Genomic DNA, 72,089 nt, shown 5'->3' on the forward strand with positions numbered 1-72,089 from the left:
CCCATGGCTGTTCTGATGTTTGAGAAGCTTTAAAGTATGTGTTTGTTTTTAGCAACTTTGTGCTAATTCCAAATGAACACCAGTATTTCTTTACTCTATTGTCAATGTGGAACGGTCCCTCCAAAGGGTTTAGTATCATGTATTATCTGCAATTTCCCACATGGAGTAGACGGCTGCTGTGTTCCTTAAACAAAAAACTGAAGATAAATATAAGCTGCTTTTTATATGTGCTACGGGTAAACTTGAGCCTTCTGCCAGTAGAAGTGCAGTTGATAAAACACTGTAGTCTGAAGCACAGCTAGATTAAGGATGAGAGCTAATGTTTGGGGTAGGAACTGTAAAGTTTGCACAGGTGGAAGCATTTTTATGTAGTCTGAAATTAGTCAACTACAGACTTTGGGTGGCACAGTGATGCAACTGGTAGAGCTGCTGCTTCACCGTGTCAGAGACCCAGGTTCGATCCTGACCTCGGGTGCTGCCTGTGTGGAGTTTGCACGTCCTCCGTTTCCTCCGGATGCTCCAGTTACTTCCACATCCCAGAGACGTGGCAGCTGGGAGTACAGTGGATGTAGAGGAAGCAGCTCTCATTAGGCGAGTCTGTTTCTTGATTTTGCTTTCTCTCTTTCTTCCCCCATCCGTTTGCATCACTTTGACCTTCCCCAATGACATTAATTTGCAATTCTCCTCCATGTGCTGGGCAAAGTTGCCAGTTTGTTCCAAGGTCAAATTGCCCATTGAGCTGGGGTGTTTGTGAAACAAGACCAAGCTCTGAACAAAAAAATGCTGGAGTAATTTAGCGGGTCAGGCAGCATCTGTGGAAGCAATAAATAGGCAATGTGGTCTGAAGATGGGTCCTGACCAGAAATGTCTTCTGTCCACCTCTTCCACAGATGCAGCCTGATCTGCTTAGTTACTCCAAAACTGTACTTTACTCAAGGTTCCAGCATCTGCAGTTCTTTGTGTCTCCAAAACTCTTAACATTAGTGCTGGGGCTGGACTCTGTGTTAGCAGCATGTTGAATACCCTTATCTTGCTTTATTGTTAGGAGGTGAGTAAACCCAAACTAAGAGAGATCAAAGATGTTTTTAAAGGCAAGAATAAAGGAATTAGAAAACTTTCCCTTCTCACAGCCACGTCATGTCCTGGTCAGTTTGGAGTGACTACCTGTTTGGTATTGATGTATGAAATATTATAATTTATGATTGCGTTTATTGATTCAGGAGGGTATAAAACCTTTTACTTCCATGCAGGGAAAAGCTGAACACTTGCGGTTTGTGTTTTACTATGATTTAGAGGTGACAGTCGGAAGCTGAGCAGTCCTTGCTCTCGGAGGATGTATCCAGTGCAGTATGAAAACTGTGTATACTGTTGTAGGTCTACGTTTTGATGAAGAATAAAAAAAAAATTTGCACATCTGAACTGTGAATTTTGATACAGAAATATTCATATTTAATATTCATTAAAATTACTGAGCTGGAACAGATGCAAGGATGAACAGTGACTGGACTGACTGCCGTGGCATGAAGCTGGAGCCCATCAGAGGGGATGCAGTTTGGAGAGTCTACATTTTAAGTTATTCTTGCACAATCTTATCAACAAATACTTTTTTTCCCATGGTTCCTTTCATGCCTCTCTCAGAGCAGTCTAAAAACTGAAGCTTAACTGAAGTAAACCAGGTTCAGGTGGAAAATTGGAGGGGAAAATGGCAAGAGATCGATCACTTGTGGAATATCGTACCGAGCTTCAAAGAGGAAACGTCATGGTAGGGTGTAATGTCAAGGAACAAATCGTGGGAGATTATCAGTAAGATAGGAGATAATTGTGATGTATTTTAGTCAACTTAGACTGGAACAAATTATCAGAGCAGTAATGGTAACTTTTGAGTTTGCCATATTTTGGGGATAGTTTTCTTAAAGAACACAATATTTTCAAACCAACCAGAAAACAGCTGTGGTGACTAAGTTAGAATGATTGCATTGATTTTAGAGTGTTTGATAGGTCTTAAACGTTAGTTGTTTAAGAAGGAGGGGGGGGGGGGGTGCAGTGGTGTTGCTGCCTTACAGCACCAGAGACCTCTGTTCGATCCCGACTATGGGTGCTGTCTGTACAGAGTTTGTACGTTCTCCCCGTCACTGTGGGTTTGCTCTGAGATCTTCGGTTTCCTCCCATACTAGTCAAGTCAAGTTTATTCGTCACATACACATACGAGATGTGCAGTGAAATGAAAAGTGGCAATGCTCGCGGACTTTGTGCAAAAAGACAAACAAACTATAAACACACTCATAAACACACATATTCTTTTACATATTAAATATTGGAAGGAAAAACGTTCAGTAAAGTTAGTCCCTGGTGAGATTTACAGTCCGAATGGCCTCTGGGAAGAAACTCCTTCTCAACCTCTCCGTTCTCACAGCATGGCAACGGAGGCGTTTGCCTGACCGTAGCAGCTGGAACAGTCCGTTGCATGGGTGGAAGGGGTCTCCCATGATTTTATTGGCTCTGGAGTTGCACCTCCTGATGTATAGTTCCTGCAGGGGGGCGAGTGAAGTTCCCATAGTGCGTTCGGCCGAACGCACTACTCTCTGCAGAGCCTTCTTGTCCTGGGCAGAGCAATTCCCAAACCAGATGGTAATATTACCGCACAAGATGCTTTCCACAGCCGCTGCATAGAAGCACTGGAGGATCCTCGGAGACACTGAATTTCCTCAATTGCCTGAGGTGGTAAAGGCGCTGCCTTGCCTTACTCACGAGTGCTACGGCGTGTGATGTCCATGTCATATCCTCAGAGATGTGGACTCCCAGATATTTAAAACAGCTCACCCTATCCACAGGATCCCCATTTATCCTCAATGGTGTGTACGTCCTCGGATGATGTGCCCTCCTAAAGTCCACGATCAGCTCCTTCGTTTTTTTGATGTTCAAGAGGAGGCTGTTATCCTGGCACCAGAGTGCTAGATACCGAGTGCTACAAAGATGTATGGGGTTGTAGGTTAATTTATTTGGTATAAGTGTAAATTGTCCCTACTGCGTGTTGGATAGTATTAATGTGTGGGGATCGCTTGTCGGTGTGGACTCGGTGGGCTGAAGGGCCTGTTTCCACACTATATCTCTAAAATGAAACTAAACTATAATTTACTAAAAAATATTAGCAATTTGGTTCTGTTATCCATTAGGGTGGAGGTAACTTTGTGTCCACCTTGATAATGCAAGGTAACATTATCTAGAGGGACGAGGGCTGTTAACCCCTTGCCCCGTGGCAGCTTTAAAAAAAAAAAAAGTGTCCAGTAATTACTCCCACTCACTGCTATTCTTCTTCCAGAGCCTGAAAGATATTTCCAGTCACCTTTTTGAAGTTAGAATTAAATGAGTTTTCAATTGTGCCACGGCCACAACCTGCAGCTATGTAAGGCAAGCATTCAGACCTCTCACGTCGGTATTGGTGGTAGGTGGAGTTGGCCAGGGTGAAATATGTTAACTATAATTAAATAAACAGGTTCACTTCTTAATAAACAGACAACTCACAAAGCGGTTTGGTAGACCAGTTCAAAACTTTACTAATTATCGGCCGATGGAAGTGGCAAGGAAAACCCCAGCCAAGGGAGCAACACAGACCCATGGCTGTTCTCTCTCCACTTCCCTGAACACAGAATTTTGTCACCTAAGCATATTCCAAAGACATTATGGTCAGAGGTACAGAGAATACACATTACTACAGGATGCATCTGAGTTTGTCTCGACAATCATCAGTTGAAAAGGCATCTTGTCATGCTGTACAAGGCACTTACATAGGAAAGGCATCGGACATTGGTACAAGGACTTATATATCAAAGGCATCAGACAATGGTACAAGATACTTACATATCAAAGGCATCAGACATTGTCTCAATACCCCTTACTGGGATTAATCTGGGCTTCCTTTCTCGTCAAATGGTAGGCGCATTTCAAAGTCATCGGTCATTATCTCAATACACAGCAACCTTGGAGAAGTCAGGGCTTGTCTGGGCTTGTTTTTCTGTATCAATCTAGCCCAGAAATCCATTTAATATATTTCTTATATTATTAACATCATTTGGCCTTATCAAGGGCATCTGCAGAATTACCAGATATTGTGCTTTTGACATCCTGAACAGATGGATTGGATCTTGGTGGCATCCATTATCCTCTCTGCACTCTGAGACTGTTGACCTGCATCAGCATTTACATCCCTGAAATTATGCTTGCCAAAATCTGAAAAGGTTTGGTCATGTAGCCTATCGGAATGTTCCAACAGAAACTAAATCATTGCATCTCCAATCGGTGTTGCTTTGTCTTCTTTGCTTTCCTCAAGCTCCAAAGTGGGTCGTGTCTGATGTTCTGAAGCCACATCTAGATGCTGTGCCTTCTTTTGCCTGTTCTGTCTCCCTCTGTATTTCCGATTGGGGCCGTGATTCCATCTAGTCTTGGGCCAGAATCCTCTTCTCTGCGCCCTTTCATTCAGCGGTAATAAAGCACTATCTGCATCATCTGAGCTGGAAACAACAGTTGTGTCTGCAACACAAAGAATTTAATGTGTTTATGTCATTGATAAGTTGACATTAATACAGTGCATGAATGACAGTTTACTGTAGTATTCCAAAATAGCATTGTGTGGAAATCGTGGAATGGGTGTGGGACAACAAACAGAATAGTAAGGGACAAGAACCATGCAATACCAAAGGATATTACTCGGCCATGGAAAACACAGAACAAAGAACAATAAAGCACAGGACTAAGCCTATTCCACAATGTCTGTGCCGAACATAGTAAGTAAGTAAATAAGTTTTATTTATATAGCACGTTTTAAGTCAACTCGCATTGACACCAAAGTGCTTTACACAAAATAGATAATAAGTTTCCATACAAACCATAGAAAAAGGTTAAAAAAATAAAGAAAATGGACACAACACATTATAGAGTTCAACACAAACGTCCCACCATAGCAGAATCAAAATTTTCCACTGGGGAAAGGCACCAGAAAGTTAAGTCCTCTTCCTCTGTGAAACACTCGAGGTCGGGGCCCATTTGTGGCCTTGCAGCCAGTCCGATAATTTTCAGGGCTCTCTTGCCGTGAAGATGGAACTCCGGCGTCGGGTGAAACATTCCTCAGCGACTTGGAAAGTCTGGAGCGGCTGCCTCCTCCCCGGAGAACATGATGCTCATCTCATCTTCCTGCACATGAACCATACCCATGTGCCTATGTTGAAAGCCTCTTATCATCTGCCTACTCCATCACCACCACCCTTTTCTGTGCATTCCAGGCACACTACTACACTCCGTATAAAGAAAACAGCTCGCCCTGCACCTCTTCTTTCACCTTCACCATCTGCCTTTGAAGTTATGCTCTCTGGTTTTTGGCATTTCCACCCTGGGAAAAAGGTTCTGACAGTCTACCCTATCTATGCTTCTCATAATTTGTATACTTCTTTTGGGTGTTCCTCAATTTTCCAAAGTTCCAGAGTAAACAATCCAAATCTGTCCAACCTCTTCTTATGGCCAATGCCCTCTAATCCAATCAGTATTGTGTTGTAAAGATTAACAAGGAGTCTTGTTCCACCCGCTGCTCATTTCACCCAAACCTTGCAGAATCTACGTTCAGATATTTGATTAATTATTTTAAAATTAATATTGAATCCCCATCTACTGTCCTATTTTTGCCATTTATCTTAATTCTACTTCCGGGTGGGGTTGCTTTTCTCTCTACTGACCTTTTTCCTCTTCTACTGGATCTTCGTGGATGCGAGCTACACTTGTGCTCCACTTTGTCCAGTTCACTTCATTGATCCTGGAATGAGAAATGATTAGTTTAAACAAAGTCTTGAGATCCATTCGAAATCCAGGGAGGGGAGGGCATGGAAGTTGGCGGATTAACCAAAGCTCAATGTGGGACAATGATCTGTCCCACGTGACCCTCAGTTCCTTGATCGTTCAAAAGGTTTATCTCCCACTAAGGTAGTCAATTCCAAACACTCTCCATCCTCTGAAAATAAATTATTTTTCCCCTCAGGTTTAAGGGATTCACCGTGGTGCAGTTTGGGGCTGCTGCCATACAGTTCCAGGAACGTGCTTGCGATTCCAGCCTTCTGTTATCTGTGTGGAGTTTGCATGTTCTTCCTGTGACCACATGGGATTCCTCTGGGTGCTCCGCTTTCCTTCTACAGCACACAGCCATGCATGTTAGTGGGTTAATTGGCTGCTGTAAATTGCCCCGACAGTGTGAGTCAGTCAAGGCAAGTGGAGAGAATTGTTGGGCACTCCTGCCTTGGACCATTTTTATGTTTAGTTGATGGTGGAAAAACTTCAGAGAGTTGGAACTTAAAGTCTGTAAAAGAAATTTGCTGCACCTGCAGAGAGTGAGGTTAAAGTAGTGTAGCACAGAAACTGGCCCTTTGGCCCAGCCCATCTACACCTGTCCCATTTGCCCACATTAGGTCTCTGCCTTGCCTGTTGTGTCTGTTCTTACTGCCCTTTAAACATCATAATTGTATATGATTCCCTTACCTCCTTGAGCAACACATTCCAGATATCATCCACTGTGTAAAGAGGAAGCTTTCTCTTCAATTCCTCTTTAAAACTCCTTCCTCTCACTTTAAACCTATGGCCTCTTCTTTTTGATATCTCTGGGAATAAATTTCTGACCATCTATGCCTCATAATTTTTTTTACACCTCTCTCAGGTCACCCCTCTGTCTCATAGAAACATAGAAACATAGAAAGTAGGTGCGAGAGTAGACCACCAGATCCGTCGAGCCCGCACCGCCATTCGCTCATGGCTGAACACTAAACAGACACACTTACCCACAAACAGTAGACACAAGACACAGAACACAAGACACTACCCTCCCCTTTATACCGCTATCATCCCTCTCCACCCCAAGAACCTCGTGATCTCCTGGGGGAGGCAAAAAAACGGATAAAAACCCAGGTCCAATTCGGGAAATAAATCCGGGAAATTCCTCCATCCGGTCTAATTCTTCTCCGTAACTAAAGTTCTCCAATCCAGAAAACAACCCAATTAATATTTTCTGTCCTCTCCAGCACAAGCACATCTTTCATAAAGTGGAATGACCAGAACTGTGCACACTACTCCACGTGCAGCCTTAACAGTTTGTAAAGTTACTACGTAATGACCTCGCTTTTATATTCTGTGCCCTGACCGATGAAGGAAAGCATATGATACACCTCCTTTACCACTGTGTTGACATTTCAGGAACTATGGACCTGGGGGTTCCTGTTCATCACCATTTCCTCCTGCATACTATTTACTAGATATACATGTCTTACCTCCTACATGACTTCTATAAACACATCACCTCACACTTGTCAGGATTAACTTCCATCTGCCAATGGTATGCTCAATTTTCCATATCCTGCCTCTAGCCTTAGACTGCCTTCTTCCACTATCCACAACACCACTGCCTTTCATGCCATCCGTAAACTTACTAATCATATCTCCTACATTCACATCCAAGTCCTTAATCTGTGTCACTAACAGTACCGCAGGGACACCACTAATCAGATTTCCAATTAAAGCATCCTTTAGCCACCACTCTTTGTCCCGTTACCAAGTCCAATTAGCCAGTTTATCATAGATTCCCATCTGCCTTGACCTTCTTGATCAGGCTATAATATAGACCTTGTCAAATGCCGAATCTCATTTCCATAAAAGATTGCTCTTTTCCAAAAAAAATTATGTTGCAATGTTAACAAAGACTGGACTCCTAGTTGGAATGAGAGATTTGTTACATTGTTGTAAGGAGAGGGAGGGATTGGGGGAGGGGACGAGGAGAGGATTGTTGTTTAATGTTATTTAAACAGAGAGGAGAGGGGTTATGGAGGGAGGGAGTGACCGAGGGTAGGGGAAAGGAGGATGAGGGAAAGGTGAGGAGGAGGGGGAAAGAAGAGGGAGGGTGAAGAGGAGGGGGAGGGAGTGCTGGGGGATGAGGGGAAATGAGCCGTGCCTGGGCAGTTGGGGGCTATGGGTGACTGGTGGAATATTGCATTGATGGAACGGGTGAATGGTGGAATATTGCATTGGGGAATGGGGCCCAATGAGTCCCACTTAGTCTAATATATATTACTAAAAGTCAACATTTTTGTGATTCTGTCTGCGTGCGTGCGTGATCATGTTCTCCCGGAACTATGCCAAAACGGTACACGATAGAGCTACAATGTCTTGTGGTGTGGTGTATCAAGTTTCTTCCAGATTGTAGTTATATTTTACAAAGTTATTCACATTTTCAATTTTACAAAATCCAGTTTGAGAAAAATCACTTGAACTTGCACTGGCATTTAGCAGCTATGACGTCACAATAGGATCTCATTTACATAAACTGCCAGTCAGCAGTGTTCCACCCCACAATGACATCACAATGGGATCTCATTTACATTAAAAAAGCAGCCATTTCCCACCTCACAATGACATCAATGGGGGTAGGGAGGGGAGAGGTGTTATGGAGGGAGGGAGGGAGTGATTGAGGCTAGGGAAAAGGAGAGGGAGGGAGAGGCGTGGGAGGGAAGGAGTGGGGGAGGGGAGGAGGAGAGGAGAAAGAAGATGGAGGGGGAGGGAGTGTTAGGAATGAGGGGAAATGAGCCGCGCCTGCACAGTTGGGGGCTATCAGTGAGTGGTGGCAGGTAGACAAAAATGCTGGAGAATCTCAGCGGGTGAGGCAGCATCTATGGAGCGAAGGAATAGGTGACATTTCGGGTCGAGACCCTTCTTCGTTGAGTTGGGGGATTGAGGGAGAGGAAGGGGTAGGGAGGGAGGGGTAAGTGGGGGGGAGGAGGGAGGATAGAGGGTAAGGAGGGGAAAGGGGTTATGGAGGGAGTGATTGATGGTAGGGGAAAAGGAGAGGGTGGGGGAAGGGAGGGGAATGAAGAGGGAGGGTGAACAATAGGGGGAGGGAGTGCTGGGGGATGAGGGGGAATGGAGGACGATAGGGGTAGGAAGAGGGATGGCGAGGTAATGGAGGAGGGGAGGAGGAATAGAGAGGAGGGGGTGAGGGGAGGAAGCAGAGGAGGGTTGGGGGAGGGGACTGAAGAGGGAGAGTGAGATGCATTCACATTGATCTTACAAGTTTAAGCCATTTTAAACTTTAAAAACATCAGCCGTGCCTGTGCAGTTGGGGGCTATGGGTGAGTGGTGGAATATTGCATTGGGGGAATGGTACCCAATGGGTGCGCTCTTGGTCTAGTATATATTACTAATACGCTCATCTTGTTTGTTTGTATGCGTACGTCGCACTCCCACTTGCCGGCCACGGCTGCGCAGTCGGGGGAGGGTTGCCGTGACTCGCATCACAACGGGGATCTCTTGCGTCACAACGGGAACCCATCAGCTGCACCTGGTGGAATATCGCGTTGGGGGAACAGGCCCAACGAATCCGCACTTGGTCTAGTATGCTATAAAAATACAGACTGCATTACCTGATGTATCTTTTGCCCTTTAGAACTATTCCCTGTTGAAATTTTTTCCTCAGAATCTTCGGCAAGTATTTCTCCAAATTCAGAATGGTTCTTGCTCTCTTGTCAGAAGAATTGAGGAAAAAGAAATAAAACAAAGTAGTCACACACCAACTTCTATTGAGTTCACAAACTAGAACAGCAATGCTCTGTTCCTTTGTTTTGAACCTGTTTATGTTCCTATGTTTAAGGATGAATTGCCACCCAGTGGAAGCTGAGGTTATGGATTGCCTTTTGGGTAGAAGTGCAGCCATCAATTGTGTTCTGGTTTTTTTGGGTATATTTTTGAAGGAAACAGCCCATTCTCCAAATCATGTCATTGGCTGCTGTCACAGTAGTTAAGAAATCTATGTTCAAAGCAGTAGTCCCCATAAAGTCCAGCAAGTCCTTTGAGGCCGTGCTGTATATTGCTGCCATTCTTATATTGTCTTATGCTGTATATTGGTCTTATTCGCAGCTCCCTATGAGAGCCCTATAATTCCAGGAACTGCTTGTTCAGATGCACATCCTTGCAAACCTGAGGGTGCAATTCCCCAAGTTATAACATTCATCAGAGAACAGGCTCACCAATCATAGTCATGCAACAAGGAAATGGGCCCTTCGGCCCAACTTGTCCATACCAACCAAGATGCCCCATCTTAGCTAGCTCCATTTGCTTGCGTTGGCCCATATCCCTCTAAATCTTTCCTCTCCATGTACCTATTGAAATTTCTTCTAAATGTTATTGAACTTGCCTTAACCATTTTCTCTAGCACCTCGTTCCATGTACCCACCACCTTTTGTGAGAAAAAATGACACTCAGGTTCCTACTAAATTTATCCCCTCTCAGCTTAAAACCTATGCCCTTGAGTTCTCTTCCCCATACATTGGAAAAAATACTGTGCATTCACCGTCTATGCCCTTCATGATTTTCTACAGTTCTACAAGATCACCCTTCGGCCTTAAGGAATAAAGTCCCAGCCTGACCAACCTGTCCCCACTGCACAGTCCCTGGAGTCCTGGTATCATCCTCTGAAATCTTCGCTACACTCTTTCCAACTCAAATCAAAATCTCAGCCCGATTATTAGAAGCCAGCGGGTGGCATTGAAATGGGTTATGGAAAGTACTGTCCCTATTTTTGCTCACTCCTGGTCCACTGGAAGTGTGCAAGAAGGAAGCTTCAGGAGCAAAAGTTTTGGGGTGCGCAGATGTTAAAGTAAGGTATTGTCTGAGATACCTGAGATTTCCAGATGTTCTTGCTGTCTTTGGAGATGTTGCCCACTGTGTCCCCCATCAGTGCGATCAACATGTTGAGCAACAGGATGAAAGTCAGGACCACGTACAGCACCAACAGGAAGAGGAAGAGCTGAGGGTAAAGGGCATGACTCTGTATCTCCAGATCCCCCAGTCCAATGGTCAGCTTGAAGAGTTCCAGCATGGCCATGTTGAAAGTGTAAAAAGCACTACACTCACTGTCGTGGCATCTCTGGATCAGGGAGGCGAGAGCTGTTGGTAGCAGAATCCGCATTAATACATCCAAGAATAGAAGCAAAATTCAAACCAAGCTGCTCTGGGTTAATGAACAAGTGCGATAGTCCCACCCTTGTGACTCTTTGGGCTTGCCTGACACATTCTTATCCATTCTCTTGCTTTTATCATTCTCATGCTGAGATGAACAGCCACCGGGAGGTTGAGGCACGAGGCAGTCCGTGCGTATGTTCATGTGGGGAAGGAGAGGTTTTGTAGGGACAAGAATAAAGCATATTACCTAACATCTATTTTCTGTCTACATGTCTTTATTTCTCTCATTACAGCCACATAGATACTACGAGTGTCTCTGGTTATGCTTTAGTTGCTAAAGCTCTATCATGTCTATTTTACAGTGGTCATTCAGGTAATCTTGCAGTAGTCCGAAGCAAACCAGGATCAAAATGGCATCAACAGCAAAAACTGTGACAGACTCCAGCACAATATGATTTTTGCTGTTTTAATCCCCAAACATTGCTAAAGGAAAAACAAATTAGAATTATACAAAATATTTTTTTACCTGCAGAAAAACCAACTAGGAACAGCAAATAGACAAACAGGAAATGCACCACATCACTTAACAGGATCTGAAAGAGTGAAATGGCAACTGTGAAGCAATCGCAGGAAGAGACACCAACGTTGAGTGATACCTAAATTAAACAATTTAGAGCACTGCGGCTGGTCTCATGGGGTGACAATCTACATTCAGATTAATGCGCAATAATCTTTTGCCTATTGTAACCATCCCAAAGACTTACCATGAACGAGGTGACATATCAAGGGTATCCAGATTAATAAAACAGCTACACGTACACAGCAAGACCCCACAGCTGAAACCAAACTGTGCTGCCAACAGGGGCTTCAGATATATGATCTGCTTCACTTTGAAGCGCATTATAACCATATAACCATATAACAATTACAGCACGGAAACAGGCCATCTCGACCCCTCTAGTCCGTGCCGAACACATAATCTCCCCTAGTCCCATATACCTGCGCTCAGACCATAACCCTCCATTCCTTTCCCATCCATATAACTATCCAATTTATTTTTAAATGATAAAAACGAACCTGCCTCCACCACCTTCACTGGAAGCTCATTCCACACAGCTACCACTCTCTGAGTAAAGAAGTTCCCCCTCATGTTACCCCTAAACTTCAGTCCCTTAATTCTCAAGTCATGTCCCCTTGTTTGAATCTTCCCTACTCTCAGTGGGAAAAGCTTTTCCACGTCAACTCTGTCTATCCCTCTCATCATTTTAAAAACCTCTATCAAGTCCCCCCTTAACCTTCTGCGCTCCAAAGAATAAAGCCCTAACTTGTTCAACCTTTCTCTGTAACTTAGTTGCTGAAACCCAGGCAACATTCTAGTAAATCTCCTCTGTACTCTCTCTATTTTGTTGACATCCTTCCTATAATTAGGCGACCAAAATTGTACACCATACTCCAGAATTGGCCTCACCAATGCCTTGTACAATTTTAACATTACATCCCAACTTCTATACTCAATGCTCTGATTTATAAAGGCCAGCACACCAAAAGCTTTCTTTACCACCCTATCTACATGAGATTCCACTTTCATGGAACTGTGCACAGTTATTCCCAGATCCCTCTGTTCACCTACATTCTTCAATTCCCTACCATTTACCATGTACGTCATATTTTGATTTGTCCTGCCAAGATGTAGCACCTCACACTTATCAGCATTAAACTCCATCTGCCATCTTTCAGCCCACTCTTCCAACTGGCATAAATCTCTCTGTAGACTTTGAAACTCTACTTCATTACCCGCAACCCCACCTATCTTAGTATCATCTGCATACTTACTAATCCAATTTACCACACCATCGTCCAGATCATTGATGTACATGACAAACAACAGTGGACCCAACACAGATCCCTGTGGCACCCCACTCGTCACTGGCCTCCAACCTGACAAACAACCATCCACCATTACTCTCTGGCATCTCCCATTCAGCCACTGTTGAATCCATCTTGCTACTCCACCATTAATACCCAACCATTGAACCTTCTTAACCAACCTTCCATGAGGAACCTTGTCAAAGGCCTTACTGAAGTCCATATACACAACATCCACTGCTTTACCCTCATCAATTTCCCGAGTAACATCTTCAAAAAATTCAAGAAGATTAGTTAAACATGACCTTCCAGGCACAAATCCATGTTGACTGTTCCTAATCAGACCCTGTTTATCCAGATGCTTATATATATTATCTCTAAGTATTCTTTCCATTAATTTGCCCACCACTGACGTCAAACTAACAGGTCTATAATTGCTAGGTTTACTCTTAGACCCCTTTTTAAACAATGGAACAACATGCGCAGTACGCCAATCCTCCGGCACTATTCCCGTTTCTAATGACATTTGAAATATTTCTGCCATAGCCCCTGCTATTTCTACACTAACTTCCCTCAATGTCCTAGGGAATATCCTGTCCGGACCTGGAGACTTATCCACTTTTACATTTCTCAAAAGTGTCAGTACTTCCTCTTCTTTGATCCTCATAGTTTCCATAGCTACTCTACTTGTTTCCCTTACCTCACATAATTCAATATCCTTCTCCTTGGTGAATACCGAAGAAAAGAAACTGTTCAATATCTCCCCCATCTCTTTTGGCTCTGCAGATAGTTGGCCACTCTGACTCTCTAATGGACCAATTTTATCCCTCATTATCCTTTTGCTATTAATATAGCGGTAGAAACCCTTCGGATTTACTTTTACCTTACTTGCCAAAGCAACCTCATATCTTCTTTTAGCTTTTCTAATTTCTTTCTTAAGATTCTTTTTACATTCTTTATACTCCTCAAGCACCTCATTTACTCCATGCTGCCTATAACTCTTGTAGATCTCCCTCTTTTTCCGAACCAAGTGTCCAATTTCCCTTGAAAACCATGGCTCTTTACAATTTTTACGATTTCCTTTCAACCGAACAGGGACATAAAGATTCTGTACTCTTAAAATTTCACCTTTAAATGTACTCCATTTCTCTTCCACATCTTTGCCATAAAACAAACTGTCCCAATTTACTCCTTTTAAATCCTTTCGCATCTCCTCAAAGTTAGCCTTTCTCCAATCAAAAATCTCAACCCTAGGTCCAGTTTTGTCCCTCTCCATAATTATATTGAAACTAATGGTATTGTGATCACATTGAGTTACAGATATCCAAGCAGGGAAATGGCAAAGCTTTGGTCTCAAGGCTTAATCTTCATGGTCTATAGGGGCTAGTGGAGTCAAGGGATATGGGGAGAAGGCAGGCACGGGTTATTGATAGGGGACGATCAGCCATGATCACAATGAATGGCGGTGCTGACTCGAAGGGCCTCCTCCTGCACCTATTTTCTATGTTTCTATGGTCTGCGCTACATTGAACCAGACTCTCTCCACATTAGTGACTCTTCCCCTGCCATTCCACACACCACTCAGTTAAAAGATAATTGAGAATGGGTAATCAGTGCTGTGCTTACCTTGATCCCAAAAACCAAATGAAGGGGAAGATAAAAAGTCCTAGCTTGCCCCCCCCCCAGTTCTTCCTGTACTTTGCTCTTCCAACCTGCTGTTGCAAAAGGAAGCAACCCCGGGTGCTTGTGGGCTTTTTTGGCCCTTCACTGCTAAGGTGCGTGCAGCTCCCTCCTTTAAACCCCTCGGCCTCTCCCTCTACAAAATCCGGCACACCTCCACCTTTTGCTGATTACTTTTGCCAGGTGTATTACAAGTGCAAGTGGCTTTCACTGTGTGTCGACCCTCCCACAAGTCTCCTCTGTTTACACTTCCCATCTTCAGCACAGGTCCCTCTGTTCTCCGGCAAATCACTCAATTATAACAGATGCAAAACATAAGGTGGTGCAGGAACTGCGGGTCAGGCAGCGTCTGTGGAGGGAATGGACAATCAATGTTTTGGGTCTGGACCCTTCAGACATTGTAGTGCAGCGGAGATGGGGGTTGTGATTGCCAGTCAGCTTAGTAAGAGAGAAGCTAGAGATGAAAATGAGACAAAGTGTGACAGATAAGGAGAGAAGTGAAATGTAAAGCTGGCGAGAGGGATGTAGGTGGAAAGGGATGGGGGGAGTGGAGCTGGTGAGATGAAAGAAGGGAGGGATGTAGTTTGGGAAATAGGGGCACACCAGTGTGATGACGCTCAGGAAAGCGAGGGGGAGAAGGGTCCCAACCCAAAACATCGCCTATCCATTCCTTCCACAGATGCTGCCTGACCTGATGAGTTCCTCCAGCATTATGAGTTTTACTCAAGATTCCAGTAACTGCAGCTCCTAGTGCCTCTGTTCTAACAGGTAAATCCCCCTTCTATTTGCCAACTTTTTGCTCCATTATTTTGTTACCTCTGTTCCACTACCCCTTTTGAACAGCATGCCCGATTCTGAGCACTTACCTTCTGCAGCATGACACTGTAGATTCCCAGGCTCTGGAATCCCCGGGTGTAGAAGAGGATATTAATCCAGCCGAGAGCCAGTGCCCCCATCAGAGACACTCGCTGGAGATCGGTACCGACCCAGTACAAGACATCAGAGCATACCACCAGCCCAGCTTGCAGAAAGCTGCAAGGCCAGACAAAAACATCCTGTTTCAGGCTCAGTTAGAAATTGGCAAGTATGATGTTGTGGGAATTACAGAGACATGGCTGCAAGTGGTCCATGGCTGGGAACTGAATATTCAAGGGTATACATCCTATCGAAAAGTCAGGCAGATGGGGTGGGGTAGCTCTGTTGGTGAGGAATGAAATTCAGTCCCTTGCGAGGGGTGACATAGAATCAGGAGATGTAGAGTTAGTATGGATAGAACTGAGGAATTGTAAGGGTAAGAAGACCCTAATGGGAGTTATCTACAGGCCCCCAAACAGTAGCCTGTATATAGGGTGCAAGTTGAATCAAGAGTTAAAATTGGCATGTCGCAAAGGTAATGCTACGGTTGTTATGAGAGATTTCAACACGCAAGTAGACTGGGAAAATCAGCTTGGAACTGGACCCCAAGAAAGGGAGTTTGTATAGTGCCTCCGTGATGGATTCTTAGAGCAGTTTGTCCGGGAGCCTACCAGGAAGAAGGCAATTTTGTAGTGTTGTGTAATGAACCAGATTTGATAAGGGAACTCGAGGTAAAGCAGCCATTAGGAGGTAGTGACCATCATATGATAAGTTTTAATCTACAATTTGCGAGGGAGAAGGGTAAATCGGAGGTGTCGGTATTACAGTTGAGCAAAGGGGACTATGGAGCCATGAGGGAGGAGCTGGCCAAAGTTGACTGGAAAGATACCCTAGCAGGGATGACAGTGGAACAACAATGGCAGGTATTTCTGGGAATAATACAGAAGGTGCAGGATCTGTTCATTCCAAAGAGTAAGAATGATTCCAACGGAAGTAAGGGACGACCATAGCTGACAAAGGAAGTCTAGGACAGTATAAAATTAAAAGAGAAGAAATATATACACAGCAAAGATGAGAGGGAAGCCAGAGGTTGGGTAACTTTTAAAGAGCAACAGAATATAACTAAAAAGGCAATACGGGGAGAAAAGATGAGGTACGAAGGTAAGATAGACAAGAATATAAAGGAGGACTGTAAAAACTTATTTAGGTATGTGAAGAGGAACAAAATAGTTAAGGCCAAAGTTGGACCCTTGAAGACTGAAAAGGGCGAATTTATTGTGGGGTCCAAGGAAATGGCAGGCGTGTTGAACAGGTCCTTTAGATCTGTCTTCACCGGGGAGGAGACAAACAATTTCCCAGGTGTACTACTGGCCAGAGGACATAGGGTTACGGAGGAACTGAAGGTAATTCACATAAGGAAGGAAATGGTGTTGGGTAGACTGATGGGACTGAAGGCTGATAAATCCCCAGCGCCTGATGGTCTGCATCCCAGGGTACTTAAGGAAGTAGCTCTAGAAATTGTGGACGCATTGGTGATCATTTCCCAATGTTCTATAGATTCAGGATCGGTTCCTGTGGATTGGAGGGTAGCTAATGATATCCCATTTTTTAAGAAGGGCGGCAGAGAGAAAACAGGGAATTATAGACCAGTTAGCCTGACATCGGTGGTGGGGAAGATGCCGGTCAATAATAAAAGATGAAATAGCGGCACATTTGGATAGCAGTGGCAGGATCGGTCTGACAGCATGGATTTACGAAGGGGAAATCATGCTTGACTAATCTTCTGGAATTTTTTGAGGATGTAACCAGGATAATGGACAAGGGAGAGCCAGTGGATGTAGCATATCTGGACTTTCAGAAAGCATTTGATAAGGTCCCACAAAGGAGATTAGTGGGCAAAATTAGAGCACCTGGTTTTGGGGTTAGGGTGCTGACATGGATAGAAAATTGGTTGGCAAACAGGAAACAAAGGGTAGGAATTAACGGGTCACCTTCAGAATGGCAGGCAGTGACTAGTGGGGTACTGTAAGGCTCTGCTGGGAACGCAGCTATTTCCAATATATATTAATGATTTGGATGAAGGGATTAAAAGTAACATTAGAAAATTTGCAGATGACACAAAGCTGGGTGGCAGTGTGAACTGTGAGGAGGATGCTATATAAGTCCGCATCGACCAGCAATTCCCGCACACTAACACAATCGTACACACCGTAGGGATAGTTTATAATTTTACTAAAGCCAATTAACCTACAAACCTGTACGACTTTGGAGTGTGGCAGGACCCGGATAAAACCCACACGGGTAACGGTGAACGCACAAACTGTACAGACAGCACCTGTAGTCAGGATCGAACCTGGGTCTAAGGCAAGAATTCTACTGCTGCACCACTGTGCTGCCTAAGAGTTGAAAGTGAAATAGAAAGACCTGAATGTTAACAAGAAACTCACAACAGGATGTGGAACCAGGCATCTGTCACCACTGACTGGAGGTCTGAGAGTCGCAGCTGGCTGATCATCACAACCTGCAAAGGGAGAAAAGGAAACATGTTCTTAACTGTCAACACCACCCTAACTTGATAATCAGCCACTTATACAACTAACAATTACACGACTGTGTGAAGTTTGCACGTTTTCCCAGTAACGTGTGGGTTTCCTCCGGATGCTCCTGTTTCCTCCCACATTCCGAAAGACATGCATTTTTGCAGGTTAATCGACCACTGTAACCTTTCCCTAATATGTAGGGAGTGGATGGGAAAGTGGGATAGAGTTAATGTGAACGGGTGATCAATGGACTTGGTGGGCCAAACGGCCTATTTCCATGCTGTATGACTAAACTAAACTAACCTGACTCAGCCCAAGTCAGCTCATCAAACCAACTCAACCCATCCCAATGTAGACACAAGTCTGAAGAAGGGTTCCGACCTGAATCACCTGTTCCTTCTCTCCAGCGATGCCACCTGACCTGATGAGTTGCTCCAGCACTTGGTTCCTTTCCAGCATCTGTACTTCCTTCCTACACAAGGAACTACCGATGCTGGTTTAAAAAAAGACAAAATGCTGGAGTTCCTCAGCACTATATAGTGAAGAGGGGTCCCAACCCAAAACATCACCTATCCATATTCTCCAGAGATGCTGCCTGACCCGCTGAGTTACTCCAACACTTTGTGTCAATTCATCACAAAGTTGGCTCAAACTAATTCACAGTTGACTCCCAAAGTCCGCTCATGACACCAACCTGCCCATCTCTGCGAAAGCCAAATTGTACCCAAGATGCCAAGTCAATTGAACCAAACCCACGAATCCCACAAAACCTGCCAAGTGAAACACTGCAATGAGAAAAGAACAGCCTGGCTTTAGGATACGAGAGGAAACCGGAGCACCCGTGGCAATCACAAGGAGAACATGCCAACTCCACACAGACAGAATCCAAAGTAAGGATCAAACCCGGATCTCTGGTGCTGTTAGGCAGCAACTCTACTATTAACTTGCCAGACCTACATGTTGCACAGTGCAACCCAAGGGAAATACTCTTTACTTACTTCCATGATAAATAAAATACAAGCCCACAGTAGAATGAATAACCGTCCATTGAATTGCAATGATGTGGTTGTGGCATTCATCTGAAAGGGAGACTGAGAAAACATGTGCACTGGATTAAATACAGTAAAATGCAAGGATTTCATGCTGCTTGGCCGAGATGCACCAATAATGCTTATTTTTTAATCTGGTTTCTTCCGGGAGGGACACCTCAGCCTCTACTCCCACCGTCAGATGCCAATCCCAGGATGCTTACACCACCTGACCTCCATCTCAAACCTGCCTCAGCTCCTTTGAATCCTTTGGAAGATGTTGGCATGTTGTTTTCCTGAACCTCTGCAATCGTGGTGAAGGTAGAAACATAGAAACAGAAAATAGGTGCAGGAGTAGGCCATTTGGCCCTTCGAGCCTGCACCGCCATTCGATATGATCATGGCTGATCATCCAACTCAGTATCCCATCCCTGCCTTCTCTCCATACCCCCTGATCCCTTTATCCACAAGGGCCACATCTAACTCCCTCTTAAATATAGCCAATGAACTGGCCTCAACTACCTTCTGTGGCAAAGAATTCCACAGATTCACCACTCTCTGTGTAAAAAATGATTTTCTCATCTCGGTCCTAAAAGACTTCCCTCTTATCCTTAAACTGTGACCCCTAGTTCTGGACTTCCCCAACATCGGGAATAATCTTCCTGCATCTAGCCTGTCCAACCCCTTAAGAATTTTGTAAGTTTCTATAAGATCCCCCCTCAATCTTCTAAATTGTAGCATGTACAAGCCGAGTCTATCCAGTCTTTCTTCATATGAAAGTCCTGCCATCCCAGGAATCAGTCTGGTGAACCTTCTCTGTACTCCCTCTATGGCAAGAATGTCTTTCCTCAGATTAGGAGACCTCCCATATTGCCGGCGAGGAGGGAGACCTTGGCGATACAAGCGAGAAAAACGATGCGATAAAAGGATTGGCGATACAAGCGAGGATGGTGGGTGACTAGGAGGGGAATCTGCGGGTGGTGGTGTTCCTGTGAACATGTTGTCACTTTGCTGGTGGTAATGATCACAGGTTTGGAAGTCGTTTAGGAGTTTGACACCAGCGCATCTTGTAAATGAGCAAAGCAAGATCTATCTGTTCACTGACATTTACTACAAGAGCATTAACCCAAAGGTTTAGCTCTCTCCCCCCACCGAGACCTACTGATCTGCTGAGTATTTTGAACCACCATTGCAGACCATCGGACAGTCTTTAATCGGGTTTTATCTTGCACTAAACATTATTCCCTTTATCCTGTATCTGTACACTGTGTGCGGCTTGATTGTAATCATGTATAGTCTTTCCGCTAGCTGCATAGCACGCAACAAAAACGCCTTTCACTGTACCTCAGTATACATGGCAATAAACTAAACTATAAAAAATAAACTAAAAATATTTGCTTCTTCCATTCCACCTTACACTTCGGAAGTATTTCTCTGACATAGAAGCACTATGGAAGGTGCTGTAAAATGTAAGACATTCTCCTGTTTGGAGGAAATTCTCACCTCATAGTTGTGTGTTTTGTCATAATAAATAGCGGTGAAAGTGGTTATGTACAACACGTAGAACAGGCAGCTAGCCGTGAACATGTAAATGGCAAACTTCTCCCACTTCTGTTGGAGCAGAGTGTTCAGTGGTTCCACAGACAGCAGTAGGTGGCGGTTCTAATGAAGGAGACGGGTGAGCGGGGGGAAAGAAGAGATAGTTAGATTCACCCGGTTACAGAATGGGGACGTGTAAAATGTCAAAACCAGGGCATCTTCGAGGTAATCCACAACAAAAACAGCAACTCACAATGTGCTGGAGGATCTCAGCTGATCAGGCCGCATCTGGGGAGGGAATGGACAGGCGACAGTTCAGACTGATTGGGACACAAAAGGCCCTGATCTGAAATGTCACCTGCACATTCCTTCCACAAATGCCGCATGACTCATAGAATCATAGAATTATAGAAAGTAGGTGCGAGAGTAGACCACCAGGTCCGTCGAGCCCGCACCGCCATTCGCTCATGGCTGAACACTAAACAGACACCCTTACCCACAAACAGTAGACACAAGACACAGAACACAAGACACTACCCTCCCCTTTATACCTCTATCTCCCCTCTCCACCCCAAGAACCGCGTGATCTCCTGGGGGAGGCAAAAAACCGGATAAAAACCCAGGTCCAATTCGGGAAAAAAATCCGGGAAATTCCTCTCCGACCCCAATCCAGGCGATCGACACTTGTCCAGGAGATCACTCAGGTCTTACTATACTAACCATACCTAGGTCCATATCCCTGCCCTCTCCCCGTAGCCCCTTATCCCCTTGGCAGCTAAAAAACCATCTATTTTAGATTTAAATATATTTAATGTTTCTGCTTCCACTGCTCCCTGGGGCAGTGAATTCCATAAATTAACCACCCTCTGGGTGAAGAAGTTCTTCCTCATCTCAGTTTTAAAAGGACTCACTAAGTTACTCCAGCAGTTTGTCATTTGCTCAAGAATCCAGCTTCTGCAGATTATTGCGTCTCCAAATCAACAAATGCTGGAAATATTCAGCAGCTCCAGGATGCACCTTGGGAGAGAGAAACAGTCAATCTTCAAGGTCAAGGAGAGAAAAACAGCTCATTAAGCTGCTGGGCGGCAGGACTGGATGTCTCCAATAGGGTAAAACCAGGGTGACCATGGGGATAAACTGTAAACAGGTTAACTGGTCAAGGAGTGAATCAGAGCATAGAAGACAAGAGTATAGCACAGGAACAGGCCCCTTGGTCCAAATTGTCTGAATCAAACATGATGCCAAGATAAACTAATCAATCCCATCTGTCTGCAGGTGATCACTGTCTATCATGATCCATATCTATCTAAAAACCTCTTGAACTTCACCATCTTATTTGCCTCCATCACCCCTGGCAGCACATCCTGGGCACACACCACCCTTTGTGTAAAACATCTTGTCCCATACACTTCCTCTAAACTTTGCCCCTTTCACCTTAAACCTATGCCCTCTAGTCTTTTGACATTTCCACACTGGGAAATAGGTTCTATGTCCAACCTTTCTAAGCTTCTCATCTATCTATATTACTAAAACTCTGGTCTTGACCACTTTTGGCCCACTGTGCTGCGATTTCCGACAGAATGCCGCCACCTACGGCCGTCATTTTTGGCCACCTCGTTCAGAGCCCCCCTCCGCCTTACGGATGCGGAGGATTTTTCCCATCGATGACAAATCAGAGAGATATTAATGGGTTTTTTTAATTCACCATTCTCTCTGCTGCCCCTGCTGGAGGGAGAGGGAGGGACTATAAAACCAGGAAGTGGTGTGCCTCACTCAGTCTCTGCAAGATGGATGAAGCCAAGAGTCATGTCTCTCTGAGCTCTGAATAACACTGAACAAATGTCAACACAACTGTGAGTCCCCTTAATGTGGTTTGAAAATGTAATTATGATTTGTTTGAAGTAAAAAGCCACTGCCTGCAAATGGTTGTTTGGGTGCTTTGGCTTGAAGTTGAAAGGCACTACTTACTGCAAATGGTGGCTTGGGTGCTTTGGCTTGAAGTTGAAAGGCACTACTTACTGCAAATGGTGGCTTGGGTGCTATGGCTTGAAGTTGAAAGGCATTACTTACTGCAAATGGTGGCATGGGTGCATTGGCTTGAAGTTGAAAGGCACTACTTACTGCAAATGGCAGCATGAAGTTGAAAGGCACTACTTACTGCAAATGGTGGCTTGGGTGTTTTGACTTGAAGTTGAAAGGCATTACTTACTGCAAATGGTGGCTTGGGAGCTTTGCTTTGAAGTTGAAAGGCATTACATACTGCAAATGGTGGCTTGGGAGCTTTGGCTTTAAGTTGAAAGGCACTACTTACTGCAAATGGTGGCTTGGGTGCTTTCACTTGAAGTTGAAAGGCACTACTTACTGCAAATGGTGGCTTGGGTGCTTTGGCTTGAAGTTGAAAGGCACTACTTACTGCAAATGGTGGCTTGGGTGCTATGGCTTGAAGTTGAAAGGCATTACTTACTGCAAATGGTGGCGTGGGTGCATTGGCTTGAAGTTGAAAGGCACTACTTACTGCAAATGGTGACATGAAGTTGAAAGGCACTACTTACTGCAAATGGTGGCTTGGGTGCTTTGACTTGAAGTTGAAAGGCATTACTTACTGCAAATGGTGGCTTGGGAGCTTTGGTTTGAAGTTGAAAGGCACTACATACTGCAAATGGTGGCTTGGGAGCTTTGGCTTTAAGTTGAAAGGCACTACTTACTGCAAATGGTGGCTTGGGTGCTTTGGCTTGAAGTTGAAAGGCACTACTTACTGCAAATGGTGGCTTGGGTGCTTTGGCTTGAGGTTGAAAGGCACTACTTACTGCAAATGGCGGCTTGGGTGCTTTGGCTTGAAGTTGAAAGGCACTGCTGCAAATGCACTTACTTCCTGTTTGCACTGTATATTGATTTTAGATAAAATGCTACCACTTACGGCTGTGATTTTTGGCCATCTTACTCAGTCCCCCTCCGCTGAGCAGGTGCAGAGAATTCTTTCCGTCAATGAAAAATTAAAGTGTTATTAGTGTAAAAAATGTTGAGAATCTCTCTCCTGTCAATCACGCCATGAAAGCCACACCTTTTCCGGTGGGAGGGGGAGGGGTTATAAACCCAGAAGTGTGGGTGTGGCTCAGTCTCTGCATGATGGAGGAGGGAGAGGTCACGTCTCTGTCTGAGCTGTGAATCAACTGAACACACTGAATGTCTACTGAACTGTGAGTTTGGTGTTTTGTATGGTTTTATGGTGGTTTCACCCTGCATGAAATGGTATGAAGCTGCATTTGAATTTGGTGGCCTTGCACCCTGCTTGAAATGGAATGAAACTGCACTTGAATTTGGTGGCCTTGCATTCTGCTTGAAGTGGAATGAAACTGCACTTGAATTTGGCGGCCTTGCATCCTGCTTGAAGTGGTATGAAACTGCACTTGAATTCGGTGGCCTTGCACCCTGCTTGAAGTGGTAGGAAACTGCACTTGAATTTGGTGGCCTTGCACTCTGCTCAAAGTGGTAAGAAACTGCACTTGAATTTGGTGGCCTTGCACCCTGCTTGAAATGGTAGGAACATGGATTTGAATTTGGTGGCCTTGCACCCTGCTTGAAAAGGAATTTCAAGGAATAGTCATGAGTCAACTGCCAGCCCACCAGCCGTGAGTGAGCTGCCAGCAGATCAGGCTTTAGGGACTGAGCAGCCACCCCAAGAACCCATACCAGCACTCCAGAAAGCCCCCCCACTAGCCATCAATATTGGAATTGGTGGAGAGATGGAATATTGCATCGGGGGACCAGCCCTCCCGTGTGAACATGGTTATTCCACATGGTGAACATGGTGTGAACATCCCAGTTATTCTAGTAATTTTATATATTTCTATGAAGTCCTCAAACTCTGGCAGTCCAGAGAAATAATCTATCCGTCCAAACCTCTCATTATAACTCGTACCATAAAATCCAGTCACCTTTCTGTTAAACCTCTGTTGCACCTTTTCGAAAGCCTCCACATTCTTCATGTATCTGGCAACCAAAACTGCAAGCAGTACTCCAGATGAGACCTGACCAAAGTCCTATAAAGCGGCAACATGACTTCCTGACTCTTCTGCTCAATGCCTCGACCATTGAGCAAGCACACTATATGGCTTTTTTCCCCACTATCTAGTTTTGTTGCCACCTTCAGGGAGCTGTATACTTGAACCCCGAGATCCCTCTGTAAATCAATGCTTTTAAGGGTCTTGCATTTAGCTGCATACCTTTCCCTTACATTCGACCACCCAAAGTGCCTCACACTTGCTCCAGTTAAACTCCGTCTGCCATTTCTCTGCTAATTTCTGTAGCTGCTTTATAAAGATTCAACTTGTTTGAGAGTGAGAACATCAACAAAAGAGTGGTGACTGTAATGTATGCAACGTTTGTATACGTCATCAACATGTAAATGCGCGCGCCATCTAGAGGCCATGCTATCATTAAACGGAAGGCACTACTCGCAGATCTCATCGGTGTCGGACGTCTCTTTATTGTGCTAGTCACAACAGGGTTTTACTCAGATATTACATGGTGTCAGAAGTAAAAATGGCGGGACTCAAGCCACCGGGACCACTCTCCATGCAGAAGAAGAATGAGCGACAGCAGGCCGCCTTCGGCATCAGCGTCTCCTACGTGGAAGGCAGCTCCTTCGACGCCAAGCGCTGCACCCAGGAGACGGGCAAGGCTGACACCACCAAGCAGTACGGCTTCGTCCGGGAGCCCAGCTGATCGCGGTCGCCTTCCCCAAAAAAGAAGAAGTAGAAAGCTCGGATCCGGGGACGGTCCACCAGTCCCAATGCTCGGTCAACGGACAGGAAGAAAAAAAGTTCCAAAAATAAAAAGCAGGTCAAAGTCAAAGTCAAAGAGCAAGGAAAAACACAAGTCTGGCAGCCCAAAGAGTAAGCGCGCAGCCAAGAGGAGGAAGAGGCCTAAAACCCACCCTTTCGGAGGGCCGGCCGATCGCGGCTTCCGCGAGCCCACCCACCCTTGTGGCCCCCGGAGAGGAGGCAGACGATTGGGCGGTGGGGGGGATGGAGAGGAGGTCGCCCCCTGTGACGGCAAGAGATCGCAAGGAGGGGCTGGGGGGAGCAGGAGCCCCTCTCCCAGATGGAGCGAGACGCCGGGAGGCGGGAGTCCGCCTCCCAGATGGAGCAAGTCTCCCAGACGAGGCGGAGAGTCAGCCAGACGTCTGAGCCCCTCGCCCAGATGCGCTGAGTCTCCCGGACGAAACCTTCTGCCAGACGGGGCGAGTCTCCCTGATGGAGTAAGTCACCCAGATGCCAGAAAGCGACTCCCAGACGGGGCCAGTCACCCAGACGACACGATTCTCCCCGACGGAGCACGTCACCCAGACTCCAGAGCCCGCTCCCAGACAGAGCAAGTCTCCCAGAAAAGACAGCCAGTCACCTAGACACGCCTGGAGAGACAACAACAGCTGTGGTTTCGCGCTAAACCAACCGAGTGGCAACATGGCCAGAGTAAAAGAAGGCAATGAAAAAAAACGCGGAGTTAAAGAGTTTCTAGTTTTGTAGTATGATTTTTTAAGAGCACTGTGTTTATTCTGGTAGAATACAGCAAAGATAACGTGATTATTTCAGTGGTACACAAAATTGCTGGGGAAACTCAGCGGGTGCAGCAGCATCTATGGAGCGAAGGAAATAGGCGACGTTTCGGGCCGAAACCCTTCTTCGGTCTGAAGAAGGGTTTCGGCCTGAAACGTCGCCTATTTCCTTCGCTCCATAGATGCTGCTGCACCCGCTGAGTTTCCCCAGCAATTTTGTGTACCTTCGATATTCCAGCATCTGCAGTTCCCTTTTGAACACGTGATTATTTCAGTATTCATTTGCTATGTCAGCAGTAATGAATCACTTATGTTCTACTCGTAGGTAAATTAATAATTTTTGTGGGGAAAAAGAATGGGTCTACTACAAACCCACTGACTCCCATTGCTATCTGGACTCTATCCCCTACTCCCAATTCCTCTGTCTATGCCGCATCTGCACCCAGGATGAGGTGTTCCAAACCAGGGCATCAGAGATGTCCTCATTCTTTAGGGAACGGGGGTTCCTCTCTTCGATTATAGATGAGGCTCTCACCAGGGTCTCCTCTATATCCCGTAGCTCCGCTCCCACTCCCCATCTCCCCCACTCATACAAGGACAGTCCCCCTTGTCCTCACCTTCCACCCCACCAGCCGTCACATACAACAGATAATCCTCCGACATTTTCGCCGCACCCAACGGGATCCCACCACTGACCACAGCTTCCCAACTCCTCCCCTTTCGTCTTTCCGCAGAGTCCGTCCCCTCCATAACTCCATGGTCAATTCGTCTCTTCCCACCCAAACCACCCCCTCCCCCGGTACTTTCTCTTGCAACCGCAGGAAATGTCACACTTGTCGCTTTACCTCCCCCCACGACTCCATCCAAGGACCCAAGCAGTCTTTCCAGGCGAGGCAGAGGTTCACCTGCACCTCCTCCAACCCCATCTATTGCATCCGCTGCTCTAGGTGTCAACTGCTCTACATCGGTGAGACCAAGCGCAGGCTTGGCGATCGCTTCGCCCAACACCTCCGCTCGGTTCGCATTAACCAACCTGATCTCCCGGTGGCCCAGCACTTCAACTTCCCCTCCCATTCCAAATCTGACCTTTCTGTCCCTCCTCCATGGCCAGAGTGAGTCCCAGGATTTTACTCAGGGTTTTACTCAGACATTACAGTGACCAAGAGACTGCAGATGCCAGAATCTTAAGGGGGAAAAAAACAGACTGCTGGAAAAACTCTGTAATGGAGGCGGCTTATTGTTACCTGTACTGAGTGAGATACAGTGGCCCGAAACAGAGTCTGTCCATTTCCTGCATTGATGCTGCCTGACCTGCTGAGTTCCTCCCGCAGTTTACATAGAAACATAGAAATTAGGTGCAGGAGTAGGCCATTCGGCCCTTCGAGCCTGCACCGCCATTCAATATGATCATGGCTGATCATCCAACTCAGTATCCCGTACCTGCCTTCTCACCATACCCCATGATCCCCTTAGCCACAAGGGCCACATCTAACTCCCTCTTAAATATAGCCAATGAACTGGCCTCGACTACCCTCTGTGGCAGAGAGTTCCAGAGATTCACCACTCTCTGTGTGAAAAAAGTTCTTCTCATCTCGGTTTTAAAGGATTTCCCCCTTATCCTTAAGCTGTGACCCCTTGTCCTGGACTTCCCCAACATCGGGAGCAATCTTCCTGCATCTAGCCTGTCCAACCCCTTAAGAATTTTGTAAGTTTCTATAAGATCCCCTCTCAATCTCTTAAATTCTAGAGAGTATAAACCAAGTCTATCCAGTCTTTCTTCATAAGACAGTCCTGACATCCCAGGAATCAGTCTGGTGAACCTTCTCTGCACTCCCTCTATGGTGTTTGTTTTTTCCCACCCTCCCCATGTAGAAGAGAGAAAATAGGGTTTGTGAAATGCAGAGGAGGGAGACATGTTGGCTTGGTCAGACAGAGCACCTCCTCCATTCCCAGAGGAAGGGGAGAAAGGTCCAAACAAGAAGAGTTGTTATAGCAATGTTATAGCAATTTATCCCATCACATAAAGCATAAAAAGAAGTTTAATTTGACACCTAATTCACTTTCATATCTTCAGTATTTGAAAAGTTATGGCCATTTTCATACTCGGAAATTAGCATCTTGTTCCCTATTGATTTTCCATTGACTTAGCACAAAAGCTGTGATCAAGGACAGTGAAATGGCCATAACTTTATTAAAAATTAAGAGAGCTGAAATAAATGTTCAGTTATTATAGATTGAAGCATTCTGAAACAAATATTAAACAATCTTACTTGGATGACCTGAAATTAAAGCATATAATTAGTTAGTTACCCAATTGTAGCTAATTCCAAACTTCAATTATTAGATCTAAACATCTATCCATTTCTTAAGGAAAGATTAACATTTTTAAATAGCCTAAGTGTCCAAAGAACATTCACACAAGAATTCACAATAAAACATGATTTTTAAATCTCATTGACATTAATTTATAGGCCAAATGGAAGGGATTTAGTGTTCAATTGCTGTAAATTAATGGCCATTTAAATCAGCTTGCAAGTGGGATTCTGTGGAACGCGCTGGTTTGGAACGCTGCCATTGCGGTGAATTAGAAGCCCATATGGCATGAAAAACAGTGCGGGATTGAATGGGCCCCCAAGTCAGCTACTCGCAACATAAAACTTTGTATAAAGGGATCTTAAGAAGCCCTTTTTAATGTAAAAATAAACAACCTACCTTGCCTTGTCCCCTACATGAGATCCGTCCCGTTGTCGGGGTTCGTGGCTTTAGAGGATGATTTTTAATCTACTCTAACAATTAAATAACCCAATTTAGTTTAAAAATACCTGCAGCGAACGAACGTCGCAGCGATTTTTCATCAGCAACTAAGTAAGCTGAACAACATCGATTTCAACAGCCTAGAGAAAATCACGTTTTAAACCCGCCCCCCCTCTCAAAGGCGCCAATGTCGCTCACACGGGCAGCGGCAGAACTGCAGCGCCGCTGAAGGTAGGTTTTGCAACATACCTAGTTGTTATTGCAGATTACTGACGGATCTAAACAGGGAAATCACTTGTCTAAAATTATGGAATTCAATATCGTCTTCCTATGAGGTACTAATTGAGAGCAAAGAGGCAGTCATTGAGTTGTACAGCATGAGGACAGGCCCTTGTGATGTTTGGTGGACTGTGTGGGGTGGGAGGACCCGTTGCTCCTCCCGTGCAGCAGGTGGCGCTGCACAATACAAAGGGAGATATTTTGTATATAGTTTATTCTGTCTGTAGACAGTGTGTGCAGCCATTTTTTGAGTTGTCTTGCTGCCAGCAATGAGTAAAGCATCAAAGACTTCTGGTGTAAATGAAAGACTCTCAAGTTTTGTGCAGACCTAGAAAACGAACACGAAAGTGGTGTCAGGAGTGGGATACTTCGGTTTGCGTCCAAAGACCCAGATAAGAGCCTATTTTTCGATACATTTAAAAATTAAAAATACATTTTTAGTTCTTAGTGTACTCAAACTAACATGTCCCGGCAATTTGATCGTTTCGATCCCGAGCGAGAAAGGTGGTCGTCGTATTTAATGCGAGCTGAGTTTTATTTTGAAAGTATGGCAATTATGACTGACCAGAGGAAGAAGGCTCTCTTGTGTTCCTCAATGTCTCCAGAAACTTTTGCACTGCTTCAAAATTTACTTACAGAAGAAGTAACTGAAGGCGCATTTGCTGAAATCACAACGGCTTTGCAGCTGCATTTCAAAGAAAGTCGAAATTTCATCGCAGCTCGCCGTGACTTCTAAGGGCAAACGATTACCGAATTTCTTGCCGAACTTTGCACCAAGGCAAAGGCATGTGATTTTAAAACTCAATGCTGCGAAATGTGCCAAGACAATGCTTTGCGGGATAGACTGGTGATGGGCTGCAGGCACACATTCTTCCAGCAGGCGATTCTCAAGGAATCAGACGCCTCATTGAAGAATGTGCTGCAGTGTGCTAAGATGGCCGAGCTGCTGAGTAAAGAACTGCACAAAATAGCCGGCGAAACAGCGTCGAAGCTCCCTCAGGAGGTGCATATAATTCGGCAGACACAACGCCAGAAACCAGTTGATCGACCCAAAGCAAATCTGGAGAAGGTGGGACATTTCAGAAGAGCTGTTCACCTGTGGGGGGTGGATTGAAACCCTGCTACCGGTGCGGCTCGACTGTCCGTATATCAAGTCCGTTTGTTATGCCTGTTACCGGAAAGGTCATCTCCAGGCAGTGTGTCAATCTGTAGGAAAGCTGAGAAAGCGCAAGCACAGTCGACCATTCCTATTGAAGTGCTCGGATCACCGACAAGACGAGGATTTCACTGTGGGTCTCAAACGTCGATTTGCAGTTCCCGGTGGACACTGGTGCGGCTGTGTCGCTAGTGGGTCAGGACATCTGGGAGAGGATCGGATCGCCGAAACTGAAACTGGCCAACATCTGCCTTTCCGGATACGGACGACAGCCCATTCCCTAAAAAAGGCAAATGCACTGTCGCCGTTTCCTGTAATGGTATTACACAGATGTTGCCGCTGATCGTCGTTGGTAAAGATGGTACATCTCTGTGCGCCATCGACTGGATCCTTGCTTTCAAGCTTGACAAGAACGCCTTGATCTACGAAGGATCAAGTATTGCATTGTCATCTACCACGGATTGCAACATGGTCAGCAAGTGCGTGAACAACCTGCAAAAACAGGACATCGAATGGCACTGGTCCAAAGAGTGTGACCATGCATTCACCAGATTGAAGGAGATGCTCGCCCAGAAGACACGTTTGGTCCACTATGACCATTCGAAGCCGATCTTACTGGCCGCCGATGCAACGCCACCTGGTCTTGGGGCAGTAATCTCACAAACGGCGCCGAACGGCAAGGAAGAAACGATCGCGTTTGCATCCAAAACGCTGACGACTGCCGAGAAAAACTACAGTCAAGTGGAGAAAGAACAGCATACAGATAAAGCAAATACTGATATCTCTTCAAAAGAGAACACTGAGGAAAACTCTGTTGATTCTGAGCCTTTAGCAAGAGTTAAGAAACGCAAAAAAGGCTGGAAAAAAAGAGTGAAGCGAGGTCCAGCTAAATGGAGACGTTCCAACTGGAAAGGGGGAATGTAATATTTGGTGGACTGTTTGGGGTGGGAGGACCCGCTGCTCCTCCCGTGCAGCAGGTGGCGCTGCACAAGACTAAGGAAGATGTTTTGTATATAGTTTATCCTGCCTGTAGACAGTGTGTGCAGCCAGTTTTTGAGTTGTCTTGCTGCCAGCGTTGAGTAAAGCATTAAACACTTCTGTTGTAAATTAAAGACTCTCAAGTTTTGTGCAGACCTAGAAAACAAACCCGAAAGCCCTTCCAGCTTGGCCTATCTATGCTGACCAAGTTGGAATATTGGACTAGTCCCATTTACCTGCATTTGGTCCATATGCCTCTAAACCCGTCCTATACATGTATCTGTCCCAATGTATTTTAAAAGTCGTAATTGTATTGGTGGGAAAATAGGCAGGCAAGTAAGCAAAATGTGTAGGAAGGAACTGCAGACGAAATGTGTGGGAAGGAGCTGCAGATGCTGGTTTAAACTGAAGATAGACACAAAAAGCTGGAGTAACTCAGAGGGACAGGCAGCATGTCTGGAGAGAAGGAATGGGTGAAATTTCCAAAACGTCACCCACTCCTCTCGAGAGATGCAGAGTGAGACATAGTTTGGAGCCAAGCTGGGACTTGGGTCAATGTCTGACACTGCCCTGCGCTGGCAAAGCAATATAGAACTCTAAAGGAAGGTCACAGCAAGGGGACTCAGGATACGTTGGGGTAAGAGTGTTTAAGAAGGAACTGCAGATGCCTGGAACTGCTGGTCTGAAGAAGGGTTTCGGCCCAAAACGTTGCCTATTTCCTTAGTTCCAGAGATGTTGCTGCACCCGCTGAGTTTCTCCAGCACTTTTGTCTACCATACGTTGGGGTAAGCTTGCCTGGATTTTGGTGTTGAACACCACGATTTTCAGAACAGACTTCATTTCACCGGTATCCACACCCGTGATGTCATAGAGTGATGAGGTAACAGGACCATAAGCCCAATCCGTGACCTTCCTGGAGAGGTTGCTGTGCTGCTTGTCCTTTATCTCCCGGCCGAGGATATTTCGGAAAATCTGCAAGAACAAAAGATGTCAACTGTTGACGCTGGCCAGGAGAAGGCATTTACAGGCAGGCTGTGTTGCTGTGGGGTGGTGCAGACGGAGTGCTGTACTACCATGGAGAGAGATTATTGAGTAAGAGATGATTTCAGTGCTTTGACAGGATTGCCATGGCGTTAATGTCTATCACATATGCTGAGCCTCCCACCATCCAAGCGATCTACAGGAGGCGCTGCCTCAAAAACACGGCCAATGTCAAAGACCCACGCAGCCTGGCCAGTGGCCACGCTCTCATCTCACTGCTACCGGAAGAAGGTAGAGCAGCTTGAAAACAGTGATCATTGGGTTCAGGAAAAGTTTCTTCCTAACAGCCATCAGGTTCTTGAACCAAACCGCACACCACTAACCTCAAATATGTACTTCTATGGATTGTTTTTCATTGTACTAAAGACTGTGTTTTTGTACACAAGTATTGATTTATTGTTTATTACATGTTATCTATGTGTATTGTGTTTGCAGGCCCATTACACGACTGCAAATTAAAAAAATCATTGTTCTGTTGGCAGTATATATGACAATTACAAACTCTCGACTCTTGAGATGGAGCGGGATAGACAGGCATACACTTGGCTCCCCTGATGCAGCACCAATCTCTCACAGCAGAGGTCAGCCTTGTCACGCTCCACAATGAGCTCAGATTCTCCGAACTGACCCTTTGAGGCAGCACCAACCGCAGCTGAAATATGAGTGCGTGTGTATTCATGGACACACACAAGTGTGTGCGTGTGTGATTGTACCCAGTCAGTGCGCGAGTACATTTGCACGTTCTCTCTCGAGATTCTGAAAAAAAGTGTGAACATCTGCAATTTGTGCATCTAAATACAGACACGTGATGAACTAATGCACGTGCATGGTCGAGGGCATATGAATGTATCTGTATGTCTATCAGTGCTGTATTTGTTGCCATGGCTGTAACTAAGACATCAATGACTATTGACTCTCAGTCAATCTCTAACCTCACCCCTCAATCTAACTGCAACCCCGCCCCTTAACTCAACTGTGGGAAGGAACTGCAGATGCTGGTTTACACTGAAGATAGACACAAAACGCTGGAGTAAATCTGCACGACAGGCAGCATCTCTGGATCGAAGGAAAAGGTGACGTTTCGAGTCGAGACCATTCTTCAGACTCCCCGACCCAACCCATTAAACCAATCCACGAACATTCCCATTAACCAAACTCACCGACACTGCCTCTCAACATAACAGAATGAGCTGGTTTATACCAAAGATAGACAACATGCTGGAGTACCTCAGTTAGGCAGGCAGCGTTCCTGGAAAACGTTTTGTGCCGTAATCCTTCTGAGGTGTGAATGGTGGTGTAGGGGAGTGAGTGTAGGAGAAGTAGCACGATTCAAAGAGGGGGAAGGGCAGCAGGACCCAGTATTACCATTATAGAGGCTCCTACCTTTCTTTCTCGCCCAACACACCAACCCTACCAATAACACCAGTCCCCAATGTCACAGATGTATCCTTGCCTCAAACTTGCCCAGTTTGGCAGCCAGCTGCAGCGGGGTCAGCCCCTTCTCGTTCCTGACCTCTTCAAGGTTGCTCCCTTTGTTTTCAACCAAGATCTTGTTGTACATTTCTGTTACAAACTTGGTGTTGGCCTCTGTGTCATCGGCCACGGTGACCAGCACGTGGAGCACGTTGTTCCCCACGGAATCTTGTTGCTCGATCTTGGTCTGGTGGTGGGATAGGAGGAGTGACACCGTCTCAGGCTGGTTGGTGCAGGCAGCCAGGGCCAGTGGCAGTTCACCTGAGGTTGGATACAGAAAGAGTGACGGCTACAAACCAGTCCCACCGGTCAGGAAACACGGCCGATCTGAACCCACACCACGGCTCCCTCTCCCTAAGAGGTCCGCCGCCCTTAACCCCACCTGCCCACCAGAACCTCAAACACGACCCCGGCATCAACAGGGTGCTGACAGGCGGCCCAAGTTCCCACTGCCCCAGGGGAAAGGACAAAGGTGATCACTTCCTTCTATAACTCCTAAACCAAAGGTCTGGCTCCAATTTTCAAGCATCTTTAATAGTTCATAAGCATATGTGATAGGAGCAGAAATAGGCAAGTCTACTCTTCCATTCAATCATGGCTGACCTACCTTCCCCTCTGAATCCCATTCTCCTGCCTTCTCCCCGTAACCTCTGACACCTGTACTTTTTCACTCGGGGGAGGTAGCTATATGGAATGAACTGCCAGAGGAAGTAGTTGAGGCAGATAATATAACGACATTTAAAAGACACTTGCACGGGTACATGGATAGGAAAGGTTTAGAGGAATATGGGTCAAACGTGGGCAAATGGGACTAGCTTAGATGGAGTATCTCGGTTGGCATGGATGAGTTGGACTGAAGGGCCTGTTTCAGAGCTGTATGACGCTACGACTTGACGCCCCAGCTATGACGCCCCAGATCTTCCGCCACAGGTAAGTGTTTCTTTCCATAATATCCAAGATACAGCAAACTAGGTAGAGCTGCTGTCTCACAGCTTGGGTGATGTGGGTACAATCCCAATCATACCTCATGTTACCACGCAGGTTTCTCCCGGGTCCTCCAGTTTCCTCTCACATCCCAAAGATGGACGATTGGGTTAACTGGCTGCAGTAGACCACTGGTGGTGGACGCAATTGGCGAGTGAATCCAAGAGGAGTTGGGGAAGAGGAGGAGATGTGGGTTTGCACAAGAGAGAGATTAATTGCAGGGGTACAGGGGGATAAAGAGAGGGTGAATGAGATGGCTCCCCAGGTCGTCGGCATAGATAGTCAAGTCAAGTCAAGTCAAGTTTATTTGTCACATACACATACGAGATGTGCAGTGAAATGAAAGTGGCAATGCTCGCGGACTTTTGTGCAAAAAGACAAACAACCTATAAACACAATCATAACACACATATACCTTTACATAATAAATAATGGAAGGAAAAACATTCAGTAGAGTTAGTCCCTGGTGAGATAGGCATTTACAGTCCGAATGGCCTCTGGGAAGAAACTCCTTCTCAACCTCTCTGTTCTCACCGCATGGCAACGGAGGCGTTTGCCTGACCGTAGCAGCTGGAACAGTCCGTTGCAGGAGTGGAAGGGGTCTCTCATGATATTGTTGGCTCTGGAGTTGCACCTCCTAATGTATAGTTCCTGCAGGGGGGCAAGTGAAGTTCCCATAGTGCGTTCGGCCGAACGCACTACTCTCTGCAGAGCCTTCTTGTCCTTGGCAGAGCAATTCCCAAACAAGATGGTAATGTTCCCGGACAAGATGCTTTCCACCACCGCTGCGTAGAAGCACTGGAGGATCCTCGGAGACACTCTGAATTTCCTCAATTGCCTGAGGTGGTAAAGGCGCTGCCTTGCCTTACTCACGAGTGCTGAGGCGTGTGATGCCTATGTCATATCCTCGGAGATGTGGACTCCCAGATATTTAAAACAGTTCACCCTATCTACATGATCCCCATTTATCCTCAATGGAGTGTACGTCCTCGGATGATGTGCCCTCCTAAAGTCCATGATCAGCTCCTTCGTTTTTTTTGATGTTCAAGAGGAGGCTGTTATCCTGGCACCAGAGTGCTAGATCAGCCACCTCCTCCCGGTAGGCCTTCTCATCGTTGTCTGAGATCAGGCCCACCACCACAGTGTCATCAGCAAACTTAATTATTGAGTTGGAGCTGAACCTAGCCACACAGTCATGTGTGTACAGGGAGTACAATAGGGGGCTGAGGACGCAACCCTGGGGCGATCCTGTGCTCAAGGTGAGGGACTTCGATGTATTCCCTCCCATCTTGACTACCTGGGGCCTGGCGGTGAGAAAGTCCAGGACCCAGGCACACAGGGAGGTGTTGAGCCCCAATTCTATTAGCTTCCCGGCCAGTCTGGTGGGGACTATCGTGTTGAAGGCTGAACTGTAGTCTATGAACAGCATCCTCACGTAGCCCCCCCTGACTGTCCAGATGGGAGAGAGCAGTGTGCAAGACCTGGGAGACCGCATTGTCCGTGGATCTGTTCGGACGGTATGCGAACTGCAACGGGTGCATGTTGCGAGGGAGGAAGGCGCAGATGTGTTTCTTCACCAGCCTCTCAAAGCATTTCATGACTACCGAGGTAAGGGCCACCGGACGGTAGTCATTCAGACAGGCTGGGGAGGCATTTTTTGGTACCGGTACAATTATAGATTTTTTGAAGCAGGCAGGGACCACGGACTTGTCCAGTGAGAGGTTGAATAATGTAGTGAGCACTGGAGCTAGCTGCGTAGCACAGTACTTGAGTACTCGCCCCGAGATGCCAGCGGGGCCTGCAGCTTTTCTCGTGTTCACCCGTGTCAGAGCCCTCCTCACGTCGTGCTCGGACAGCGAGAATGTGTGCACATTCCTCCCTTCATCTTCGGTAGCCAGCCCGCTGGCGGTATTGTCGATAGTCGGCAGACCTGGGGTGGTGTTGCCCCTCTCAAAACGAGCGTAAAAGGAGTTCAGGTCATCAGCTAGGGAGGTGCCGGCACTTGCGGATGAGGGAGGGGTGCTCTGGTAGTTGGTTACAATGCCAAGGGATCAATGGCCTCTGGCCCAGCAATTGCTCAGGAGTTCTCAATAAACTGAGTTCTCAATAAACTAAAGATAGACACAAAAAGCTGGAGTAACTCAGCGGGACAGGCAGCATCTCTTGAGATAAGGAATGGGTGACGGTTCGGGCTGAGACCCTCTCAATAAACTAAAATCAGTTTACAGATCTCAGTATTTTCTCACAGAGGCTACTCCGTCAGCACCTCCCGTGCTGTGTGCAGTGGTATACCACCTTTTACACGATCCCTTCCAATTCACACAGCATCCCGACCTGGAAATCTATCCCCATCCCACATCGCCACTGGCGCTCAATCCTGGAACTCCCTCCCCAACCTCCATCGGAAGGATTGCAGAGGTTCTTCACCAGCACCTACTGAGGACTGGGAATCCTTCACCAGGAACACCTCGGCCACTTGAGGAAACGAGGTGCTGAGATATTGACTGGGAAACTCACCAAAATAAAAGCCACACCGCTTTTTGCTCAGTTTGAAGAACTTGCCCGTGGCCCTGGCGTTGACGTTAGCTCTTTTCTCCAGCAGGAGGCGCACTATGTCCGGGCAGCGCCTCTCAATGGCGATGTGGAGAGCTGTCTGACCTGGAGCAGGAAACAGAAGCAAACATCTCCAGTGCTGAGTTTGTGATCGCACCCCAGAGTCACTCCACCAAAAACCCACTCGTCAGCTTTATGTGCACAGAACCCCGCCCTGATTTTCTGTCCTCCCTTCCCATCTCAACCACCCTTCCCCTTCCTCCCTCTCTTTCCCCACTCCACTCCCACAATCAGTCCTCCTGCTCATTTACTCTCACTGCCACTCACGCTATGGCACAGGGACCATCTGTGATGGTGCAGGGGAAGGGAGGAGCAGAAGGAACTCACTACAAGGGGAAATGAGAGTTCATCCATTCTGGTAGGAAAAGCAGAACACTCCGAGGAAGAACTTTCCCCCGCATCTTAATTAATCGATATAAGGTGGAAGAGGATGGGTGGGGACAGAGCAAACAGGAGAACAGAATGGAGTCCCAGCCAGGGGCAGGGTGGGGGGGGGGGGGGGGGAGCTGGATGAGGCAATGGGGGGAGTCTGTGCTTGGAGTGGATATTAGTCACCAACCCTTCCCCGAACATGGAGATAGAGAAGTTGAGAAAGGGATGTGTGTGAGGGGAGAAGAGTGTGGAAACTGGCAGCAAAGGTGATGAAACCTGTTCCGTGCAAGAGAAGGAAGTAGCATCAACATCACCGTCAATGAAACGGAAGAAGTGGTGAGAACGTCAACTTGCCTCACTGCCGCTGCTGTTCCGGTAGCTACTGTCCCCACTGCTCCGGTCTCTACACGGGGGATATTTGTCGTGGCATTTGGCCTCTCCGAGTCAGTGGTCAGATTGCTAATGACCACAGTTGCCCACATCAGTGGGTTTGAGGATGGGTCCTGAGTGAGTGGAGATCTGCAGGTTCAGAGGAGGGCAGGCAAGAATGAAGGAGGTGGCCAAGCCACGGCTGAAGTGGTGAAGACATCCAGAGAGGGCAAGGGGCAGGAATGCAACGGTCAGATGGATCAGGATTCTGGGATACACATTCTCTTCTCCCAACATCAACAGATACATTCTCCTCTCTCCTGTTATCTCAGCTTTCTTTGCTCTGGTGAACCCTCCCTCAGCTTCACCCCCTCCTCAGTCCCCACCCCACCACAGCGACACCCTGTCACCAACCTGCCTCTCTGGCCCTGCCAGTTCTGATGAAAGGTCAGACTGAAACGTGTTCTTGCTTTTCCTCTTTCTCTTTCTCCACAGACGCTGCCTGACCTGCTAAATATTACCAGCATTTTCTCCCTTCATTTCAGCATTCCAGCATTCGCAAAGTTTTGTTCTATTGTGAGTACCTCCTTGCTCAGATAGGGAGGTCGAATGTTTAGTTTAGTTTATTAATGTCACATGTACTGAGGTACAGTGAAAAGCTTTTGTTGTGATACTATTGCAACGTTTAAGAACCATTTAGACAGGTACACAGATAGGATAGCTTTAGAGGGATAGGGCAGGTGGGACTAGTGTAGATGGGGCATGTTGGTCGGTGTGGGCTAGTTGGGCAGCAGGGTGTATTTCCACGCTGTATGACTCTGAACCTGCCTCTAGGTCTGTTGGGATCAGAGGCATTGTATTGACGCACCTTTGTAATCTTTGTCAATGTATTCAGCATTGATCAGCTGGTTCAAACAATCATTGTTCTCAGCCGTCGCAATCAGTTTCTCAACTATTTCGTGGGTGTTGCAGTTTAGATTCAGTAAGGCTTTCATCAGGCAGGTCTTCCCCGTTTTAAAGTCTAAAAAAGAACGGAAGATTTGGGATAATTCTATTATTCCTTCTCTTCCCTCATCACCCCCTTCATCAACCCCTCACTCTCTCCGCTCCCTGTGTGACATTCACACCTCCTTCCCTCAAACACTTCATCCTTTCTTCCACCTCGGTTGTCAGATCCACCAGCATAGGAGCAGGCCCTTCGGCCCACCAATTCATAACAATCATTTTTGTTCTCCCTGCATTCCCAGCAACTCTTCCCACAGCGTCTACCACCCACCCAGGACAATTAACTCACCAACCCACATTGGGGTGGGATTTGGGAGCAAACCGGAGCATCAGGGAAACTATACAGTCACGGAGTGAACGTGCAAACTCCACACAGACAGCATTGGCGGTGCAGGGCAGCGGCACTACCCGCTGCAATACCATCATGATCTTACTCTCACCACTCTGTCCTTCCATTCCTCTGCCTTCCCTACCTATATTCCCTTCCTCCCTCCACCACTCTTCCCTACCCTTTCACAATCTTGCCCGCCCACCAAGTACCCCCACTCCCCCCATTTTCTCCATGTCTCGCCCTAACGTAGTAATTGTACAGGTTCAGTTGAATAGCAACTAGATTTCTGGATCATCAATCTAGAGACACGAGTTCATATCCCATCTGGCAGCTAGAACTTATGTTCAGATAATGGAAGATAGAACAGCACAGCTCAGGAACGGGCAGCCCAGTAACCCACAAATATCTGTGGCGAACATGATGCCAAGATGCTGGTCAATCATAAAGGATGAAATAGCGGCACATTTGGATAGCAGTAACAGGATCAGTCCAAGTCAGCATGGATTTACGAAGGGGAAATCTTGCTTGACTAATCTTCTGGAATTTTTTGAGGATGTAACGAGGAAAATGGACATGGGAGAGCCAGTGGATGTAGTGTACCTGGACTTTCAAAAAGCATTTGATAAGGTCCCACATAGGAGATTAGTGCGCAAAATTAGGGCATATGGGGTAGAGTGCTGACATGGATAGAAAATTGGTTGGCAGACAGGAAACAAAGAGTAGGGATTAACGGGTCCCTTTCAGAATGCCAGGCAGTGAGTAGTGGGGTACCGCAAGGCTCGGTGCTGGGACCGCAGCTATTTACAATATATATGAATGATTTAGATGAAGGGATTACAAGTAACATTAGCAAATTTGCAGATGACACAAAGCTGGGTGGCAGTGTGAACTGTGAGGAGGATGCTATGAGAAATGCAGGGTGACTTGGACAGGTTGGGTGAGTGGGCAGATGCATGGCAGATGCAGTTTAATGTGGATAAATGTTCAAGAGAGAGCTAGATAGGGCTCTTAAAGATAGGGGATATGGGGAGAAGGCAGGAACGCAGTACTGATTGTGGATGATCAGACATGATCAACATTGAATGGCGGTGCTGGCTCGAAGGCCTGAATGGCCTAATCTTGCATCTAGTGTCTATTGTCCTCTGCCTGCACGTGATTCATATCCTTCCATTCCCTGCACATCTATGAGCCTACCAAAAAGTCTCTTAAATGCCACTATCATATCTGCCTCCACCACCATCTCTGGGAGCGCGCTCCAGGCATCCACAACTCTAGAGAAATTACCCTGTATTTCCTCTAGGCTGTGACATTTTCACCTTGGGGAAAAAGGTTCTGACTGTCCACCCTATCTACTGTATGCCTCTGATCATTTTATATACTTCTATCAGGTCTCCCCTCAACTTCCAGGATTTCATAGAAAACAAGCCAAGTTTGTCCAACCTCTCCTTCGGCTAATACCCTCCAATCCAGGGTGTAGGAAGGAACTGCAGATGCTGGGTTAAACCGAAGATTAAAAAAAGGCACAAAAGGCTTTTGGGTCGAGACATCACCATCTATGTCCCTCGATTCCCTTTCCACTGACTCTCAGTCCGAAGATGCGTATCGACCCGAAACATCACCTATTCCTTTTCTCCAGAGATGCTGTCTGACCCACTGAGTTAATCTGGCTTTTCATGCCTTTTTTAATCTACCCTCTAATCGAGGCAGCGTTCTGGTAAAGATGTGGATCCTCTCCAAAACCTCCACATCCTTCCTGTAATGGGGCAACCAGAACTGCACACAATATTCTAAAGGCAACATAACCAATAAAGCTGCAACATGACTTCCTGACTCTTATACTTTGATCCCCAACTGATGAAGACAAGCATACCGAACACCTTCTTTACCACTCTATCTATTTATGTTGCCACTGTCACGCCGACCAGCGATCCCCGCACATTAACACTATCCTACATCCTCTAGGAACAAATTTTACATTTACCAAGCCAATTAACCTACAAACCTGTACGTCTTTGGAATGTGGGAGGAAACCGAAGATCTGGGAGAAAACCCACGCAGATCGCGGGGAGAACGTACAAACTCCGTACAGACAGCACCCGTAATCGGGATCGAACCTGGGTCTCCGGCGCTGCATTCCCTGTAAGGCAGCAACTCTACCGCTGCGCCACCGTGATTGCTCTTTGATACCATAGGCTCTCACCTCACGTTCGGCACCTTATCAAAGACTTTCTGAAAATCTAGATAAACAACATCCACTGACACTCCTTTGTCTGTCCTGCAATTTACTTTCTTCAAAGAATTCCAGCAGATGCAATAGGCAAGATCTCCCCCTCACAAAACAGTGCTGACTTTGGCCTATTTTATCATGAATCTCTAAGTACTCCGTAGCCTCATCCTTTATAATGGACTCTAAAATCTCAGCAACCACTGAAGTCAGACTAACCGGCCTATAGTTGCCACTATTCTAATATGCTTTCTCTTTTAGTTTTATGCTGTCCTTGATTCCGTTGTCAGCCACAGTCACCTCATTTTCCCCTAGAATTTTTCTTACTCTTTGGAATGAAAAGATCCTGCATCTTCCGAATTAATCCCAGAAATCCTTGCCTTTATTGTTCCACCGTCCTTACTGCTAGTGTCCCTTTCCAGTCAACTTTGGCCAGCTCCTCCCTCATGCCTCTGTAGTCCCCTTTGCTCATCTGCAATACCGACACATCCAATTTCATCTTCTCCCTCTCAGATTGCAGGTTGATATCACATTGTGGTCGCGACCGCCTAGTGGTTCCTTTACCTTGAGCTTCTTTATCAAATCCAGTTCATTACACAACACCAAATGCAGAATTGACAGACGTTCTTAAATGCCTTACTAATTAAGTCTTAGTAAAAACTACTGGATTGTAAAAACCCACCCATTTCACTTATGCCCTTCAGTGGAAGGAATAGAAACATAGAAAATAGGAGCAGAAGTTGGCTATTCGGCCTTTCGAGCCAGCACTGTCAATCAATATGATCATGGCTGATCATCCGAAATTAGTACCCCCTTCCTGCTTTTCCCCCCCATATCCCTTGATTTAATTCGCCCTCAGAGCCAACTCCCTTTTGGCCTTATCCGAACTGGCTTTTATGTAACTCCAGACCACCATGTGGTTAGCTGCTAACTGGCCTCTTGGTTGAGGGGTGACCAGTATAGGTAAGGATTGCTCATGTAAGAATAACAACTCCAGTGAGACATAGAAACATAGAAAATAGGTGCAGGAGTAGGCCATTCGGCCCTTCGAGCCTGCACCGCCATTCAATATGATCATGGCTGATCATCCAACTCAGTATCCTGTACCTGCCTTCTCTCCATACCCCCTGATCCCTTTAGCCACAAGGGCCACATCTAACTCCCTCTTAGATATAGCCAATGAACTGGCCTCAACTACCTTCTTTGGCAGAGAATTCCAGAGATTCCTGTGTGAAAAATGTTTTCCTCATCTCAGTCCTAAAAGATTTCCCCCTTATCCTTAAACTGTGACCCCTTGTTCTGGACTTCCCCAACATCGGGAACAATCTTCCTGCATCTAGCCTGTCCAACCCCTTAAGAATTTTGTAAGTTTCTATAAGATCCCCCTCAATCTTTTTTTTTTTTTTTTTTTTTTTTTTTTAAAAGATGTTTTTATTAAGGACAGTGCATATTTATAAACATTTGCATGCAATACGCAAGATTATAGCTATAGGCTAATTTCCATCTGTAGTCCCTCTGGTAAACCAGGTTAACACATCACAACACATTCAATCCATAAGAAAAGAATCAAAACAAAACAAAAGACAAACAAAAAACATAACAAAACAGACAATAAAGTTTAAAAAAGTTCTAAATTCTAGCGAGTACAAGCCGAGTCTATCCAGTCTTTCTTCATATGGAAGTCCTGTCATCCCAGGAATCAGTCTGGTGAACCTTCTCTGTACTCCCTCTATGGCAAGAATGTCTTTCCTCAGATTAGGAGACCAAAACTGTACGCAATACTCCAGGTGTGGTCTCACCAAGACCCTGTACAACTGCAGTAGAACCTCCCTGCTCCTATACTCAAATCCTTTTGCTATGAATGCTAACATGCCATTCGCTTTCTTCACTGCCTGCTGCACCTGCATGCCTACTTTTAATGACTGGTGTACCATGACACCCAGGTCACGTTGCATCACCCCTTTTCCTAATCGGCCACCATTCAGATAATAGTCTACTTTCCTGTTTTTGCCACCAAAGTGGATAACCTCACATTTATCCACATTATACTGCATTTGCCATGCATTTGCCCACTCACCCAGCCTATCCAAGTCACCTTGCAGCCTCCTAGCATCCTCCTCACAGCTAACACTGCCCCCCAGCTTCGTGTCATCCGCAAACTTGGAGATGTTGCATTCAATTCCCTCGTCAAATCATTAATATATATTGTAAATAGCTGGGGTCCCAGCACTGAGCCTTGCGGTACCCCACTAGTCACTGCCTGCCATTTACCTGTTTACTCCTACTCTTTGCTTCCTGTCTGCCTGCCAGTTCTCTATCCACATCAATACTGAACCCCCAATACCATGTGCTTTAAGTTTGTATACTAATCTCTTATGTGGGACCTTGTCGAAAGCCTTCTGAAAGTCCAGATATAACACATCCACTGGTTCTCCCTTATCCACTCTACTAGTTACATCCTCGAAAAATTCTATAAGATTCGTCAGACATGATTTACCTTTCATAAATCCATGCTGACTTTGTCCAATGATTTCACCACTTTCCAAATGTGCTGCTATCCCATCTTTAATAACTGATTCTAGCAGTTTCCCCACTACCGATGTTAGACTAACTGGTCTGTAATTCCCCGTTTTCTCTCTCCCTCCCTTTTTAAAAAGTGGGGTTACATTAGCTATGCTCCAATCCTCAGGAACTACTCCAGAATCTAAAGAGTTTTGAAAAATTATCACTAATGCATCCACTATTTCTGGGGCTACTTCCTTAAGTACTCTGGGATGCAGCCTATCTGGCCCTGGGGATTTATCGGCCTTTAATCCATTCAATTTACCTAACACCACTTCCCGGCTAACCTGGATTTCACTCAGTTCCTCCATCTCATTTAACCCCCGGTCCCCTGCTATTTCCGGCAGATTATTTATGTCTTCCTTAGTGAAGACAGAACCAAAGTAGTTATTGAATTGGTCTGCCATGTCCTTGTTCCCCATGATTAATTCACCTGTTTCTGACTGCAAGGGACCTACATTTAACTAATCTTTTTCTCTTCACATATCTATAAAAGCTTTTGCAGTCAGTTTTTAGGTTCCCTGCCAGTTTTCTTTCATAATTTATTTTCCCTTTCCTAATTAAGCCCTTTGTCCTCCTCTGCTGGACTCTGAATTTCTCCCAGTCTTCTGGTAGACTGCTTTTTCTGGCTAATTTGTATGCTTCATCTTTTGTTTTGATACTATCCTTGATTTCCCTTGTTATCCACGGATGCACTACCTTCCCTGATTTATTCTTTTGCCAAACTGGGATGAACAATTGTTGTAGTTCATCCACACAGTCTTTAAATTCCTTCCATTGCATATCCACCGTCAACCCATTAAGAATCAATTGCCAGTCTATCTTGGCCAATTCACGTCTCATACCCTCAAAGTTACCTTTCTTTAAGTTCAGGACCCTTGTTTCTGAATTAACAATGTCACTCTCCATCCTAATGAAGAACTCAACCATATTATGGTCACTCTTGCCCAAGGGGGCACGTACAACAAGACTGCTAACTAACCCTTCCTCATTACTCAATACCCAGTCTAGAATAGCCTGCTCTCTTGTCGGTTCCTCTACATGTTGGTTTAGAAAACTATCCCGCATACATTCCAAGAAATCCTCTTCCTCAGCACCCTTGCCAATTTGATTCATCCAATCTATATGTAGATTGAAGTCACCCATTATAACTGTTTTACCTTTGTTGCACGCATTTCTAATTTCCTGTTTGATGCCATCCCCAACTCCACTACTACTGTTAGGTGGCCTGTACACAACTCCCACTAGCGTTTTCTGCCCCTTAGTGTTTCGCAGCTCTACCCATATCGATTCCACATCCTCCAAGCTAATGTCCTTCCTTTCTATTGCGTTAATCTCCTCTCTAACCAGCAACGCTACCCTGCCTCCTTTTCCTTTCTGTCTATCCCTCCTGAATATTGAAAATCCCTGGATGTTCAGCTCCCAGCCTTGGTCATCCTGGAGTCATGTCTCCGTGATCCCAACTATATCATAGTCATTAATAGCTATCTGCAAAGGAGACGTCCTACCTCCAAACCATGGCTCCGTGAGCTTCATTTTGGTGACCTGAATGATGTGCAGCCATTTACTGAAATCCTCCATGTTCCCATCGGTGACAGCGTGCGACAGTTGTTCTCCCAGATTGTACTTCAACCTGCAAGGTATCCAGGAAATTGTCTGCAGAAATTCTCCAAATCCAAAGATCAGAGCCGACTCATCCCGGAACGGTTCCCTTGGGACGTTCAGCCGGGATCCTTCCCTAGTGTGGCCACTGTCGTGGTATCGGGCATGTGTTGGGCGATGGGGAACTGGCACAGATTGGGGGCGAGGGCAGTGTAGATCAGCCATGACCTTGGTAGTCATAGAGTTGTACAACACAGAAACCTGCCCTTCAGCCCATCTGCTCCAAGCTGACGAAGATGTCTATTTGAGCTAGTCCCATTTGCCTGCGTCCCTCTAAACCTTTCCTTATCCATGTTCCTGTCCAATTGTCTTTTAAACTTTGTAAGTATACCTGACTACCACTTCCTCTGGCAACTTGTTCCATAAACCTCCAACCATTGTGTGAAAAGGCTTGCCCCTTAGCTCCCCTTCAAATCTTTCCCTTCTCACCTTATATCTATGCCCTCTACATTTAGACTCCCCGTCTCTGGGGAAAAGATTGTGTTGTTCACCTTATCTATACCTCATGGTTTTACGTACCTCTCCAAAAGTCACGGTACCATCATGATGTTCTCCCCAGTAAAGTGCAACACCCCTCCTCTCCCAACACCACCTCTGTCCCTCCTGCAACATCTACACACTGGAACATTGAGCTGCCAGTCCTGCCCATGTCTCCAACAAGTTTCTGTTTCCACTATAATATCCCAGTCCCATGTACTGATCCATGCACCGAGTTTGTCTGCCTTACCCATCAGGATTCTTGCATTAAAATAAATGCACTTTAGTCTATCAGACTTCCCTCCCTCCCTGTCTTGCCGCTGCTTGTTCTGTCATCGAACATGCTCGGTTTCACACTTAAATCTTGCCTTACTGCCGTGTTACTACCTGGGGTCCCAGCCACTGCTAGATTAGTTTAAACTATTGGTTGGTAGGGCTGGCATGAGGCGCGGGCAGGCTGACTGTTTCGTGATTTTTGTGGTCACAGTGGGCCCGTTGTGAGTTCAGTAGAACATAGAACAGTACAGCACCAAGTACAGAACCTTCGACCCACACTGTCTGAGCCAAACATGATGCAAGTTAAACTAATCTCCTCTGCCTGCGTGTGATACATACCCCTCCATTCCTAGCATATCAATGTGCCTATTTAAAAGCCTCTTAGAGGCAACTATCTTATCTGCTCCCACCAACTCCCCTGGCAACGTGTTCCAGGCACCCACCATAAGTCAGGCATTTGTAACCCAGGGAGGACCTTGCCCAGATTCCTGCTCCCTCCTCATACCCACGATGTATCTGGAGAGGTAGCTGCCTCCTCAGTGACTGAGCCTCTACCTCTTGCTCCTCATCCCAGCCCAACAGGGTATCCGGCTTGCCCCGGAACCTGAGACAGTAACCACTCTTTCTAGAGCCCCAGGGGTTGTCTCTGTGCTGTGACCTTACATATACTGAACCCACTTACCGACACTACCTCTTCTCCGTCTTGGTGACTCAAATGCTCCTCTAGATGCATCTTCACATAACCCTGCCCCTCCACCCACCCGCCTCAGTAACTCCAGACTGACCATCGATGGCCTGCCCTGATTTGGACTGATTCGTGAATCGATGGTCACCAACATACTTTGTCCCTCAGTGGCCAGAGAAGCTGCCCTACAAAATGCTCGCTTGGGACAGCCAGCTAGCACTGGTCCTACAGTCAACACCCACACCCCAGGAGCGAGGGTATGGAACAGGGAGGGCGGCCTCTCCACACAAACCCTGGTCTCCCGGGCAAGCTCACTCACTTCCGTTTGTGACTTGCATCAGTGCTTCCGTCTGTTTTGTCACACTGCAGCAGTAAATCCAGGTTGTCGTCCATCGCTCTGTGGTGAGAGTAGAGAGAGAGACCCGTCATCCACCATGCAGGACCCCGAGACATCGAACAATACAGCTCAGGCCCTTCGGCCCACATTGTCCGTTCTGAACATTATGCCAGCGGAAACTAACCTCGACTGCCTGCACATGATCCATATCCCTCCATTTGCTGCATATCCATGTGCCTATCCAGAAGCCAATTAAACACCACTCCCATATCTGCCTCCACCACCATCCCTGGCAGTCGTAGACAATCCTCTCGAGTGCCAGAGACCTTCCAGTCAATCAACCTATGCGGTCCCTTTCAGGAAGTCCCATACCTGTTAGACTCACAGAGCTTCATAACATAGAAGCAGGCTCTTCGGCCCATCTTCTCCATGCTGACCAATTTGGAATATTGGGCTAATCCAATTTGCCTGCATTGAGCCCGCTAAACAATGCATATATGAATCCGAATGACTTATAAAAATCACAATTGTATGTGATTCAATAGTTTCCTCTGGCAACTCAGTCCAACTACGGACTTCCCTCTGAGTGAAAAAGTTGCTGTCGGTCTCTATTACATCTCTCCCATCACAATTTTTTCTTCATCTGAAACCCTCTTCAAACTCCCTTTTAAATTATAAATTCTGCTTCCGAAGGGTGTCCTGTCCGAAGGGTGATCCAGCCTCCAACCACTCCTTGCACAAGAATGTTTCCTCCCTCCCAACACTTTGCTGATGGCATTGAACTTCTGGCCTCTGGTTACCAATTCACAGGACTGGGAGACCTCTCTCCCTCCACTACACCAGCACGTCACATCACCCCCTGAACCTCAGCACTGACCTACAAAGCGAAACCTTACAAGGGGATCCCCAGCCCTAGGGCTGGGTCTGGACTACACTGTTTGGCGGTGACCCAAGCACTGGGTCAGACAGCCACTTCAATAATGCCCCAGGATTCACCAGGTGGTGGAGAACATTCCTCTTTGAGGGGAATCCCGTTGAAAGCAAAAATGGGGTGAATGTTTTTTCCTCTTAGAAGGTGGCAATTCTTTAGAATTCTCTTCCTCAAAGGACAGTGGAAGCAAAGCCCGAGACATTATTGGCGTTGGTTTATTATTGGCACTTGTCCTGAGATACAGTGAGAAACGTTGCAGGCTGTCCAGTTGTATCACACTATATGCGAGTACAATTAAGCCGTACACAAGTATAAAAGGTAGTTCGAAAAGAAAAATACCAGAGTGCAGAATATAGTGTTACAGCTTTACAATTGTAGAGAAAGTGCAGATGTATAAAAAATGCACAAGGTTTGCAATGGGGTAGGTTGAGAGATTGAGACATCGCCCTAGCTAATATGAGGACCATTCTTCCCCGGTGTTGTCGGACAAATTAACGGACCTCTCACATGTTAAAGATAAATATCTGATCTTCCAACCTACCTCATTGTGGCTCTTGCTCTTTACACATAATGCTTACACTATATTCTGCTCTTTGTTTCCTTTCTCTTTTTGCACTCCCTGTGTACTCATGTATGGAGACATAAGGAACCGCAGATGCTGGAATATTGAGCAACATGTAAGGTGTTGGAGGAACTCAGCTGGTCAGGCAGCATCTGTGGAGAGAATGGACAGGTGACGTTTCGGGTTGGGTCTGAAGGGTCCTGACTTGAAATGTTGCCTGTCCATTCTCTCCACAGATGCTGCCTGATCCACTGAGTTACTCCAGCACTTTACGTTGTACTCAGGTACGGTTTGATTGTAATCATGTGTGGATGTTTTGGAAACTTTTTATGTATCTCGCTACATGTGACAATTATAACCAAGACCACTATCAGTTTTACCTAATCTCCCATATCCTGCAGGAGGAGCATACCACTCCCTCACCACCGTTGTGTCTGCATTAAGTCTGAAGAGGAAAGTTCAAGAGTCAACAGTGTTTAATTGTCATATGTACAGACAACCCAACAATGAAACTGTTTCTTCCTGCTGCAGCTTCAGTCCCAATAATGTAATAGATAAACAGTGCATTCAGAAAGTATTCAGACCCCTTCACTTTTCCACATTTTGTTACGTTACAGCCTTATTTTCAAATGGATTAAATTCATTTTTTATCATCAATCTACACATAAAACCCCAGAATGAAGAAGCGAAAATACATGTTTAGAAATTTTTGCAAAGTTATTAAAAATAAATAACTGAAATTATTTACATTTACATAAGTATTCAGACCCTTTGCTATGAAACTCAAAATTGAGCTTAAGTTCATCCCGTTTCCATTGATTATCCTTGAGATGTTTCAACAACTTGATTGGAGTCCACCACTGGTGAATTAAATTGATTGGACATGATTTGGATAGGCACACACCTGTCTATATAAGGTCCCACAGTTCACAGTGCATGTCATAGCAAAAACCAAGCCATGGAGACAAAGGAATTGTCCGTAGACCCTCGAGACGCAGATCTGGGGGAGGGTATAAAACAATTTCTGCAGTATTGCAGGTCCTGAAGAGCACAGTGGCCTCAGTCATTCTTAAATGAAAGAACTTTGGAACCACCAGGACTCTTCATGGAGCTGGCCGCCTGGCCAAACTGAGCAATCGGGGGAGAAGGACCTTGGTCAGGGAGGTGACCAAGAACACAATGGTCACTCTGACAGAGCTCCATAGTTCCTCTGTGGAGATGGGCGAACCTTCCAGAACGACAACTATATTTGCAACAATCCACCATCAGGCCTTTATGGTAGAGTGGCCAGACAGAAATCACTCGTCAGTAAAAGGCACATGACAGCCCGCTTGGAGTTTGCCAAAAGGCATGAGAAACAAGATTCTCTTGTCTGATGAAACCAAGATTGAACTCTTTGGCCTGAATGCCAAGCGTCACGTCTGGAGGATACCAGGCACCGCTCATCGCCTGGCCAATACCATACCTACGGTGAAGCATGGTGGTGGCAGCATCATGTTGTGGGGATGTTTTTCGCTGGCAGGAACTGGGAGACTAGTCAGGATCGAGGGAAAGATGAACGGAGCAAAGTACAGAGAGATCCTTGATGGAAACCTGCTCCAGAACGTTCTGGACCTCAGACTGGGGAGGAGGTTCACCTTCCAACAGGACACCAACCCTAAGCACACAGCCAAGACAACGCAGGAGTGGCTTTGTGACAAGTCTGTGAATGTCCTTGAGTGGGCCAGCCAGAGCCCGGACTTGAACCCGATCGAACATCTCTGGAGGGACCTGAAAATAGCTGTGCATCCACGCTCCCCATCCAAGGTGACAGAGCTTGAGAGGATCTGCAGAGAAAAATTGGAGAAATTACCCAAATACAGGTGTGCCAAGCTTGTAGCGTCATACCCAAGAAGACTTGAGGCTGTAATTGCTGCCAAAGGCGCCTCAACAAAGTACTGAGTAAAGGGTCTGAATACTTATGTAAATGTGATATTTCAGTTATTTCTTTTTAATTACTCCGCAAACATTTCTAAACACCTGTTTTCGCTTTTTTGTTATGGGGTATTGTGTGTAGATTGATTTTAAAAAAATCAATTTTAAAATAAGGCTGTAACGTAACAAAATGTGGAAAAAGTGAATGGGTCTGAATAGTTTCTGAATGCACTGTACTATAAAAAATAATACAATAACTTGTGGCGTCAGAGTGGCGCAGCTGGTAGAGATAGCTGCCGGCTGGCAGAAACCCAGGTTCAATCCTGACCTCGGGTGTTGCCTTTGTGGCGTTTGCACGATCTCCCTGCGAACGTGTTGGTTTACCCCTGGTGCCGCCACTTCCCCAAATAGATCAGTAAAGTTAATTGGCTGCTGTGAATTGCCCCTCAAGTGTGGTTGAGAGGTAGAATCTGTGGGGAACTGTTGATAATGAGGGGGATTAAAATATAGGAGAAGTGTATCGGAAGGAACTGTAGATGCTGGTTTAAACCGAAGATAGCAGAGGTTCACTTGCACCTCCTCCAACCTCATCTACTGTATCAGTTGTTCAGGATGTGGACTTTTATACATCGGCGAGACCAAACGTAGACTGGGCAATCGTTTCACTGAACACTTTCGCTCAGTCTGCCTGAACCTACCTGATCTCCCGGTTGCCAAACAATTTAATTCTCCTTCCCATTGCTACACTGACCTTTCTGTCCTGGGTCTCTTCCATTGTTGGAGTGAGGCTAATCGCAAATTGGAGGAACACCAATTGAGGAACCCGAATGGCCTACTTCTGCACCTATTGTCTATGTATCTATAACACAGAAAAACAAGCCCTTCGGCCCATCATGTCCATGCCAAACACGATGCCGTTAAACTAATCTCTACCAACACGAGATCCATATCGCTCCATATCCATGTGCCTGTCTAAAAGGGTTTCTGAAGAAGGGTTTCGGCCCGAAACGTTGCCTATTTCCTTCGCTCCATAGATGCTGCTGCACCCGCTGAGTTTCTCCAGCATTTTTGTGTACCTATGCCTGTCGTAATGTTATAAATGTCTATCGTCTTCCCTCTGTCTCTCACTTTCCAGAGAAAACAATCCAAGTTTATTCCTCTCCTCCTAGCTAACATCCTCTAATCCAGGTAGCTTTCTGGTAAACCTCTCCAAAGCTTTCACTTCCTTCCTGTAATGCGACGATCAGAACTGCACACAATACTGCCAAGACGGCCCAACCAAACTCTTATACAGCTGCAATATGACTTCCTGACTCTCCAAGTCAATGCTCCATGGTTCGTATCCTGCCATCACTGCTCGTATATTTATGCCTTCAAAATGCCTCTCAAACCTTGCCCCTCTCGCCTTAAAGCTGTGCCTTCTAGTCTTTGACATTTCCACCTTGGGTAAAAGTTTCTGACTGACTAGCCTACACTCTTCACAGCCCCAGTGCCGGTCTGAAGGCAAACAAATGCAGGTGAAGACTCACAGACAGGTGAGAACGATTCAGGTCACGGACGATGCAGCCTTCAGTTACTATCGCCGCCGCGCTGGAAGATCTGATTAACTTTTCCGCGCATACAAATTCCAGCTGGAATAGACTAGTTGTCGGCTCCGGGTCGGTGCCTGTCCCTCTCGCCGCTGAACGAGGAACTCGAGCCAAAACTCCAAAGATCTTATAGCGGAGGCAAAACTCGGCAGCGCGTTGTGTAATCCGACTCTTAAAGGGCATCCGGCGCGGATGGAATGAGGTGGGGCGGCGGCGAGGTGGCTTCTTAGTCTGAAGGGAGACTCGCTGTTGTCCCGGCATACATGGGAATACACGGGAGGCTTCGGACCAAGACTCCCGTCAGAGACCTTTGGGCAGCTCATCCTAGGGCAACGAGGGAGCGCCGCACGGCGGGAGGGGCAATGAGGGAGCGCCGCACGGCGGGAGGGGCAATGAGGGAGCGCCGCACCTTGGCAGGGCCAGCGGCTCTACTGATGTGTAAATAATCTGTGTGGTTTCACTTCAAAAAGTTCCAGCGCTTTATAGAGATTGAAGATGTTTGAAAGAACGAGTTGCAAGAACGTGTTGAATTTGGAGACCGATTTAGGTGTAAAAGTGGTTCAGAGAGGATCTGTGGGGAGTTTGACACCGCGGGGAGAGTAGTGGACGCGGAGTCGCTGATTGCATCTAGTGCCTGGCCCCACACTAAATGGTCCAAATGCCAGGTGCTGGAATATGGGATTAACACGGATGGTTGCCCATTTTGCTGGTTTGGGTGAGGTGGACCGTTTAGTTTAGTTTAGAGATACAACACGGAAACAGGCCCTTCGGCCCATCGGGTCCGTGCTGACCAGCGACCCCTGCACATTAACACTATCCCACACCCACTGGGGACATTTTTTACATTTAACAAGTCAATTAACCTACAATTCTGTACGTCTTTGCAATGTGGGAAGAAACCGAAGATCTCGGAGAAAATCCACTGTATGAAACAGAATAGAAACATACAAAAACAGTTTCAGGAATAGGCCATTCGGCCGTTCGAGCCAGCACTGCCATTCATTAAGATCATGGTTGATCATCCAAAACCAGTACCCCGTTCCGGCTTTTTCCCCATATCCCTTGATTCCCTTCGCCCCACGAGCTAAATCTAACTCTCTTGAAAAAAGAATGAGGCCACTCGGCACAACTAGCCCATGCCCGCCTGACAACGGGTGATGGGCTGGACAGAAGAACACCGCTTGTAGCCTGGGCCTCGTTTACAATTGCAGGGAGTGAGGGGAGATGCCTTTCTAGAACCTAGACATTTCTGAGCATTATTTCAGACGTGGATTTCCATAGAGACGACGTCTGTCTGATTCGAAACCATGTAGAACGGGAAGGATACAAAGGAGAAGGGTGAATCGATTCGTTGCTTGGTTCCGCTTGTGTAACTAGAAACGGGAAGGAAACACGTTTTTCACAGGCGACCTCTTCTGACCCTGATCTGGGTCAGGGAAGGGGGGCGAAGGAGGGGGATCGGGGTGGGCGGCCACGAACGATAGTCGAGGAGCTCAAAGACCCGGAAGGGTGGTTGTAGGACTGGAGGGTGGAAGAGGGGGCTGGCCATGGGGTTTGAACGCAAGATTGGGATTGTAATATTGAAGTTTGTAATATTATAATATTGTTGGACTTGGGGCAGTGGTGATGGAAGATGGGTGGCTAAGTGAGTTGGTCCACGGGCCCGTGTCTGTCATTCCAACCTATTAACACATCAACCAATTCATCCCTGGGACATTAGGAAACCCGCGTGGACACGGGCTTTAGTGTCTGCGGTCGGATTTGAACCAGGGTCGCTGGAGGTGTGATGTGGCAGCTCTGACATTTGGACAAATATATGGTTAGGAAGGGTTCAGACTGTTATGGGCCAAATGGGACAGCACAGAATGCCATCTTGGCAAGGTGGGCCGAAGGGCCTGTTTCTGTGTTGTACAATTCTGCTGCATCACGGCGGCGCCTTGAGTTTAGAGATAGAGTGGAAGCAGGCCCTTTAGCCCACACATAGTCCACGCCATGTCGTTCACACTAGTTCTATGTTATCACACTTCTACACACACTTCCTACACACTGGGTGCAATTTACCTGCAAACCCGCACGTCTTTGTGATGTGGGAGGAAACACTCGCGGTCGCAGAGGGAAGGTAAGCATGCAGGTACTGCAGGCAGTGAAGAAAGCAAATGGCATGTTGGCAGTTGCGAGAGGATATAAGTTCTGGAGCAAGGAGGTCCTACTGCAGTTGTACAGGGCCATTGTGAGACTGCACCTGGAGTATTGTGTGCAGTTTTGGTTTCCTAATTTGAGGAAGAACATTCTTGCAGCGTTGGTTTACCAGGTTAATTCCCGGAATGGCGGGACTGACATAAGATGAAAGAATGGGTCGACTGGGATTGCATTCACTGGAATTTAGAAGGATGAGGGGATATCTTATAGAAACATATAAAATTCTTAAAGGATTGGACAGGCTAGATGCAAGAAAAATGTTCCCGATGTTGGCGGAGTTCAGAACCAATGGTCACAGTTTAAGAATAAGGGGTAGGACTGTAGGCCATTTAGGACTGAGAGGAGGAAAATAAAATTCACCCAGAGAGTTGTGTATCTGTGGAATTCTCTTCCACAGGCAGTGGAGGGCGATTCACTGGATGTTTTCAAGAGAGATATTTAGCTCTTAGGGCTAAAGGAATCAGGGGATATGGGGAGAAAGCAGGGACGGAGTACTGATGTTAGATGATCAGCCATGATCGTGTTGAATGGCGTTGCTGGCTCGAAGGGCCGAATGGCCTCCCCCTACACCTATTGTTCTATGCTTCTAAGGTGCAAACTCCACAGTAATCAGCAGACAGCACCCGTGATCAGGATGTAACCCGTGATCTCTGGCGTTATGAGGCAGCAGCTCTACCAGCTGCGTCGTTGTGCGGCCCATAACATTGGCCTTGGCAAAGCGAATCGGACTGTCTGCCAATGCATTGTTGGCGACACAGAGCACAGGGAGATAACATGCTGAAAGGATGGATGAACGCGGTGATTCACCGTGCAATCTGTACCCGCGGTGCTGAAGGGGTTAACTTCCATCGCGCTCCACCTGCTCTGTTTACTCGCCCGACAAATCGACCGAGATCTCCCCTTTCGCACAACTCGCTGAGGTGTAGTCTTGTTTGTAGACATGTGGAGTCCTGTTTGTGCCCCCACAGACAGACACCAACGTGTTCTGTTGTGCCTTCGGTGAAATCGCAAGCTACTTTACAGGAGCGTTGTGTAACGAAGCCGGCCCCCGGCCCCAACAGGCAACGTTCGAGCAGGTGATAAAACCCAAAGATCTTATAGCAGAGCAAGATAGGCTACTCCTGCGAAATGCAATGGACTGACGTGTAGCAAAGGTCTAATATAGGATCTTTGGTAAAACCCACTGCGGGTGATTAGGTTGGGGTGAAGTGAATTGCAATGGGGGGGGGGGAATTAGAGGGGCGTGAATTGGCGGGTGGAGGCGTGAATTGTAGGGAGGGGAGGAGTGAATTGGGAGCCGAAAGGTTTGGGGTGAGAATTCCTGTGATCTGGAACCAAAGACAAAGATCATAGAGCAGTAGGAATGGAGTGGAATCAGTGGCGAATTGAAGCTGTAGCTTGGTGATGGCAGAGTAGAAACATAGAAAATAGGTACAGGAGTAGGCCATTCGGCCCTTCGAGCCTGCACCGCCATTCAATAAGATCATGGCTGATCATCCAACTCAGTACCCCGTACCTGCCTTCTCTCCATAATCCCCTGATCCCTTTAGCCACAAGGGCCACATCTAACTCCCTCTTAAATACAGCCAATGAACTGGCCTCAACTACCTTCTGTGGCAGAGAGTTCCAGAGATTCACCACTCTCTGTGTAAAAAATGTTTTTCTCATCTCAGTCCTAAAGGATTTCCCCGCTATCCTTAAGCTGTGACCCCTTGTCCTGGACTTCCCCAACATCGGGAACAATCTTCCTGCATCTAGCCTGTCCAACCCCTTAAGAATTTTGTAGGTTTCTATAAGATCCCCCCTCAATCTCCTAAATTCTAGCGAGTACAAACATAGAAACATAGAAAATAGGTGCAGGAGTAGGCCGTTCGGCCCTTCGAGCCTGCACCGCCATTCAATATGATCATGGCTGATCATCCAACTCAGTATCCTGTACCTGCCTTCTCTCCATACCCCCTGATCCATTTAGCCACAAGGGCCACATCTAACTCCATCTTAAATACAGCCAATGAACTGGCCTCAACTACCTTCTGTGATTCCAGAGATTCACCACTCCCTGTGTGAGTACAAGCCGAGTCTATCCAGTCTTTCTTCATATGAAAGTCCTGACATCCCAGGAATCAGTCTGGCGAACCTTCTCTGCACTCCCTCTATGGCAATAATGTCCTTCCTCAGATTTGGAGACGAAAACTGTGCGCAATACTCCAGGTGTGGTCTCACCAAGACCCTGTACAACTGCAGCAGAACCTCCCTGCTCCTATACTCAAATCCTTTTGCTATGAATGCTAACATACCATTCGCTTTCTTCACTGCCTGCTGCACCTGCATGCCTACTTTCAATGACTGGTGTACCATTACACCCAGGTCTCGTTGCATCTCCCCTTTTCCTAATCAGTCACCATTTAGATAATAGTCTGCTTTTCTGTTTTTGCCACCAAAGTGGATAACCTCACATTTAGCCCTGGGATCCATTTGCCTAGGGCCCTCAGCGTGAATCTCCGCCCAGTTCAACCCGTGGACTTCGGGAGCCACGGTCTCCGGTAGGAAGTGGCCGATTCTCCCGTTCCAACGTCGGATGGTGACCCCCAAATTTCATTGTACCAATTGGTGCATGTGACAATAAGTGTCTCTTGAATTGAATCTTGAATATTAAGAAATAAAGAAACTACAAATACACTAAGAGCAACATTTTTTTCTCTCGCCTTCTTCATAGCAAAATCATCCAAGAGTTCACCTAGATCTAGTTCACCTAGATCTAGGTCTGAAGAAGGGTTTCGGCCCGAAACGTCGCCTATTTCCTTCGCTCCATAGATGCTGCTGCACCCGCTGAGTTTCCCCAGCAATTTTGTGTACGTTCACCTAGATCTGTTTGTTTAAGTTTGTCACTCTCAATGCATAGAATGTTCAGTGCGGCCAACCTCTCTTGAGACATTGTGGATCTTAATTCATTTTTAATTCTTTTGAGCAGTGGCGGACTGGCCAAGGTGTCAGCTTGCCCGATGGCAAGTGGGCCCCTGATGAAGTGGGCCGCCGCAGGGCCGGCCTTTGGCCGATTGGACCGATTTTTCCAAATTGGGCCCCGCGCCCAAGGGGGGCCCCGCGTTAATTTTCCGTATTTCATATAAAAAAACATATTCGCATTGTTCAATCAAGATTTAAAAAAACATTCGCCATACGGATTTTTTTTACAAAACGAACATGGATAACAACCGCTGTGGATAATAAACGAGGTGTTAACTGCTACTTAACAGCCAATGGATCATCAATGCATGATCCACATTCCTCAGTAAATGCGTTAAATTATGTTTTACTCGCTGCCGCAGGAGCGGCGGGGGGGGGAGTACGGTAGTACCGGGCACTTGGGGGGAGGGGGGGACTACAGGGCAGCAAGCCCCAGCACCGCAGGGAACTCAGCCGTGAGTATTCAACACTAAATGTCGGGAGCGGGCAGGTGGGCGGTTGTGGCATCCAACAGACTTCATGACAAGGCATATGATAACCTTGATGAACTTTATAAAGTAATCTGCACACTATCAGTTACTCAAGTCCAATGTGAGAGGACATTTTCAAAGCTAAAGATCATAAAGACAAGGTTAAGAAATTCACTGTCTGAGGATAATTTGGAATCATACATGTTGCTAACCATTGAAAAGGAATTGTTAGATGAATTGGATGCAGAAGCAATTATTGGCAGATTCGCACAATCATCTAGCGAACACAAACGATTGCTCTTAATATAGGGGACTGCATGCAATGCTCTATTGTGCTTTTGAACTATCTGTTAATGTGTAAATTGTGCAGTCAACTATTTAAAAACATCAACCAATTATTTAAAATAAAAAAATTAAAATAAAAAATTCAATTATAACATTCTGTATTTACATTTGGTATCTACTGCCAGTAATATGTACAGTACATGTACACTGTAATTACTAAGACATACACATTTCTTAGTAATTACAGGTGGGTGTGGGAGTCTACAGGGCAGCAAGCCCCAGCACCGCAGGGAACTCAGCCGTGAGTATTCAACGCTAAATGCCGGGAGCGGGCAGGCGGGCGGTTGTGTTAACTCGTTCGGTGCCAGTAAAACAGTAGACCAGGTTGCAGGTTTGAGTCCGTGTTAACATTGGTGTCGGGGTTAATGTCCGGGTCGGGGTACGGGTGGGATTTAACCCTGTGTGTATCTGTGTGTGTGTGACTCCGGGTCTGTGTATCTTTCTGTGTCTCTGTGGCTGTGTGTGTGTGTATCTCTATCTGCATGTGTGTCTGTCTGTGTGTGTGTGTGGGGGGTGGGGGTTGTGGTTGGGGTGGGGGGGGGGGGGGGGAGAGCGAATTGGAGAGAGATGCAGGAGAGGGGTGGTTTGTACTCGCGCGGCGAGAACCTTGACGATCACGATCTTTTTGTTTTTTTATCCCTTTCTCCCCTCGCTCTTTTTTTTTTTCCTCCCTGTTCTCTCGCTCTTTTGGAGCTAAGGTGAGAGATATATTTCTCCCCCTCTGCCTCACCACCATTATTGGCTGCCCTTTGTGAGGTGATTGGAGACAAAAACCAGTTACCTTTTAGATCTCCCTCTCACTACCTCCCTCTCCCTCCTTCTATAGAGAGGGGGGAGGATAAGGGAAGGAAGGGAGGAGAGGGGAGAGAGGAGTGTGCCTTGCTTGGTGGAGGAGAGGGATGTGGGAACGCTGTACGCAGGTGGTGACTCACTCTCACACTGGGATCCCCGCCCCCCTGTCATTGCGCAGCCTATCTGACCCCCTGCAACCCCCCCCCCCCCCCCCCCCATGGAGTGAAGAAAATATGCAACGTTTCGGGTCGAAACCCTTCTTCAGACCCGGCCAAAAACGTTGGCTATTTCCTTCGCTCCATAGATGCTGCCTCAAGCCCTGTCCCACTGTGCGAGTTCACCCAGGAGTTCTCCCGAGTTTAAAATCTCTGTGTAGCATCTCTGTCCTTATCTTCAAATTCCCACTTTGAAATAAAATACAACTTTCGACTTAAAAATTTCGCAGCAGGATCGCGATTAGTCGATTCCCACGCAAATCAGCAAAGGTCAAGTAATATTGGAATTGTTTTCTTTTGCTTCAAACTTTGATGTATTAAAGCTATTGCTTAATGTAGGTACGTTACAGAACTTACCTTCAGCGGCGCTGCAGTTCTGCCACTGCCCGTGTGTGCGACTTTGGCGCCTTTGAGAGGGGGGCGGGTTTAAAATGCATTTTTTTGTCAGCCATATGAAATCGATTTTTGTCAGGCTGTTTAGCTGCTGAAGAATAATCGCTCCAACATCGGTTTTATCAAGTTTTTTTTAAACTGCACTGTATATTTTAATTGCTGGAGTAATTTAAAAATCAACTTCTACAGCCGTCAACACCGACAACGGGGACGGATCTCACGTACGGGACAGGTAAAGGAAAACCGTTTATTTTACAACGGGAATTAAACACTAAATTTCTTCCATTTGGCCAATAAATTCATGACAATGAGATTTAAAAATCATGTTATATTGGGAATTCTTGTGTGAATGTTATTTGGACACTTAGGCTATTTAAAAATGTTAACCTTTTCTTAAGAAATTGATAGATGTTTAGATCTAGTAATTGAATTATGTGATTAGCTACAATTAGGTAACTAACTAATTATTTCCTTTAATTTGAGGTCATCCAAGTAAGATTGTTTCATATTTGTTTCAGAATGCTTCAATCTATAATAACTGAAAATTTCATTCAATTCTCATACTTATTTATGGGCTTTTGACTGTCCTTGATTACAGCTTTTGAGTTAAGTCAATGGAAAAGCAATAGGGACCAAGATGCTAATTTCCGAGTATGAAAATGGCCTAACTTTTTTAATACTGAAGATATGAAAGTGAATTGGGTGTCAAATTAAACTTCTTTTTATGCTTTATCTGATGGGATAAATTGCAGACTTGATTTTTAAAATCTCAAAATTTGGTAACATTGCTACTTCCAGTTTCCAGTTGCAACAATTGTAATATTTGCAGCACTTGCCCATCGTCTGTACTAAAAATTCTGGCATCCAACAGACTTCATGACAAGGCATATGATAACCTTGATGAACTTTATAAAGTAATCTGCACACTATCAGTTACTCAAGTCCAATGTGAGAGGACATTTTCAAAGCTAAAGATCATAAAGACAAGGTTAAGAAATTCACTGTCTGAGGATAATTTGGAATCATACATGTTGCTAACCATTGAAAAGGAATTGTTAGATGATTGGATGCAGAAGCAATTATTGGCAGATTCGCACAATCATCTAGCGAACACAAACGATTGCTCTTAATATAGGGGACTGCATGCAATGCTCTATTGTGCTTTTGAACTATCTGTTAATGTGTAAATTGTGCAGTCAACTATTTAAAAATATCAACCAATTATTTAAAATAAAAAAATAAAAATAAAAAATTCAATTATAACATTCTGTATTTACATTTGGTATCTACTGCCAGTAATATGTACAGTACATGTACACTGTAATTACTAAGACATACACATTTCTTAGTAATTACAGGTGGGTGTGGGAGTCTACAGTTGCAGCAAAGCCCCACACCGCGGGAACTCAGCCGTGAGAGTATTCCACGCTAAATCCGACGGGCGAGCGGTCGGTTGTGTTTTAACCTCGTTTCGGTGCCAGTAAAACAGTAACCCAGGTTTGCAGGTTTTGATCCGGGTTTACATTGGTGTCGTGGGGTTAATGTCGCGGGTCGGTGTACGGTGGGATTGAACCCTGTGTGTATCTCTCTCTGTGTGTTGTGTGGTGTGTGACTCCCGGTTCTGTGTTCTTTCTGTGTCTCCTGTGTCTGTGTGTGTGTGTATCTCTATCTGCATGGTGTCTGTGTGTGTGTGTGTGTGGGGGGGGGAGAGAGAGGGGGAGAGAGGTGAGAGGGGGGGTGGGAGGGTGGGGGGAGGGGGACAGAATGGGATCAATAGAGGTGGATCTGATGATGCGCGATTTTTTTCCGTGGGGGGCGAGAGGTAGGAGAGATTCTCCCCTCTGCCTCACGCCCATTATTGGCTTGCCCTTTGTGAGGTGATTGGAGACAAAAACCAGTTACCTTTTAGATCTCCCTCTCACTACCTCCCTCTCCCTCCTTCTATAGAGAGGTGGGAGGATAAGGGAAGGAAGGGAGGAGAGGGGAGAGAGGAGTGTGCCTTGCTTGGTGGAGGAGAGGGATGTGGGAACGCTGTACGCAGGTGGTGACTCACTCTCACACTGGGATCCCCGCCCCCTGTCATTGCGCAGTCTATCTGACCCCCTGCACCCCCCACCCCCCCCCCCCCCCCCCCCCATGGAGTGAAGAAAATATGCAACGTTTCGGGTCGAAACCCTTCTTCAGACCCGGCCAAAAACGTTGGCTATTTCCTTCGCTCCATAGATGCTGCCTCAAGCCCTGTCCCACTGTGCGAGTTCACCCAGGAGTTCTCCCGAGTTTAAAATCTCTGTGTAGCATCTCTGTCCCTTATCTTCAAATTCCCACTTTGAAATAAAATACAACTTTCGACTTAAAAATTTCGCAGCAGGATCGCGATTAGTCGATTCCCACGCAAATCAGCAAAGGTCAAGTAATATTGGAATTGTTTTCTTTTGCTTCAAACTTTGATGTATTAAAGCTATTGCTTAATGTAGGTACGTTACAGAACTTACCTTCAGCGGCGCTGCAGTTCTGCCACTGCCCGTGTGTGCGACTTTGGCGCCTTTGAGAGGGGGGCGGGTTTAAAATGCATTTTTTTGTCAGCCATATGAAATCGATTTTTGTCAGGCTGTTTAGCTGCTGAAGAATAATCGCTCCAACATCGGTTTTATCAAGTTTTTTTTTAACTGCACTGGATATTTTAATTGCTGGAGTAATTTAAAAATCAACTTCTACAGCCGTCAACACCAACAACGGGGACGGATCTCACGTACGGGACAGGTAAAGGAAAGCCGTTTATTTTACATATAAACGTGCTTCTTAGGATGCCTTAAATCAAAATTTTACGTTGCGAAAAGGTGACTTAGGACCCATACGAACCGGCAGTATTTTTCCAGCCGATATGGGGTATAAATTCACCGCACCGCAACGTTCCAAACGACCGCGTTCCATAAAATCCTACTCGCAAGATGATTTAAATGGCCATTAATTTACGGGAATTAAACACTAAATTTCTTCCATTTGGCCTATAAATTCATGACAATGAGATTTAAAAATCATGTTATATTGGGAATTCTTGTGTGAATGTTATTTGGACACTTAGGCTATTTAAAAATGTTAACCTTTTCTTAAGAAATTGATAGATATTTTGATCTAGTACTTGAGTTTTGTGATTAGCTACAATTAGGTAACTAACTAATTATTTGCTTTAATTTCAGGTCATCCAAGTAAGGTTGTTTCATATTTGTTTCAGAATGCTTCAATCTATAATAACTGAAAATTTCATTCAATTCTCATAGTCTTTAAGAAAGTTATGGGCTTTTGACTGTCCTTGATTACAGCTTTTGAGTTAAGTCAATGGAAAAGCAATAGGGAACAAGATGCTAATTTCCGAGTATGAAAATGGCCTAACCTTTTTAATACTGAAGATATGAAAGTGAATTAGGTGTCAAATTAAACTTCTTTTTATGCTTTATCTGATGGGATAAATTGCAGACTTGATTTTTAAAATCTCAAAATTTGGTAACATTGCTACTTCCAGTTTCCAGTTGCAACAATTGTAAAATTTGCAGCACTTGCCCATCGTCTGTACTAAAAATTCTGGCATCCAACAGACTTCATGACAAGGCATATGATAACCTTTATGAACTTTATGAAGTCATCTGCACACTATCAGTTACTCAAGTCCAATGTGAGAGGACATTTTCAAAGCTAAAGATCATAAAGACAAGGTTAAGAAATTCACTGTCTGAGAATAATTTGGAATCATAGATGTTGCTACCCATTGAAAAGGAATTGTTAGATGAATTGGATGCAGAAGCAATTATTGGCAGATTTGCACAATCATCTAGCGAACACAAACGATTGCTCTTAATATAGGGGACTGCATGCAATGCTCTATTGTGCTTTTGAACTATTTGTTAATGTGTAAACTGTGCAGTCAACTATTTAATAATATCAACCAATTACTTAAAATTAAAAAAATAAAATAAAAAATTCAATTATAACATTCTGTATTTACATTTGGTATCTACTGCCAGTAATATGTACAGTACATGTACACTGTAATTACTAAGAAATACACATTTTTTCTACAAACATTTTAATTGTACCCTTTTTTCCATATGTATTTTTTGAAAACTTTATTTATTCGTTATGAAAATTAAATGAAAATTATGAGGGAATTGAATGCAACATCTCCAAGTTTGCAGATGACACGAAGCTGGGGGGCAGTGTTAGTTGTGAGGAGGATGCTAGGAGGCTGCAAGGTGACTTGGATAGATTGAGTGAGTGGGCAAATGCATGGCAGATGCAGTATAATGTGGATAAATGTGAGGTTATCCACTTTGGTGGCAAAAACAGGAAAGTAGACTATTATCTGAATGGTGGCCGATTAGGAAAAGGGGAGATGCAACGAGACCTGGGTGTCATGGTGCACCAGTCATTGAAAGTAGGCATGCAGGTGCAGCAGGCTGTGAAGAAAGCGAATGGTATGTTAGCATTCATAGCAAAAGGATTTGAGTATAGGAGCAGGGAGGTTCTACTGCAGTTGTATGGGGTCTTGGTGAGACCACACCTGGAGTATTGCGTACAGTTTTGGTCTCCTAATCTTAGGAAAGACATTCTTGCCCTAGAGGGAGTACAGAGAAGGTTCACCAGACTGATTCCTGGGATGTCTGGACTTTCATATGAAGAAAGACTAGATAGACTTGGTTTGTACTCGCTAGAATTTAGAAGATTGAGGGGGGATCTTATAGAAACTTACAAAATTCTTAAGGGGTTGGACAGGCTAGATGCAGGAAGATTGTTCCCGATGTTGGGGGAAGTCTAGATCAAGGGGTCACAGTTTAAGGATAAGGGGGAAGTCTTTTAGGACCGAGATGAGGAAAACATTTTTCACACAGTGGTGTATCTCTGGAATTCTCTGCCACAGAAGGTAGTTGAGGCCAGTTCATTGGCTATATATTGAAGAGGGAGTTAGATGTGGCCCTTGTGGCTAAGGGGATCAGGGGGTATGGAGAGAAGGCAGGTACGGGATACTGAGTTGGATGATCAACCATGATCATATTGAATGGCGGTGCAGGCTCGAAGGGCCGAATGGCCTACCCCTGCACCTATTTTCTATGTTTCTAAATGATAGCATTGTAGTTGTGGGTGGGCCCCATTTGTCTCCTGGCAACCAATATTTTTAGACCCAGTCCGCCGCTGCTTTTGAGCCTTGAAAAAGACCTCTCTCCCGGGCAGTTGGTGACCATTAAGCTAAGAAACAGCCGCAAGATTGCTTCCACATTAGTGAAGGCCATCTGAATTGTTTCCTTGTATATTACTTGATAAAGGTCTGTATGAGACAGAGAGTGCTCTTCTGTATGCCTATGGCTTTGTCTCACGTACGAGTGAAAGTGCAAAAGTTCATCAGTAAGTTTCAGGTCAACATCTTCTGGGTTTGCTTCCATCAACAGTTCAACACATTGCTGAATTTCTTGCTTAGATGCGGTCAGATTAGCAAGAAAGGAAAACTGTTGTGCAACTTCACTGCACCTCTTCTTTTATTGGTTGAAAGCTGGACAAGCTGAAATTGGTTTCAAGTCCATCTAGTAAAGTGGGATATATTTTATCCTAAACTTATCTCTTGAAGAGAGTTTATCTAAAGCAACAGGACCGGGTGCATTTCCATCATTTCCTTGCCATTTCCTTACTCTTTGTCCCCCTGTGACAGTTCTGTGTAGTTAACATCTGGCAAGGTGGCCTTTGCTTGTTGCTCATCAAAATATTCTCTAATTTTGCTTACAAAATACAGAAGTGAACTGTACAAACTTGCACAAGTACTTAATAACAGTATGGATTTCTGAATGGTTTTGTTGACCGTATGGAAATGACCTAGCAGACGGGTTAAAAAATGCAGCACAAACACAAATTCCAGTTCTTCCATTTTCTGCAAAAGATTGTTAGCTTGAAGCCTGGTATCACCCATCACATTAACATCAGAGTACAAATGAATGAGGGAATCAGTCATAGCGCTGTAACTTTCCAAAATAGCTTCTGTGGCTCCCACCTAGTGTCTGACAAATATTTAGGCACTTTTGACTGAGGTTGCAAAAATGATTTTAGAACTGCCCATCTCTTTGTGGAGAATGAAAAGAAGGTATAAATTTCATTGATAATTCCAAAACAGTTCACTGCATCAAGGCAGCGATCAACAGCCGAACGACCCACCAAATTTAATGAGTGAGCAGCGCATGGAATAAATCTTGCTAATTTGTTTTTTTCAAGGATTTTTTGCTGCATACCCTTGTACCTACCAGCCAGGTTGGCAGCATTGCCATAAGACTGCCCTCGGCATTTTCTAAAGTCAATTTCAAGCTCAGTAGTGAGATAGTTAGCTTGAATAGTTGGATAGTTATATGGATGGGAAAGGAATGGAGGGTTATGGTCTGAGCGCAGGTATATGGGACTAGGGGAGATTATGTGTTCGGCACGGACTAGAAGGGTCGAGATGGCCTGTTTCCGTGCTGTAATTGTTATATGGTTATATTATATGGTTATAGTTAAACACAAAATCAGCCATGCTTTCTCCTGAGTGGTCTTTTAGCTCAAGGAAAGTTAAAAAATCTCTCACTTGGTAAACCGTCTTCAGGTGATACATATCTGATAATTAAAGTCAACTGATCAGTATGTGAAATGTCATGGGTGGAATCCACTGACAAGCTGAAATATCCAGCCTTTTTCAAGTCAGCCAGAATTGCATCCTTAACTCTTTTTGCCATGAGTTGAATTATTTCCTCACATACAGTTTTGGACAAATAAGAGGGATTTCCTGATCCGGAGTTTCCATACCAATTGATATAAGACAGTAAAAATTGATCCAATTTTGCAACTAGCTCTAAAAGACCAAGATAATTGCCGTTATTTGGAGATCCAAATTGTTCATTGTCTCCTCTGAATGGTAAGCCTCGTTCTGCAAGAGTGCATATTACAGTGGAAATTCTCTCCAGGACATGCCGCCAGTACTGCTGCTCTGCTTTTATTTGTTCCTGTAGCTTTGAAGTTAACGTTTGCCCTTGCTTTCTTGTTAAGTAGGTCAACATGGCATTCCTCTGCTTCTCTGAGTTTGGATAAGATCGGGGTTTCGCCATTCATCAAACCCTTCAGAAGCTAAAGATGTAGGAGAAGAATAAGATGTAATGTTTGGAAAGAGTTTACAAACAAAGCAATATATCCGGCCTTTTTGAGGGAGAATACACAAGCCACTCTCGGCTATATGGTTCTCCATTGACTTTTGTTGAATAAAAAAGAGCCTTGGTGCAAGACCTAGACTGATTTTGGAATTTGAAAATGGTCCACAACGATGCTGAACTTGAGAGGGGCCGCTTTCTACATAATAGGATACGACCTCATGTGATCATTCTGTCCACAAACCAACGTCTGTTGCAGTACATCTATATTTGGCACCATCAATCAGATCTATATTTTCATTTTGAGCCAGCATCATGGCTGCTTCCTCGTATTCAGCTTGCTGTTCCACGTCCTGCTTTGCTGTTTCAGTTTCAGGGAGGTTTACTTCTGGTTGAATGCTAGTAGATAGCTGGATAGCCCCACCAGACTGATTTCCTTGTGTTAGTAGCAATGTATCTGCTTCACCGCTGGCACTTGTTGCCTCTGTCTGTGGCTGACCCAAGAAAGCAGTGATTGGTCTTAACTTCTTCACCGTATCATTTTCAAGTCTCTTTCTCCAAACTTCAGACTATCCACACGCTGTGAAAGGAACTCCCCCCCCCCCCCCCCCCCCCCCCCTTCCCAGCAGCACTGTCCTTTTACAGCTACTTTCCACTTTACAGCCGCTTCCCATCAGCTGCTGGCAATGAGGAATGGCTATGACTCAGTACAGCAACATCGTTCTTGATGTTGCTGTACTGATGGATAACGAAGTCTATCTTTCTTGGCTAACAACCTAACCTTCGGCCTCCAAGATGCAGGTACATTTTCTAGTAATGTTACAACATTTTGAGATTTTAAAAATCAAGTCTGCAATTTATCCCATCAGATAAAGTATAAAAAGAAGTTTAATTTCACGCCTAATTCACTTTCATATCTTCAGTATTAAAAATGTTATAGCCATTTTCAAACTCTGAAATTAGCATCTTGTTCCCTATTGCTGGAAAAGCAATAGGGACCAAGATGCTAATTTCCGGAAAAGCAATAGGGAACAAGATGCTAATTTCCGGAAAAGCAATAGGGAACAAGATGCTAATTTCCGGAAAAGCAATAGGGAACAAGATGCTAATTTCCGAGTATGAAAATGGTATGATCAAGGACAGTCAAAAGCCCATAACTTTCTTAAAAATTAAGAGAACTGAATGAAATTTTCAGTTATTATAAATTGAAGCATTCTGAAACAAATATACATCTTACTTGGATGACCTGAAATTAAAGCATATAATTAGTTAATTACCTAGTTGTAGCTAATTACAAAATTGACCGTTGTGACGGAAATAGTAATAAACACCCAGACTGCCTTGAAAATTCAAAAATGTGATATTCTCAAGATCAGAACTTTCATATTATTGTATTATATGCTGTAAGTCCGTAACAGATAGGTAAATAAATTACTATAAGCCCCCCATGAGAAGTTTTATCTAACTCTGAAATTGAAGATAGACAAAAGCTGGAGTAGCTCAGCAGGACAGGCAACGCAGCGACTCTGGAGAGAAGACCCTTCTTCAGATTGAACTGAACACTCGTCGGTGAGAGTACTTGTGATTGTCTGAAGAAGGGTTTCGACCGGAAATGCAACCCTCTCCCCAGAGCCCCTGCCCGTCCCGCTGAGCCACCACAGACAGGGAGTTGAAGGTAGACACAGGGGGGTCCACCTTCAACTTCAGAGCCAAACAAAAAACACAGAGTGCTGAAGGAACTCAGCGGGCAAGGCAGCACCCGCGGAGGGAACATATCACTTATCAAGAGCCGCCACGGGCTAGGACTCTTCCCCGCAACTGAAAGGAACCACAGATGCAGCCATCACCACAAAACGTCTAAGGAACTGCAGATGCTGGAAAATCAAAGGTAGACAAAAATGCTGGAGAAACTCAGCGGGTGTGAAGCCCTGTCCCATTGTGCGACTTCACCCAAGAGCTCTCCTGAGTTAAAAAAAATCTAAAATTCGTGGTAAGCACGTAGAATGGATGTAGCGGGTACGTCGGAGCTCGGGACGTTTCTTAGCGCTAACGGCAGGTACTCGGGAAACGTGGTAACTCGTGAAGATTTTTCAACATGTTGAAAAATGCCCACGAGTAAAATATACTCGGGATGTAAAAAATTGATACTTTTTAACACGTAGTCATATTGTTGTAGCTCGTGAGTTTACCGTAGTAGGACCTGGTGTCCTATATCACGATTGTATGTTCATGATGGAAATAAGAATACTCTGTATATTCATTACCTTTGAATTGTAGATTTATGTAATCCTCCCATAATTTCTGAGTTCCATTTCACAATATCCATCAGACATACAGAATGTTGCAAGGTAATATTTTGCCCAAACGCAGTTGTATCTTTCTATCTCAATAAATATCACAAAATATGCCATTGTTTCAACCACATTATGACAAAATATAGAATGTAGGTTATTGTAAATCAGTCACCCCATCCCAGAAACAACAGTACTTAAAGAAGAACATTTGTTTTACTCATTTACAAGCAAGTACCATACATAGTCCATTGATCCATATCCAACAAAATGTTGTGTTAATTGCATAAAAGGTATTATTGTCTAAGAAATATGGTGTCGAATGATAATCTTTCTCAGTACTCATTTAGGCAAGTCCCAAGCTATAGATACTTTCCCCCCACCCCCAATCCCCCTCGCCCGATCTTCATTGAACCTACCATTTGACCAATCTTTTACTCCGCTGCTGTAACGTTTCCTTCCTATCAAAATCTCTGTGTAGCATCTCTGTCCCTATCTTCAAATTCCCACTTTAAAATAAAGTACAACTTTCGACTTAAAAATTTCGCAGCAGGATCGCTATATAAATGAAAATATATGGTATATTATCCTAGCATCCCCCCCCCTCACCCCCATACTACCACACAAGAAGCGTAACTTGAAGCATTTGCATTTGGAGAAGTTCGATACGGACCAGGAATGAAAATTAATAGCTATGAATCGATTAACAGCGAGCTACGAGGTTAGATTGAAACACCTGTCAGAGGGCTAAGAAACAATCCTGAGTTGACGTCGTTTTGTTTTAAGTGAGAATTTTGCAGTGACCTCACCTTATATTCTGGGTAAATATTCTTTCCATGGAAATCTCCTATTTCACTTGGAAATTATATTCATTTATAACCGTTTGTAACATCAGTAACCACCTTAATGTTTGTGCGTTTAGTACTGGGTATGCTTGAAACAATTTATTGTAATGTACAGTATCTTTAAAAAATAACTACATCAACCAGGTGTGAAAATTACACTGAATCGAACGATGATTGAAAATGCGTGGGAATCGACTAAACGCAATCCTGCTGCAAAATTTTTAAGTCGAAAGTTGTATTTTATTTCAAAGTGGGAATTTGAGGATAGGGACAGAGATGCTACACAGAGATTTTAAACTCGGGAAAGCTCTTGGGTGAACTCGCACAGTGGGACAAGGCTTGAGGCAGCATCTATGGAGTGAAGGAAATAGCCAACGTTTCGGGCCGGGTCTGAAGAATGGTTTTGACCCGAAACGTTGCATATTTCCTTTGCTCCATAGATGCTGCCTCACCCGCTGAGCTTCTCCAGCATTTTTGTCTACCGCAAAACGTCAATGATACCGGGAACGCCGAGAGAGCTAGAGAGAGACGAGATGGGGAGTGGGAGAGAGAGAGCGCGCGCGAGAGAGAGGGAGGGAGAGAGCGAAAGACAGAGAGACACAACGTGAGTCGGTAGGTAAATTGAATGACTAACCTGCTGCACACCAAGAAGCCCTCAATCATGATGGTGAGTTTTAAGAAATTCTCAATATGTCATCAATGCACCGATCTACATTCCTCAGTAAATGTAATTGTGTTTTGAACAAGTATTAATGACGCTGCGTGAATTGTATTCAAAGGAATGCAGATTCATCAATACTTGTTCAAAACACAATTACATTTACTGATGAATGTGGATCGATGCATTGATGACACATTGTATAACTACTTGTTAACTACTGGCTGTTAACAAGTGCTACAGTGGTAATTAACAAATCGTTTGTGTCTGATGGCCATGCATGGTTGTTATCCATGTTCGTTTTGTAAAAAATTCTGTATGGCGAATGTTTTTTAAAATCTTTATTTAACAAATTTGTATTTCCGTACGAAATACGGAAATTAACGCGGGGCCCTTCTTAGGGCCCAATTGGGGGAAATCAGTCCAATCGGCTTAAGGCCAGCCCTGTATCCTCTCATCCTTCTAAACTCGAGTATACAAGCCCAGCTGCTCTCAGCATATGACAGTCCCGCCATCCCGGGAATTAACTTTGTAAACCTACGCTGCACTCCCTCAATAGCAAGAATGTCCTTCCTCAAATTAGGGGACCAAAACTGCACACAATACTCCAGGTGTGGTCTCACTAGAGCTCTGTACAACTGCAGAAGGACCTCTTTGCTCCTATAATAATGTCTTTATTTATATATAGCACATTTTTAGTCAACTTGCATTGACCCCAAAGTGCTTCACACAATTACTTCCATACAGACAGGCAAAGGTGGGTGAAGTGTCTTGCCCAAGGACACACTTGCCCAAGGACTATATTCGATTCCTCTTGTTATAAAGGCCAACATGCCATTCGCTTTATTCACTGCCTGCTGTACCTGCATGCTTACTTTCATAGACTGATGGACAAGGACCCCCAGATCCCGTTGTACTTCCCCTTTTCCCAACTTGATGCCATTTAGATAGTAATCTGCCTTTTTGGTACCAAAGTGGATAACCTCACATTTATCCGCATTAAACTTCATCTGCCATGCATCTGCCCACTCCCCCAACCTGTCCAAGTCACCCTGCATTCTCATAGCATCCTCCTCACAGTTCACACTGCCACCCAGCTTTGTGTCATCTGCAAATTTGCTAATGTTACTTTGAATCCCTTCATCCAAAT

At 45.4% G+C, this 72,089-nt stretch overlaps 1 protein-coding gene across 2 annotated transcripts; it reads right to left on the reverse strand.

Annotated features, from left to right (window-relative positions):
• Positions 1-3,490: 3,490 nt before the first annotated feature.
• Positions 3,491-52,729, reverse strand: LOC116988849 (transient receptor potential cation channel subfamily V member 3-like). Of its 2 annotated transcripts, none has more exons than XM_033045824.1 (16): positions 52,605-52,729; positions 47,603-47,680; positions 45,692-45,816; positions 38,930-39,082; positions 37,225-37,365; positions 33,704-33,984; positions 32,005-32,181; positions 20,450-20,608; positions 18,917-19,009; positions 17,826-17,899; positions 15,390-15,555; positions 11,504-11,570; positions 10,694-10,962; positions 9,441-9,538; positions 5,724-5,800; positions 3,491-4,527 (listed from the first exon to the last, which is right to left on the reverse strand). In XM_033045824.1, exons 2-16 carry the CDS (start codon positions 47,674-47,676, stop codon positions 4,274-4,276), a joined length of 2,208 nt encoding a protein of 735 aa, XP_032901715.1. In that variant the 5' UTR covers positions 47,677-47,680; positions 52,605-52,729; the 3' UTR covers positions 3,491-4,273. The 2 variants fall into 2 exon arrangements, with proteins under 2 accessions (XP_032901715.1, XP_032901717.1); XM_033045826.1 differs by having other exon boundaries at positions 52,557-52,605.
• Positions 52,730-72,089: the final 19,360 nt, after the last annotated feature.

This window comes from Amblyraja radiata, chromosome 28 (genome assembly GCF_010909765.2).
Source record: "Amblyraja radiata isolate CabotCenter1 chromosome 28, sAmbRad1.1.pri, whole genome shotgun sequence".
NCBI classification, from domain to species: Eukaryota; Metazoa; Chordata; class Chondrichthyes; order Rajiformes; family Rajidae; genus Amblyraja; species Amblyraja radiata.

Bases quoted from the DNA above. Each gene is read 5' to 3' on its own strand.
- LOC116988849 (XM_033045824.1), bottom strand. From the start codon at position 47,676: ATGGACGACAACCTGGATTTACTGCTGCAGTGTGACAAAACAGACGGA. The intron at 32,182-33,703 runs GCAAGGATACAT...TTGTTCTTGCAG, and splicing joins CCAAACTGGGCAAGTTTGAG to ATTTTCCGAAATATCCTCGG. The intron at 5,801-9,440 runs GTAATGCAGTCT...TTCTCATTCCAG, and splicing joins AAGGGCAAAAGATACATCAG to GATCAATGAAGTGAACTGGA.